The sequence below is a fragment of the Dermochelys coriacea genome, chromosome 1, assembly GCF_009764565.3.
Source record: "Dermochelys coriacea isolate rDerCor1 chromosome 1, rDerCor1.pri.v4, whole genome shotgun sequence".
NCBI lineage: Eukaryota > Metazoa > Chordata > Testudines > Dermochelyidae > Dermochelys > Dermochelys coriacea.
Genome location: NC_050068.2, coordinates 1,956,174 through 2,017,121, shown reverse-complemented (window position 1 = coordinate 2,017,121; position 60,948 = coordinate 1,956,174). Strand labels below are relative to the sequence as shown.

At 45.9% G+C, this 60,948-nt stretch overlaps 2 protein-coding genes across 3 annotated transcripts; both read right to left on the bottom strand.

Annotated features, from left to right (window-relative positions):
* Positions 1–4,536: 4,536 nt before the first annotated feature.
* LOC119851388 (olfactory receptor 52M1-like) lies at positions 4,537–10,052 on the bottom strand. The gene is made up of 2 exons (XM_038391159.2): positions 10,011–10,052; positions 4,537–5,454 (listed from the first exon to the last, which is right to left on the bottom strand). Exon 2 carries the CDS (start codon positions 5,374–5,376, stop codon positions 4,537–4,539), a length of 840 nt encoding a protein of 279 aa, XP_038247087.2. The 5' UTR covers positions 5,377–5,454; positions 10,011–10,052.
* Positions 10,053–41,935: 31,883 nt separating this feature from the next.
* Positions 41,936–47,450, bottom strand: LOC119851398 (olfactory receptor 52M1-like). 2 transcript variants are annotated; one of them, XM_043503967.1, is made up of 2 exons: positions 47,409–47,450; positions 41,936–42,853 (listed from the first exon to the last, which is right to left on the bottom strand). In XM_043503967.1, the coding sequence occupies exon 2, from the start codon at positions 42,773–42,775 to the stop codon at positions 41,936–41,938; it is 840 nt and encodes a 279-aa protein (XP_043359902.1). In that variant the 5' UTR covers positions 42,776–42,853; positions 47,409–47,450. The 2 variants fall into 2 exon arrangements, with proteins under 2 accessions (XP_043359902.1, XP_038247097.2); XM_038391169.2 differs by lacking the exon at positions 47,409–47,450 and adding an exon at positions 44,671–44,730.
* Between the last annotated feature and the right edge of the window lie 13,498 nt (positions 47,451–60,948).

The window sequence follows — 60,948 nt, the reverse complement described above, 5'->3', positions numbered from 1 at the left end:
TATGCTACTCTTATCTGTATGTTTATGACAGGGGGCGAGCGAGAACCAGCCATTGAGTGTCAGCTGCACCAGACACACAGCTGGGAGCACGTGGCTCTCTGTTAGCTTTTGTTACTATGCTTTAGTTCTAATCACGCCTCCCTTCTTCGACTGCAGACTGAGCCTCCGTTGTATAAATTCTCAAGAGAACCCCAGATACCAGGGAGGAGACCAGAGGAGAGGGCAGAGGTAACAGGGCTGTGGTGAACAGCAGGTTGTGTGACCAGTTCCCATAATGGCTGCATGGAGATCTGGAAAGGCTCCAGAGAGGGAACTGATCCTTCTGGGACTCTACCAGGGAGGAGTCTAGTGCTGGAAGTGCAGTTTCCCATCACCACTAATTGGTTGTGTCCCTCCAAGGATTCGGACCATTTTAGTGCATCCCTCTAGACTCCTGCTGCCTCTTAGGTAAGACAGCAGTATCTCATTGTCAACAGTGTCAAATAATATAAAGAAGTCCAGGAGAATGAACATGGATGTCTGACCTCCATCCATTGACAGGAAGAAATTGTCCATCGGTGCCTCTAAAACAGGCACAGTGAATAGCATTTGCTAGGAAGGAGAAATTATAAAATATTGAAAATGGATAAGGGAAGCAAAAGACACCAGAGTCAAATCCATGGCTGGCAGAGTTTAGGAAATAAGGAGAATATTTTTTAAATATACTAGAAACAAAGGAAATCCTAAGAGTGGTATAGGCCTTTACTAGATGGGGATGGTAACACTGTTCATAATGATGCAGAAAGGGCAAAAATGTTCAATAAACCTTTCTGTGCTGTATTTGGAAAGAAGCAGGATGATGCACTCAGATCACATGAACTTCTTTTCAGTCCACTGGTAAGTATGGAAGATGGTAAATAGCACCTACTAGTGCTATAAGGCCTTATAGCTTATAAGGCAGCAGTGAGCATAAGCAAAGGTAAATACACATAGGGGTGAAAAATTTAGCAGGGTAATTAGAGGATAATTATTGGGCCAAGACCAAGACTAGGACTGCCTACCTGGGTAGGGGGAGGGCTAATGCTTACAATAAAGGGGAAACTCAAAGATGCCTTGGGGTCACTCCTTGGGATGTGGGGGAGGTGAACGAGTGATACAGCTTTGCATTTGCTTTTGGATAATTCCCTGCTACAATAACTGGTAATCTCATAACCGAAGACTGCAGTCTCCATGAGTTAGTTTCTGTGTGTCAGCTTGACAAGCCCAACAATGGTGGGATCCCGGGTGAACCACCAACAGATCTCAGCAAGGAGACGTCCATGGGAAATCAGCCAACTAGGGGTTTTCTAGTGCTTCAGCAAGGTTCTTAAGCACCTAACTCCCACTTTGTGTCTCTAGGGGCCCGGCTGCGGGGCTGGATCGAGGTGGCTATTTCCATGTGGGATTGCCAGCTGTGAGCCCTCTCCTGGAGCGAGGTGCCTAGGAGAGGTCAGCACTTTCTCATGAGAGACTCGAGAGAGACGTGGAAGACCCAGATCCAAAATCTCTGCTCTAGCTGATTTGCCGCAGAGACATAAATAGAGGACTCCCACATCCCACGTGAGTGCCCTGAGGACCAGGCAAATGGCTACTCTGGTGGGGGGCTCAATCTCTCCAGCTGGAGCTCTTGTACAAAAAAACATTCAAAGGAGCATGGATTTGAATCTGATTCTCCCACTTTCCAGGTGAAGGTGTGCCATGAGGTTGATACAACTTTCTCCCTTTGGGGGGTGCAGGCAGGTGGCATTTCAGCCCCTAGGTTGCATCTGTAGGGCTGTCCCCAGGCTCAGAGCAGCATGGCCCTGTGGCCCTAGTCAGTGACCCAACCGTTGCCATCAGAGCAGTGTGGCCTAGTGGCCAGGGTCAATAACGGTCCCTGATATCAGGGCAGTGCAGCTTAGCAGCCAGAATTAATAGTGCTAGTGAGCTGGGCCATCACCCCAGAGGGGGTTGTGGGCAAGATAGGGGGAACTGGTCCCTCCCTCTCCATCAGGACCCAACCTAGGGCCCACCACGTGCTTGACCGGGAGCCCATTGAAACACACCAAGCCTATCTCCGGTTCTGCAGCCACTTCCCCACCAAGTTTCCCTGGGTCACTTCCTAACCAATTATCTCCAGTTTGCCATCTCTGGGTCTCTGTGGTCTCTCCCCTCCCTGTGGCATCTCGAGCCTGTGTGTAGGGCTCTGTCTCCTGCTGTCTGGCCTCTGTGTCATCGAATCAGCACCACACCTCCTTCCTCACTGGTGGTCACCAAGACTGAGCTGCTCGGTGGCCTTTTATAGCCTGTCTCCAGTTGGAGCATGTTCAGCAAAGCCGAGGGGGTGTGACCTCCGTGGCCAAGAGAGAAGTTTTATCAATCCCCTCTGCACTGGTGTGGGGTCGCTACACCCCATCACAAAGCACTAAACCACTGGGCTAGGGGACATTATGGGGGTGCACAAATGCGGATGCACATGCACACACACATATACATACACACAGACCCATGTGTACACACACACAACCACGTGACATGGATCCACATGCACAAAGATTCAAGAACACGTGTGCACACATGTATGCGGATGCATGTGCACAGACACAGATGGACCCACATAAGCACACACACACACACAAGCCCACATGCACACTCACAGACACACACATGCAGGTTCACACTCAAATGCGGCTGCATGTGCACACTCACAGATGCACATGCACACACCCATGCACAGGGTCCATGTGCACAAACACATATGGACCCATGTGCACAAACACACACATGGATGCACATGCACACACAAATTCCCAACCTGCAAAGGCCCATCCAGGAGGCGGGGTTGGAGAACCGCTAACGGATCGGGCCTGCTGGAGAGAGGCGGGGGAGACACCTCGCTGGAGAATCCCACCAGAATTGAGGCCTGAGCGAAGACTCTAAGCAGCTCGTTAGCTGGGGAGCTATGTCAGCCCCCAGGTTGCTTTGTGCAGGCCACTGGCGGAACCGTAGGCACCTGCAGGGTCAGGCAGCAGATAAGCCAGGGCTGAGAAACAAAGTGGCACCTAAGTTCAGTATTTACCTGAGTGCCTTTGTGGATCTAGTCCTGGCCACCTTTCTGGAAGATGCTTTAGTCAAACACAAGTTAAGGTTGTTCAAAGCCAGGGAGGGCTGGCTGGTGATGCTTGGAGGAAACGCCAAGTTCACGGATGTCCACCTCTCAAGAGTGGAGTTTCAAAAAACTCTTTTGTCCTGTCTTTGTACAAGCAGCAAAAGAGGTTTTTATCTGATCTTCCCATCTTCCAGTGGCTCTCATGTCCCAGCTACTTGCCCTGCTCGAACCCGGGCAATGCCCCTTCCTTAGGTGGCTAACGGCACCATCGTGGGAGGAGAACAGGGTGTGATGTTGTATGATTGAATATGACCATTTTTGTTATTGTTGCTGCCACTGTTATAGAACTGCAACAAACCTTGTACAAAGTATGTCCTGTCCGGTGTCAATGGGGAAGTTATGATTTGCTAGGTATGAATATCCTGTTTATGTGCATGTATCACCTCTGGGTCTGAAGTTATGGTTATTGTTGATGTGCTGGTACCAGAGGAGCAATGCCAGTTCATAGCCAGAACAATGATGCTGGGGGGGGTCACGACTCCCAGGTCTTATTCTCAGCTCTGCCACCGACTTATTGTGTGGCCTTGGGTAAATCACTTTACCTCTTTGGGGCTCAGTCCATCCATGACATGGGAATAATGCTGCCTAGCAGCCTAGATAAAGAGCTTCTAGATGTAGTGATCAAAAGCATCATGCAGAGCATACATTAGACTCAGCTTCCCTGTCCAGCCTCAGCCCCTGGGCAATGGGTGCCCTGTCATTCCAGATAAGGTGCCGTGTCCATGTGTGAATAGCCGGCTAATGGCAGGTGTGCTGTTCACCTCCCTCCCTGTCAGCTACCGACCTCACCCCAGCCTCCGCCCAGCATCCCGCCTTCCCAGCTGACGCAGGGGCTTATCCTTCGGCCTCTCTCAGCTGTTGTCCTCGTAGCTTCAAAGCAGATCTTTCCTTGCCCGGCCCCCGAGGCCTGGCTAAGGGCAAAGATCTCCCAGCACATCCCCATTGCTGGGACCCTGCCAGCTACAGGCCCTCAGGAGGGAAAAAAGGGAACTGAAATCAAACCAAATTATCCACAGAATGGTCTCTTCCCTCGGGAATTTGTAGTTGAGTAATAGGGGCAGGGTCGTGGTGGAGTAGGGAGAGAATAGGGGGAAAAGGAGGTTGTGCTATGTGGGAAGAGGACGGGCAAGGGGCAGGGTGTCAGGGGTCTTGTTACCAGCAATAAGAGAGGTGGAAGCCCTATGAGTTAATGTGTTCTACACAAACAAATTCCCTAGTTTGTCACCCTGACACCTCACGGTAAGGCCAGGAAAGGGTTTAATGTCTCTTTGAGTGTCCAGTCAGTGATTCAGGGAAGAGGGCCCAGGACCATGTCACCAGTCAGCTCTGCACGGAGCTCGGTCTGAGAGTCAGAGCACTAGGAGAAAACTTTAGGTCCCTTTATGAGTAAAGAGCCGGAGCAGCCTGTTCCGGATCTGTTTGGTCCTCACCCCATAGATAATAGGGTTTAGCATGGGGGGCACCAGAAGGTAAACGCTGGCAATGAGAACGTGGAAATGCAGGGCCATATTCTTTCCAAAGCGGTACATGAGGGCAGAGAAGAGACATGGGATGTAGAAGGCTAAGATGGCACAGAGATGGGAGCTGCAGGTCCCAGAAGTCTTGAGACGGGCATCCTTTGTGGGGAGGCTAAAGATGGCCTTGAGGATCTGGGTATAGGACACAGCAATAAATATCATATCCAGTCCGAATACACAGAATACCACAGAGAGGCTGTAGAAATTACTGACATAGATTTCTGCACAGGCCAGCTTAACCACAGCCATGTGCTCGCAGTATGAGTGGGGTATGATGTTGGTTCTGCAATATGGCCACCGCCTTGCCGCTAGAATAAAGGGGAGCACGAGCATGCCACCACGCAGCGCCACGGCCAGCCCGATCTTGGCCACCAGGGGGTTTGTCAGGATGGTGGAATGTCTCAGCGGATCACAGATGGCCACATAACGATCAAAAGCCATGGCCACGAAGATCCCAGACTCCATTACTACGAAGCAGTGAAGGAAGTACATCTGGGTGAGGCAGGCACTGAAATTGATCTCTCTGGAATTGAACCAGAAGATGCTCAGCGTTTTGGGCAGGGTGGATGTGGACAGGACCAGATCAGTGACGGCCAGCATGCTGAGGAAATAGTACATGGGCTCATGGAGGCTCTGCTCCATCTTCACAATGAAGAGAATGCTGAAGTTCCCCAAGATGGCTATGGTGTACATGGTGCAGAAGGGGATGGAGATCCAGACATGGGCTGCCTCCAGGCCAGGAATGCCCAGCAGGATGAAGGTGGAGGGGTTGTTGAATTCAGTTGTGTTGGAAATTGACATGGAGTGGGGGAGAAATTGTCCAACTCTGAGGCAGAACGGTGTCTCCTGGATGTACCGTATGTTTCCCTCACTTCATTTATGCACCCAGAGCCTAAGATGATAGTCACAGTAGAAATTCCTGGATGGAGAGACAACGTTAGTACTGGAAGCTGTTCTCATGGTGAAGCAGATTTTTCGCTCTTCCCACATAGTAAAATGACATTGTCATTTATTCAGAGAAATTAATTATGAACAACTGACCCTCCTAATGCTGGTTCCCTGTTTTATGGTGCTCCATGTGTCAATAAATCTTACATGTCATGGTGTGGGAAACTTTAATAGGCACCAGCAGGAAACATAAGTGTGGATACTTGTTATCCCTCATTCTTGCTTAATTCAGTGAATGGCAGACTAGAGAACCCATGCTGTACTGAGTTTGCCATTCACCCACTTGCTCAAAATCTGAGAGAGAAAAGAAACAAAGCTTTGCTAAGAGTTGTGTCAGGGGAAACGTTTGACCTAGGACACATCTCAGGGAAAAAAGACCTGGGCTCCATGGAAACATCTCCGTTCACATGCTTAAGGAATAGGGTGGAGAAAACCCTGCTGTAGACATGCACTGAGTTTTGTTCACTCAGTCTCCAGAAAGGATACAGTAGGTAGAATGGGGGTTTCCAAGGCAGTCTATGAGAACGGGGGAAGCTGCCATAGATGGACAGAATGAAAAGTCTGGGACTATTTAGTTTAGAGAAGAGGCAAAGAAGGGGGCATGTGATAGAGGAGAGAAAAATAAAGAATGGACTGATTCCATTCCAATGGACAAACAGAGAACAGTTCGCTACCATTAACATCTATAGAAACAGTGCTTCAAAGGGGCTTCTTCTCCAAAGCTGAGGCAAAGTATCAGCAAAACTGATTGGGAGGAAAATATTTCCCACAGAAAACTGGGAATGAAAACTGGGAGTTCTTTAAGAAGAGTTTATTCAATTGTTTAAATGTCACAATTCCACAATCAAGAAAGTGGGCAACTTTGGCTAAAAACCCACTTCAGTTTCAAATGTATTTATTTATTAAAGGCGAAAAAATAATTTATTAGAAATGAGGGGAAAGAAAACTATATAGAAAGCAATACATATTGGAAGTTATGAAAATTGATAAGGAACCTTAAGGAAATCAGGGAAAAATCCGTTCTTGGCTTGGCTAAGGTTTACACAAAGGAGATTTTTAAGCATACTAAGAACAAATGAAATCCCAGAAAAGGAATAGGGCAATTATGTGTTCAATAAATAGTTTTGTTCTGCATTTGGAAAGAAGCAGTATGAGGTACTCATATCACATGAGATGATGAAATACTTTCCAGTCCATTAGCTGTTAAGGAGGATGTAAAACAGCATCTACTGTAGAACCTTAGAATTATGAACCACAGAATTATGAACGATCGATCAACCACACAAAGATTTGGAATGAGAAGAAAGCGATCAGGCTGTAGGAAGCCAAAACAAAAAGAAGGGAAATTCAGGACAATTCTGTGTTAAATGGAAACTATTACAAAATAAAGGGAAAAAAGATATGACAAGGTTATGATACAAGGGAAAAGATGGTATAGGGTTAGTTAAAATATAATTTAGGAACAGAATTAATGCCAGTCAAGAGCATGGTTTATGGAAAACAGGTCTTGTCAAATGAACCCAATTTTATAGAGTACATGTTAAATAGACTAAAAACTGGCAAACTGACAGATCTAAGAAAGGAGTTGTCAATGGGCCATTGTCAGTAAGTAGGGCTGTTTCTAGTGAGGTTCAGCAGATATCCGTTCTACACCCAATGCTATTCAATATTTTCATCAATGATCTGGAAATAAATGGAAAATAACTGCAGATAAAATTTGTAGAAAATCCAAAGATTGGCACAGTGGTCAAAAAGAAGCAGCCAGGGCAGGAATAACGATTGATCTATAATGTTTGGTTAGCTGGTAAATGCAAACAAAATGTTTTAATGCATTCAAACATCTTAGGACACTCTATTATTGAATGCAGGGTTCACTGTGGACAACCAACTCATCATGAACTCCCAGTGAAATGCTGTGGCCAACAGGGCTGATGTGATCTTGGATGCATAAACAGGGGAGAGGTGAGTTGCAGCAGGGGAAGGGTTTTACCTCTGCACATGGCCTTGATAAAACCAACTGCATCCAGTCCTGGGTTCCACATTTAAAAAATAGCAGATGGTGCAGAAAAAATCCACCAAAATGACTGGAGGCTGGAGAAAATGACTGACACAGAGAGAAACTGAAAGAGCTTTATCTATTTATCTTATCAAAATGACGATCAAGTGGAAACTTTCATGGAGAGAAAATCGTGGGTACTAAAGTGCTCTTTATCTAGCAGAGAAAGGCAGAGCAAGACCCAATGGCTGGAAACTGAAGCCAGACAAATTCCAGATAGAAATAAAGGCCAGATGTTTAGCACTGAGGATGAATTACTGTTGGTACAAACTATGAAGGGAAATGGAGGATTCTCCAACTCCTCATTTCTGGAGATCCAGACTGGATGATTCTCTGAAAGATCTACTTTAGGGCTTGTCTACACTTAAAATATCACAGCTGCACTGCCTTACCACTACAGTATAGATACTACTTACACGGATGATGGGGGTCTCCCCTCAACGTAGGTAATCCACCTCTCTGATAGGTGGTAGCTAGGTTGATGGAAGAATTCTTCCTTCAACCTCATGCTGTCTACACTGGGGTTAGGTTGATATAGGAGAACTGTGTCCAGTTTTGGTGGACCAATGCATAGGAAGCTTGTATTAGCAGAAGCATAGCATGAAAGTATCTGCAGCTGATACTACCAGTCTACTCAGCACTGGCTAGGCCTTAGTTGCAGTACTGTGTCCAATTTTGGTCATTGCTGTATAGAAAGGATGTAGAGAAACTGGAAAGGATCCAGAGGTGAGAGAAAAAGATGGTCCAAAAATGGAATGCAAGCCTTGTATGGAAGCTGAGGGAAATGGAAATGTTGGAAAAGAGGAGATTAAGGAGGGGTATGAGAGAAGTCTTCAGATATTTGAAAGACTGCCCTAAAAATATGGAGAATATAGAACATAAGAATATAAGAACAGCCACAATGGGTCAGACAAAAGGCCCATCTAGCCCAGTATTGTTACAGTGGCCAGTGCCAGGTGCCCCAGAGGAAGTAAACAGAACAGAACGTAATCATCAAGTGATCCATCCCCTGTCACTCAGTCCGAGCTTCTGGCAAACAGAGGCTAGGGACACCATCTCTGCCCATCCTGTCTAATAGCCACTGATGGACCTATCCTCCATGAACTTATGGAGGTTGTTTTTTTAAACCCTGTTATGGTCTTGGCCTTCACAACATTCTCTGGCAAGAAGTTCCACAGGTTGACTGTGCATTGTGTGAAGAAATACTTCCTTTTATTTCTTTTAAATCTGCTCCTTATTAATTTCATTTGGTGACCCCTAGTTCTTCTGTTATGACACATAGTAAACAACACTTCCTTATCTACTTTCTCTACATCCGTTATGATTTTATAGACCTAAATCATACCTCCCCTCTCTTTTCCAAGCTGAAAAGTCCCAGTCTTATTAATGGGTTTCAGAGTAGCAGCCGTGTTAGTCTGTATTCGCAAAAAGAAAAGGAGTACTTGTGACACCTTAGAGACTAACAAATTTATTAGAGCATAAGCTTTCCTGAGCTACAGCTCACTTCATCGGATGCATTCAGTGGAAAATACAGTGGGGAGATTTATATACACAGAGAACATGAAACAATGGGTGTTACCCTACACACTGTAATGTGGTTGTATAGTAGAGCTTGGCTGTAGACAATGGATCGTGTGACGAAAGCTGGAGGCATGTAGGTAGGAATAGTGGTCAGTAGGTTTCTGGTATAGGGTGGTGTTTATATGACCAACGCTTATTAGCACCGTAGTGTCAAGGAAGTGAATCTCTTGTGTGGACTGGTCCAGGCTGAGGCTGACGGTGGGATAGAAATTGTTGAAATCATGGTGGAATTCCTCGAGCGCTTCTTTCACACCACACGATCCATTGTCTACAGTTGTAGCTCATGAAAGCTTATGCTCAAATAAATTTTTTAGTCTCTAAGGTGCCACAAGTACTCCTAGTCTTATTAATCTCTCCTCATAAGGAAGCCATTCCATACCCCTAATCATTTTTGTTGCTCTTTTCTGAACGTTTTCCAAATCCAATATAAACTTCTCCCCAGCCACAGCCTCAGAATTTGGCCATGTTTCATACATCTTCTCAAACCTTTCACCCTAAAGGATCCACTGTGACACAGAAATGCAGCCACCCTGGGGCTGGAGGCTAAGAGCCTGAGTAGGGGAGGGAGGAGTACAGCAAAGAGGGACATTTTGGTCCATGACACCAGAGCAAACTCATCACCTGAGGTGAGGGCACTGTGTTATTGAATGGCCGTGCAGAACAGAAAGGTACACAAACCTATTCTCTATCCCATCATGGCTACATTACACTGGGTTTGTTGAGCAAGTGAGCGCCTCAGCATGAGATGGGTACCTGTGAATCCTGAGATGAAGGTGTCTTCCCTGGGAATCCCCCTTCGGTAGCCATGTCCCAAATTTCTCTCACCCCAGCATCTGCAGCAGCATCCCACGCTGAGAGCCAACACAGGGGTGTGCACCATTTATAATATAGCTCTGTGCAATCCCAGGGGGGTTTGCCTGGCCTAAAGGGAAGAAATTGCATCTGAATGTAAACAGGCTGGAGACCAGCCTGCCTGCGCTTCTGTGCTATGTATCCAGCTTTTGGAGTAAACAGTAATTAAGGGACCTTCCCAAAGGGAGAAGAGAACTCTTGGGCTCTCCACTGAGTCAGAGAGGAATTGGCTGCTCTGTGCATTTGTGTATGTTTAACAATTATTGATAATTAGTAAGAAAACTAGGGATAGTACCTAGATCTCCCTAGGATCTGATTCCCTCTAAATACCTAGGATGTATTGGTAGATAGTAGCTAGGTAGATCTCCAGACAGATGACTGAGGGGAGACATGAGCAGTTTTAGGAGGCACACGGGGCTGTTGCTAAGGGATCACAGATCAGTAATTCTCATCAGTAACTATCATCATTCTGGGCAGCAACTTTTGCTGAAGGATCATCAAAACACCTAGCAAAGGACAGTTACAATGAACGTATTCACATTATACAGATACTGAGGTCCAGGGAGATGTGACTTGGCCAGTGTCACAGAGAGAATGACAGACACAACCCAGGAGTCCTGACTTCCCTGCTCTAACCACAGCCTTTCACTAAGTAACTGAGCACGTGACAAGCATGGAGATTCAAGGTCTAGCTGTCCCTGTTTATTGGGTCAGTGTGATGGACTTTTCGGGGGGTAACCTGGAACTAGGATCCAGCTGAGACCTCTGGCATAACAGTCTGGGTTCTGTCTCACACTGTGAGCCTGTGACAGGCTGCAATCCTCTCCAGGTCATGCACTTACACAACAGGGACATTGCCAGCTGAGTTATATGAATACTTTCACTAGCCACTCATGAACCAACAACAGAGAGGTTTCAGCCAGTTCCCTGCAGCTCCCCAGCCTAGGATCCCAGAACTGTATTGTCTTGCCCTGGTCAGAAGCATGGCCAGTGTAAATGTATTACCCAGTTTGCCCCACCCTCAATGTGGAGAAGACACGACGCCATCACCTGTTCCTGAGCATAAATCTCTTTTGTATTTCAAACATTCAAGTGTTGCAAAACATTGTAGTGTTACGCCCATGCGTGCTTGCAAAGTTCTGTGTACCTTTGAACACTTGGTAGATCAGCCTAGGTGTTGGAGGGTTTTTCCCTTCATCCTCTCCCCAGATTCTTGTCACACAGACAGAGAGCAACAGACAAGAAGACCAAAGTGCAGACAATACAATGTTTATTCGGGTTAGTTTCTGTCATAAATATAAAGGGAAGGGTAACCACCTTTCTGCTGGGAACAGCTGTCAGAGGCAAAGGTATCAGGTTACAGCGGAGTAAATTTGGAATTCAGAAGCAGCTTGTTTTTTTCTTTCTAACTCTCGGGTATAGCTAGGTTAAAAACAGAGAGGCTAGGACAACAGAAAGCAATGTCCGACAGAAACTGGAATTACCCAAAATTGGAAGCTGAGGAAAGACAGAAGGAACATGAAAGAGAGTTAGAACTCAGACAGATGGAGATTGATCGAGATCGAATGGCTACGCAGGTGGTGTCGGAGAGAAGGCTTTGGATTCTTTGACCATGGGATGGTGTTCCATGAAGGAGGAGTGCTGGGCAGAGACGGGCTCCATCTTACGAAGAGAGGGAAGAACATCTTTGCCAGCAGGCTGGCTAACCTAGTGAGGAGGGCTTTAAACTAGGTTCACCGGGGGAAGGAGACCAAAGCCCTGAGGTAAGTGGGAAAGCGGGATACCGGGAGGAAGCACAGGCAGGAATGTCTGAGAGGGGAGGGCTCCTGCCTCATACTGGGAATGAGGGGCGATCAACAGGTTATCTCAAGTGCTTATATACAAATGCACAAAGCCTTGGAAACAAGCAGGGAGAACTGGAGGTCCTGGTGATGTCAAGGAATTATGACGTGATTGGAATAACAGAGACTTGGTGGGATAACTCACATGACTGGAGTACAGTCATGGATGGTTATAAACTGTTCAGGAAGGACAGGCAGGGCAGAAAAGGTGGGGGAGTAGCACTGTATGTAAGGGAGCAGTATGACTGCTCAGAGCTCCGGTACGAAACTGTGGAAAAACCTGAGTGTCTCTGGATTAAGTTTAGAAGTGTGTGCAACAAGAGTGATGTCATGGTGGGAGTCTGCTATAGACCACCGGACCAGGGGGATGAGGTGGATGAGGCTTTCTTCCGGCAACTCACAGAAGCTACTAGATCGCATGCCCTGATTCTCATGGGTGACTTTAATTTTCCTGATATCTGCTGGGAGAGCAATACAGCGGTGCATAGACAATCCAGGAAGTTTTTGGAAAGCGTAGGGGACAATTTCCTGGTGCAAGTGCTAGGGGAGCCAACTAGGGGGAGCGCTTTTCTTGACCTGCTGTTCACAAACCGGGTAGAATTAGTGGGGGAAGCAAAAGTGGATGGGAATCTGGGAGGCAGTGACCATGAGTTGGTTGAGTTCAGGATCCTGACGCAGGGAAGAAAGGTAAGCAGCAGGATACGGACCCTGGACTTCAGGAAAGCAGACTTTGACTCCCTCAGGGAACAGATGGCCAGGATCCCCTGGGGGACTAACATGAAAGGGAAGGGAGTCCAGGAGAGCTGGCTGTATTTCAAGGAATCCCTGTTGAGGTTACAGGGACAAACCATCCCGATGAGTCGAAAGAATAGTAAATATGGCAGGCGACCAGCTTGGCTTAATGGTGAAATCCTAGCGGATCTTAAACATAAAAAAGAAGCTTACAAGAAGTGGAAGGTTGGACATATGACCAGGGAAGAGTATAAAAATATTGCTCGGGCATGTAGGAAAGATATCAGGAGGGCCAAATCGCACCTGGAGCTGCAGCTAGCAAGAGATGTCAAGAGTAACAAGAAGGGTTTCTTCAGGTATGTTGGCAACAAGAAGAAAGCCAAGGAAAGTGTGGGCCCCTTACTGAATGAGGGAGGCAAGCTAGTGACAGAGGAGGTGGAAAAAGCTAATGTACTCAATGCTTTTTTTGCCTCTGTTTTCACTAACAAGGTCAGCTCCCAGACTGCTGTGCTGGGCAACACAAAATGGGGAAGAGATGGCCAGCCCTCTGTAGAGATAGAGGTGGTTAGGGACTATTTAGAAAAGCTGGACGTGCACAAGTCCATGGGGCCGGACGAATTGCATCCGAGAGTGCTGAGGGAATTGGCGGCTGTGATTGCAGAGCCCTTGGCCATTATCTTTGAAAACTCGTGGCGAACGGGGGAAGTCCCGGATGACTGGAAAAAGGCTAATGTAGTGCCCATCTTTAAAAAAGGGAAGAAGGAGGATCCTGGGAACTACAGGCCGGTCAGCCTCACCTCAGTCCCTGGAAAAATCATGGAGCAGGTCCTCAAAGAATCAATCCTGAAGCACTTAGAGGAGAGGAAAGTGATCAGGAACAGTCAGCATGGATTCACCAAGGGAAGGTCATGCCTGACTAATCTAATCGCCTTTTATGATGAGATTACTGGTTCTGTGGATGAAGGGAAAGCAGTGGATGTATTGTTTCTTGACTTTAGCAAAGCTTTTGACACGGTCTCCCACAGCATTCTTGTCAGCAAGTTAAGGAAGTATGGGCTGGATGAATGCACTATAAGGTGGGTAGAAAGCTGGCTAGATTGTCGGGCTCAACGGGTAGTGATCAATGGCTCCATGTCTAGTTGGCAGCCGGTGTCAAGTGGAGTGCCCCAGGGGTCGGTCCTGGGGCCCGTTTTGTTCAATATCTTCATAAATGATCTGGAGGATGGTGTGGATTGCACTCTCAGCAAATTTGCGGATGATACTAAACTGGGAGGAGTGGTAGATACGCTGGAGGGGAGGGATAGGATACAGAAGGACCTAGACAAATTGGAGGATTGGGCCAAAAGAAATCTAATGAGGTTCAATAAGGATAAATGCAGGGTCCTGCACTTAGGATGGAAGAATCCAATGCACCGCTACAGACTAGGGACCGAATGGCTCGGCAGCAGTTCTGCGGAAAAGGACCTAGGGGTGACAGTGGACGAGAAGCTGGATATGAGTCAGCAGTGTGCCCTTGTTGCCAAGAAGGCCAATGGCATTTTGGGATGTATAAGTAGGGGCATAGCGAGCAGATCGAGGGACGTGATCGTTCCCCTCTATTCGACACTGGTGAGGCCTCATCTGGAGTACTGTGTCCAGTTTTGGGCCCCACACTACAGGAAGGATGTGGATAAATTGGAAAGAGTACAACGAAGGGCAACGAAAATGATTAGGGGTCTAGAGCACATGACTTATGAGGAGAGGCTGAGGGAGCTGGGATTGTTTAGTCTGCAGAAGAGAAGAATGAGGGGGGATTTGATAGCTGCTTTCAACTACCTGAAAGGGGGTTTCAAAGAGGATGGCTCTAGACTGTTCTCAATGGTAGCAGATGACAGAACGAGGAGTAATGGTCTCAAGTTGCAATGGGGGAGGTTTAGATTGGATATTAGGAAAAACTTTTTCACTAAGAGGGTGGTGAAACACTGGAATGCGTTACCTAGGGAGGTGGTAGAATCTCCTTCCTTAGAGGTTTTTAAGGTCAGGCTTGACAAAGCCCTGGCTGGGATGATTTAACTGGGACTTGGTCCTGCTTTGAGCAGGGGGTTGGACTAGATGACCTTCTGGGGTCCCTTCCAACCCTGATATTCTATGATTCTATGATTCTATGAGACAGACCAGTCCTTGCTTACAGACAGCCCCCCAATCTGAAGCAAATACTCACCAGCAACCACACACCACACAACAGAACCACTAACCCAGGAACCTATCCTTGCAACAAAGCCCGTTGCCAACTCTGTCCACATATCTATTCAGGGGATACCATCATAGGGCCTAATCACATCAGCCACACCATCAGAGGCTCGTTCACCTGTGCATCTACCAATGTGATATATGCCATCATGTGCCAGCAATGCCCCTCTGCCATGTACATTGGCCAAACTGGACAGTCTCTACGTAAAAGAATGAATGGACACAAATCAGACATCAAGAATTATAACATTCAAAAACCAGTTGGAGAACACTTCAATCTCTCTGGTCACTCGATCACAGACCTAAGAGTGGCTATACTTCAACAAAAAAGCTTCAAAAACAGACTCCAAGGAGAGACTGCTGAATTGGAATTAATTTGCAAACTGGATACAATTAACTTAGGCTTGAATAGAGACTGGGAATGGATGAGTCATTACACAAAGTAAAACTATTTCCCCATGGTATTTCTCCCCCCCACCCCACCCCCCACTGTTCCTCTGATATTCTTGTTAACTGCTGGAATTAGCCTACCTGCTTGTCACCATGGAAGGTTTTCCTCCTTTCCCCCCCCCGCTGCTGGTGATGGCTTATCTTAAGTGATCACTCTCCTTACAGTGTGTATGATAAACCCATTGTTTCATGTTCTCTGTGTGTGTGTATATAAATCTCTCCTCTGTTTTTTCCACCAAATGCATCCGATGAAGTGAGCTGTAGCTCACGAAAGCTTATGCTCTAATAAATTTGTTAGTCTCTAAGGTGCCACAAGTACTCCTTTTATTTTTATGGTGAAACTGGGAAGTGAGAGAGAAGAAGAGACCAGGCATGTAAAAGACTAAGATGGCACAGAGGTGGGAGATGAAGGTCCCAAAAGTCTTGAGATGAGCATCCTTTGTGGGGAGGCAGAAGATGGCCCTGAGGTTCTGGCTATAGGACACGACAATAAAAATCACATCCAGACCCATCACACAGAATAGCACAAAGAGTCCATAGTAACTACTAACACAGAGGTCACCGCAGACCACTTTCACCACAGCCATGTGGGCGCAGTATGGTTCGGGGATGATGTTGGTTCTGCAATATGGCCACTGCCTCAACAGGAAGGGATAGGGCAATACGACTATGCTGCCATACAGCACTAGGGCCAGGACAATTTTAACCACCACGGGGTTTGTCAGTGTGGTTGCATGTCTCAGGGGATCACAGATAGCCACATAGTGATCCAAAGCCACGGCCACAAAGATCCCTGACTCCATCACTGAGAAGCAGTGAAAGACATACAGCTGGGTGAGGCAGGCACTGAAATTGATCTCCCTAGAATTGAACCAGAAGATGGCCATCATTTTGGGCAGGATGGATGTAGAGATGACCAGGTCACTGATGGCCAGCATGCAGAGAAAATAGTACGTGGGCCTATGGATGCTGTCAAGATTCCTTTCCCACTCTGAACTCGAGGGTACAGATGTGGGGACCTTCATGAAAATCTCCTAAGCTTATTTTTACCAGCTTAGGGTAAAATTTCCCCAAGGTACAAACTATTTTCCTTTTTTCCTTGGACTTTATTGCTGCCACCACCAAGCGTCTAACAGATATATAACCGGGAAAGAGCCCACTTGGAAACATCTTTCCCCCCAAAATCCTCACCAAACCCTACACCCACTTTCCTGGGGAAGGTTTGATAAAAATCCTCACCAATTTGCATATGTGAATACAGACCCAAACCCCTGGATCTTAAGAACAATGAAAAAAGCAATCAGGTTCTTAAAAGAAGAATTTTAATAGAAGAAAAAGTAAAAGAATCACCTCTGTAAAACCAGGATGGTAAATACCTTACAGGGTAATTAGATTCAAAACATAGAGAACCCCTCTAGGCAAAACCTTAAGTTACAAAAAGATACAAAAACAGGAATATCCATTCATTCAGCACAGCCTATTTTCTCAGCCATTTAAACAAACAGAATCTAACGCATTTCTAGCTAGATTACTGTCTAAGTTCTAAGACTCCATTCCTTTCTGTTCCCGGCAAAAGCATCACACACACAGACAGAGAGAGACTTTGTTTCTCCCTCCCTCCAGCTTTTGAAAGTATCTTGTCTCCTCATTGGTCATTGTGGTCAGGTGCCAGCGAGGTTATCCTAGCTTCTTAACGCTTTACAGGTGAAAGGGTTTTTCCTCTGGTCAGGAGGTATTTTAAAGGTGTTTACCCTTCCCTTTAAATTTATGACAGAGGCTTAGCTCCATTTTCATGATGAACAGGATGGTGAAGTTCCCCAAGATGGCTATTGTGTACATGGTGCAGAAGGGATTGAGATCCAGACATGGGCTGCCTCTAGGCCAGGAATGCCCAGCAGGATGAAGGTGGAGGGGTTGGTGAAGTCCGTTGTGTTGGAATCTGACATGGAGTAGAGTAGGAAGTGTTGAACTCTGAGGCAGAACGGTGTCTCCTGCGTGTACCGTATGTTTCACTGAATTCCTGTATGTGCCCACAGTCAAGGGTGATGGTCGCAGTACAGATGGCTAGATGGAGAGACAATGTTAAAATGAGACACTACGTGCACTACTGGAGGCTGTTCTCATGGGTGAAACAGATTGGTTTCTGTGCCCATGCAAACAAAATGTTCTAATACATTCACATGCAAAGTTAGCTTCTCGGAACAAGGAATGAGGACCCGACCCTCAGACTAGGGCACTGTATTATGGAACAGAGACCTGGAAAAGGATTTAAGAGTCACTGTGGAGCTCCCAGGGTGAGACTGTGGCCAAAAGGGCTGATGCGATCCTTGGTTGTATAAACAGAGGGTTGGCGAGTTGGAAGAGTGGAAGGATTTTACCTCTGCACATGGCATTAGTGAAAACTGATTCTGTCCAGTATGGGGATTCACATTTATAAAAGGATGTTGAAAAATTGGAGACGGTGCAGGAAAGAGCCACATAAATGATTGGAAGCTGCAGAAAATGCTGGAGAGTGAGAGACTTAAGGAGCTTCATCTATTTATCTTAAATAGTAATAACCGGCTCTGTAATCTAGTGGAGGAAGGCAGAGCAAGGCCCAGAAAGCTGAAGCCAGACAAATTCCAGATGGAAATAAGGGCCAAATGTTTAGCACTGAGCGTGATGAACCATTGCAAAAAAATGCAAAGGGAAGTGGTGGATTCTCCAACTCCCTCTGTCTACAGATCCAGACTTGATGTTTTTTCTTGGAGATCTGCTTGAGGGCTTGTCTACACTTGAATTGCTACAGTGGCGCTGCCATAACGCTTCAGTTGTAGACACTACTTACACTGACGACAGGTGAAGTAACCGGGTGTGCTTAATTTGGAAAAGAGGAGACTGGGGGGGGGGTATGACAGTGGTCTTTAAATACTTCAAAAGCTGCCATAAGAAAGATCGAGGAAAGCTGTTGTCTCTTGCTGCAGAGTGCAGGAAAGACATGTAAGAACAGGAGGACAATGAAACAGATGACTCGGGAGAGTGTGGAATCTTCTTCACTAGAAATTTTGCAGAGGAGGGTGGATAGCCATCTGTCTGGGATTATTTAGACTCAATACATCCTTCATCTTAGCATGGGGTCAGACTTGCTAACCTTTGCATTCCCTTTTCACCCTGTGACTCTATGTTTATACAATGTAAAAACTTACTGTGGACCAGGTCTTAGTCAGACACAAATTATGGAACTCAATACAGGAGGAACTGGGTGAGATATAATGACCTGTATTATATAGGAGGATGATCTAATAAACAAAATAGATCAAACATATATTTACTGTGTCTCACAACACACGAACAAGGGAAAATCCAATTACATTGAATATATAACACTGATAAAATATTTTTTTTACATTATACCTATTTGGATTGTGGAACTCCTTGTCATAGACATAATTGGAGCCAAGAGCTGAATGGGATTCAAGAATGGATTGGCCAGCGTAGGTTCTGCTGGTGGCATCACCTTCAGTAGAGGCTGTCTGACAGCTTCCATTAGAAGACCTCATTTTCAGTTGCTTATACATTTGACATGAAATGAAATGTCCCACACTGGGTGTCTGTTATGGCTGAATTGTTTCTTGAAAGATTGAGGCTTAACATTTCAGCTGACTACTTGAATGCAGCTAAGCGAGAAGATGTGTTGCCCATGTTGAAACATTCTTATAACTGTTACAGTTAGGAGCCCTCACACCTCCATGCTTTCCAGGAGATTAAAGTCAGGTAGCAGCCTCCCCTCCCCGCATCAGAGCATGCCAGTATGCCTGGGTTCTGTTGGGAGATGAGTAGGGTCTGGAGGCTTGGAGCAGGGAGGGGCTGGGATCCAGGATGCCTGGTTTCTGCTGGGAGGGGAGTGGGGTCTGCGGGACGGATTGGGAGCCAGGACACCCAGGATCTGCTGGAAGAGAAGTGAGGTCCGGGGGCTTGGAGCAGGGAGGGGCTGGGATCCAGGATGCCTGGGTTCTGCTGGGAGGGGAGCGGGGTCCGTGGAAGGGGCTGGGAGCCAGTCTCTCAAAACTGGGTGACTGGGTAACCAAATGGCAGATGAAATTTAATGTTGATAAATGCAACATAATGCACATTGGAAAGCAGAATCCCAACTATACATATAAAATGATGGGGTCTAAATTAGCTATTACCACAGAAGAAAGAGATTTTCGAGTCATTGTGGATAGTTTTCTGAAAACATCCACTTAATGTGCAGTAGCAGTCAAAAAAGTGAACAGAATGCAGGGAATAATTAAGAAAGGGATAGATAATAGGACAGAAAATATCATATTGCCCCTATCTAAATCCATGGTATGCCCACATCCTGAATACTATGTGCAGATGTGGTCGCCCAACCTCAAGATATAAGGGAATTGGAAAAGGTTCAAAAAGGGCAACACAAATGATTTGGGGTATGGAACAGCTTCCGTATGAAGGGAGATTAATAAAACAGGGACTTTTCAGATTGGAAAAGAGATGACTAAGGGGAGATATGATTGAGGTCTATAAATCATGTAGAGAAAGTAGATAAGGAAATTTGTTTACTACATCTCATAACAAAAGAACTAGGGGTCACCAAATGAAATTAATAGGCAGCAGATTTAAAACAAATAAAAAGAAATATTTCTTCACACAACGCACAGTCAACCTGTGGAACTCCTTGCCAGAGGATGTTGTGAAATCCAAGACTATAACAGTGTTCAAAAAGAACTAGATAAGTTCATGGAGGCTAAATTCATCAATGGCTATGAGCCAGGATGACAGGGATGGTGTCCCTAATCTCTGTTTGCCAGAAGCTGGGAACGGGTGACGGAGAATGGATCACTTGATGATTCCCTGTTCTGTTCATTCCCTCTGGGGCTCCTGGCACTGGCCACTGTTGGAAGACAGGACACTGGGCTAGATGGACCCGTAGTCTGACCCAGTCTGGCCATTCTTATGTTCTTATGATAACAGCCAGAGCCCTGAAATGCCAGAGGAGGAAGTGACAGTCTCTGGGCATTCACACACGCCTGGCTCCTGAGGTCTTTACTCAGTACTTACTCCAAGAGGAGTTTTGCCTTAGGAGGGCCTGAGCAAAGTATGGGCCACAGCCTAAGAATTTGGCCTTGTATTGTATATCTTCTAACCCCTTTCATCCTGAAAGATCCCCTGTGCCATTGAAATGCAGCCACCTCGGGGCTGGGGGCAATCAGCTGGGGCAAGTGGGGGCTCAAAAAAAGAATGACATTTTGACCCATCATACTGGATGAAACACATCCCTGTGGCAAGGGCCCTGGGATATTTAATGGCTGTGCAGTGTGTTAGGATATAGATATTCAGGCCCATCTGTAAAGGCCTAGACTCTAAGAATGTAGGTGCATCCTTATCACTTGGCTAGTTCTAGAGGGATAAAAGAAAGAATCAAAATCACTGTCTGCCGGTGCAAGGGCCTCGTCTCCCTGCGACAGTCGGAGGCCCGGTGCTCAGGCTAAGGCCTTTGGCTAAGCAGCAGGAGCAGCCATAAGCTGGGAAGCGACCGGTCACCTCCTCACATCCCAACCTAGTCACCCTGAAATCAGGTGCGATGGGGCTGTTAGGATACAATCCTGTCTCAATAATGCCCATCGCCTCCAGAGAAAGGGAAGTGCCTAGAAAATGTAAAAGAAAACTTAGTTTGACAGCATCCTGTCTGGCAAGAACTCACTTATCAATAGACACAGCTGGAAAACCCATATGTCTTTATAGATGTAGTTGTGAAATCCTCACTTCTGTATTGTTTTGTCATTAGAGTTCCCACTTTGCTGTTGTTTATTTGCATGGTCTTTGTCTGGTTTTGTGATTGTTTCTGGCTGCCGTATAATTAATTTTTGCTGGGTGTAAACTAATTTAGGTGGCGGGATATAATTGGTTAAATAATCATGTTACAATGTTAGCATTGGTTAGTTAAATTTCCAGAAAATGATTGGTTAAGAGCTAAGGAGAACTCAAGTTTTACTATATAGTCTGCAGTAAATCAGGAAGTGAGTGTGTGTGTGTGGGGGGGGGAATGGGAACAGGGAACGGGGGTGGGGAAATTGGAATCATGTTTAAAAGCTAAGGGGGGGAATGGGAACAGGGACACAGGTAAGCCTCTGTGGTGTCAGAGCTGGGAAGGGGGGACACTAAGGAAGGAAACTGGAATCATGCTTGCTGGAAGTTCACCCCAATAAACATTGAATTGTTTACACCTTTGGGCTTCGGGTATTGTTGCTCTCTGTTCATGTGAGAAGGACCAGGGAAGCAAGTGGGTGAAGGAATAAGCCCCCTAACACAGTTTGAAAAGGATAATAGACTTACCCTCTATCCCATCACACCCATGTTGCACTCAGTTTGTTTAGTAGGTGAGCTCCTCAGCAAGGGATGGGTACCTGTGAATCCTGAGACGGAAGTGTCTTCCCTGGGAATCCCCCTCGGGTAGCCGTGTCCCACACCTCTCTCACGCCAGCATCTGCAGCATCATCCCACGCCAAGAGCCAACACTGTTGTAAGAACTGTTTATAATATGGCTCTTTGCAATCCCTGTGGACTTCAGTCTGCCTCTACGGGAGAAGTGGCATCTGGATGTAAACAGGCTGGAGACTGGAGACACTTGAGCCAATGTCTCTGTTTCCATTTCTGTGCTTCTGTGCTCTTTATCCAGGTTTAGGAGTAAACAGTAATTAATGGAGCTTCCCAAAGAGAGATGAGAACATTTGGGCTCTGTGCTGAGTGGGAGAGAAATTGGCTGCTCCATGTATTTGTTTATATTTTAAAGTTATAGTTGATTAGGAAGAAAACTTGGGATAATGTGTAGATCTCTATACACTGTAAACAGCCAGGACGGCTGGTTGGATAGTAGATAGACAGATCTGGAGAAAGATGACTGAAGGGAGACATGAGTATTTTCTGCAGGCACACAAGGCTGTCACTAAGGGACCAGAAATCAATAATTCTCATCAGTAACCACCATCATACTTTGCAGAACCTTTCATCGAAGGGTCTTCAAAACACCTAGCAAAGGAAAGTGACTATGATCATATCCTCATTATACAGGTAGGTAAACTGAGGCAAGGGCTGACGTGACTTGGTGAAGGTCAGACAGAAAATGAAAAACTGACCCCACGAGTCCTGATTTTCCTGCCTTAATCACAGGCTCTCTGTCAGTAACTGAAGGCTTGAGAAGAGGGAAATGGATTCATGGTCTATCAGGGCCTGGTCATTGGGTGTGACAGAGTTCTCTGTGGTGCAAACTGGAATATGGTTACTCCTGAGCCCTCTGGAATATTTTGCCTACCATCCCAGGGAATGACCTCCTCCTCTCTACTACATGGGTCATTCACATTTTCAAAGACAAACATTTCTTCAGTAGGAGCCACATCCTGTCTTAAAGAGACAGAGTTCGTTTTCAAAAACTCATCAGGAACAAATTCCTGAAATATCAGGACCTGGATTAGGGTACTCTCTGTCACCCTCTCTCCATCCCTGAGAGGTCAGTTGTGTGACTGCTCCCCTCCGGAAGGTCCATTACACAGTTTCCTCTCGAAGTATGAGCCACAGGTTGAGTACCTGGGTGCACAGATGCTGAGCCACCCATTCTGTCCTGGATATCGTCTCTCAAGTGACCAGTGAGGAGACATTCCTCTTCTCCCACTATTACTTTCCCTCAGTTTCCTTCTCTTCCCCCCAGGACACAAACCCCTGTGCTCTCTAGGGTGGGATCTATCCCCTGCTCGGCTGTGAAGGGCTCGCAGCTATCATGCTGCAGTGTCAGAGTAACCCTCCTCCACCTCCTCACTGGTTTCTATGATTTCATCACCCTTCTCTGGGCTACCCTCTGGGACACATCTTCCTATGTGCCCTAACATTGTGTGTGTCCCTGGCTTAGCTGCAACATGGACATTTTTTCTCCCAAACAGGCAATAGACCCTCCTCCCATACTGAGGAGCCACTGCCTTCAGGTCCGTGGCAGAACCTTGACTCAACCACCCCATCCCTGAAAGCATGCAGCTTCTCCTGCTGCAGAGGAATCAAGGAGACTCTCTCAGAAGTTCCTGGGTCTTTCCTCTTTCCCTCTGAACTTCCAGCAGAGCACTCCTTCTTGCTGCAGATGGACACTTCAATAGTCTGAGCTTCAAATGGAAAATTCATTGCTAATTATCATATCAATAAGGTTATCATCGGTTACCTCCACTGACAATACAGCTTCCAAACCCTCAGTTTCTGTGTGCACTTTAGCCAAAGGCACAAGGCTTCTGTAAGCTCTTACTAATAAAAGCTCTGCCATCTGTCCTGGCAGCATGTCACATTCTTGTACTATGCTCCTTTTAGGGAAAAGCAGGAGCACCCTGTCCCTGGGCTCAAATTGGGGGCCCAGGCCCCCAGATTGTAGTTTCTTTCCTGGGATCCTGGGGCCACCTGCAGATTTTCTTTCATAAGGGTACATGAAAATGCAGGATATACTGCAAGAGTCCCTGGGTGGTCGATGGGGCGTGTTACCAGGCCTCTCTCATTTGATCCAGCAGGCCATGGGGCTGTTGGTTATACAGGAGCTCAAAGGGGGAGATTGGGGCACTTCTGTATTAGGGAGCAATACTGATGGGATCAATTGGTCCCACTGGTGTGATTCTTGTCAGGGAAACTTTTCAGGTCCTGTTAAGACACTCAAGAAAGCCATCTGTCTGGGGGGGGGGGGTACACTGAGGTCTGTAGTTTCTTAATGCCCAGTACTGTGAACTCCTGGGAACAACCAGGAAGTAAAGTTGGTTCCCTGATCAGTGTGAATCTTCTGGGGCAGTCCTACTCAGATATATATCTCTGCCAGCTCCACTGCATAGTGGGTCAGCCTTGGGTAAGCGGGTAGCATAATCCACCAGGACAAGGCTATAACAAAACCCAGCGTTACTCTTCGGAAGGGGTCCCGCCAGGTCCAGTACGACCCTCTCAAAGGGGACCCACACTACAAATAAGAGGACTATGGGAGCTTTTGACACCCCCGGCAATCTGGAACTTGGGGCAGGAACTACAATAATCTCTCATCTCATGATGGACCCCCGACCAGAAGAAGGGATATAAGATTCAGGCCAAAAAGAAAAGGAGTACTTGTGGCACCTTAGAGAGTAACAAATTTATTAGAGCATAAGCTTTTGTGAGCTACAGCTCACTTCATCCGATCCGCCCTCATCCCCTAATGGATCTTGTGGACATTTGGTGGTTTGCTCGAGGTCTGCTAGGCACGCTGGTGACCCTGACAGGATTTGGTAAGTAAGCAAGCTGTCCTCTGTAGGAATCTCAATTGAACATGGCAGAAAATGAAAAGCAAAGGAACTCTCTCATCCCCTCCCTGAAAATCTCCACAAAGCTTAATGAAGTAAGGACCTGCTGGGTTGCTAGCAAAAGCGACTGATATGAATTAAAAAATATAGTGGGGAAAGAACATGTAATGAAATGTGTAAGACTAGGGCAAAGAGTGTTGTCTTGAAATGTGGAATACTGCAAACTATAACCAGAGCTGTTAAATGGTTAAAACAACACACCACAAAATTGGTGGGACAAGTAACAAAAACAAATAAAGAGTTAAAAGAAGAAGGAGAAGCCACAGAGCTCTGAAATGCTCCCACTCCCCTTGCAGGATGGCAAGCAGTCCAGAGACAGTAATCACAGGAACAGAACAAAATATTAGAAACACTTTTAAAAAGCCTACCATAAAGAGATGTGTCATCCCCGGTTATAAATATGTGTAGTTAACAGCAGGGTTCAGGTAGCTACCCTGTGTCTGAAGAATGAGGAGAGAAATGAAAAAAGGTGGCCCTAGCAAAATTAAAAAGATGAAACGGGGTCCACTGCAGTGCAACCACCACCTTATGATAAAACGCAGGTTCTGGTAAAACTTGAACCCAAACCTAGACTTGTGCCTGTCAGAAGTAAGTGCACAGAAGGAAAAAGTAGCAAACAATACTGTCACTGAATTAATAAATCAGATGAAGAAAAAATGGAATAGTCCACAAAGCACATTAGAAGACAGGAGCTGAGATTTGACTGGAGGGCAGTAAATAAAAAGAATTTCAAAGGAAAAAAAATTAAGCAGATTAACACCTATAATTAATACATTAACACATGGAGTTGCCCCAAACACTGATGGGAATACAAGCCATAGAAATAATTGCACTGACGGGAATGTGTTGCTACATGCAACCTCAACCAAAACAGCCAAATTACAACACCGGGTTCAGAAAGGAATGGAACTAGTTATCAACACTGCCATAGTAATGAATAATATTTATAAGTGATAATCAAATGCTTATTAATGTTTTAAAGCAATTTTTTTTACTTATAGTTGTAAGGACTGTTGGACATTAGTATCCTGGGATACTCCAAGTATGTGTCTGTGCGTCCATGTGTGTGTGCATGTGTGTGCATGTGTGTCCGTGTGTGTGTGTGTGTGCGCATGCGTCCACATGCATGTGCATGTGTGTTTGTGTGTGCATGTGGGTCCATGTGTATGTGTGCATGTCGGAGGGTGTTTGTGCAGACCCACAATAATCTCATAGCCCAGCAGTTTAGCACCCTCCCCTGTGGGAGATGGAGACTATCAAATGTTCTAAGGAAGAATTTGTCAATGGAAGATATCAGAATTTGGCAGAGCATAAAGCTACCCCACGGGTCATGAGTAACGAAGTAAACAAGATTATATACAGGTCGGGAATTTGGCTACACTACAAAGCTAATAGCATGAGAAGCGACTTCTAGTTTCCAGCACAGCAGAATAATGAAACACTAAGATAAGGACATTGGATAATGAATTGTAAAAAGGATAAACAACTATCGTATATATATGACTGTATAATCAGAAATAAAATGCTTTTACCAGCAACTGTCTCAGTTGTGCTGCAAGCCAGCCTGCTAACAGCGACACTCCCCTGGAATGTGGGAGACCCAGATTCAAATCCCTGCTCCACTGCAGGTTTATTTGTACAAAGTGGAAGAGCACCAGACAGACAGACAGACAGACAGAGAGCCCCTTCCGAGTACTCAGGGCACTCATGTAGGACATCGGAGACCTGTGTTTAAGGCCCTGCTCCAAATCAGGTAGAGCAGAGATTTTGTATCTGGGTCTCCCACGTCTCTTTCAGGCACCTCATGAGAAATTGCTGACCTGTCCTCCTGGCTCCAGGAGATGGCTCACAGCTGGCAGTCCTGCATGGAAATAGGCTCCTCTCTCTGTCCCACCAAATGGGCCCCTAGAGATATGAATCAGTGGGAGTTAGGTGCTTAAGGACCTTTGTGAACCATGAGAAACAAAAAACCCACTGGATGATCATTCCCCGTGGTTGTCTCCTTTCTGAGTTCTATCAGTTAGCCAGTTCTCACTCCATCTAATGAATGATCTAGTGATACCCTCTAGTGCTAACAAATTTATTAGAGCATAAGCTTTCATGAGTGAGCTGTAGCTCACAAAAGCTTATGCTCTAATAAATTTGTTAGTCTCTAAGGTGCCACAAGTACTCCTTTTCTTTTTGCGAATACAGACTAACATGGTTGCTACTCTGAAACCCCTAGTGCTAGTTAGTTGATCTAAATGTCACGTGGTATTAGGTCAATCAACTTGCAGTGGTCTAAGTCTATTCTATCTCTGCAATTGTCTTTATCAACCAAATTTGATATCACCTAAAAAAAGAAATCATGTCTGTTTGACATGTCATATTTTCCATCATATCTTGTTCATTGGTATGAATTGTAGTCTTATCCTTTAGGTCTTTATTGACTAAATATCCTATCTTCTTTTCAATTACTTTGCCCACAACTGATGTCAAACTAACAGGCATTTAATACCCAAGTCATCCCTTTTTTGAATACTGGCATAACATTAGAACACTGTCAGTCTTCTAGGATATCCGTGGCGTTCCTTTATTTATTAAAAATTAACAACAGCAGGGCAGAGACCTCCTCAGACAATTCTTTTAGGATTCTTTGGGTGTGAGATATCTGGGACAGTTGATTTAAAAATATTGATCCCTAGTAGGTGCTGTTTACCATCCTCCATAGTTACCAGTGGACTAGAAAGAAGTTCATGTGATCTGAGTGCATCGTCCTGCTTCTTTCCAAATGTAGCACAGAAAGATTATTTGAATAGTTTTCCCCTCCCTTTCTGCATGGTTATTAAGTTTTACCACCTCCATCTAGTAAAGACCTTTACCACTCTTCAGATTTCCTTTCTTCTAATATACTTGAGATATTATTGGATTAAAATATGACCATGTAGATCACTAGTGATAGCACATTAAATAATTGCAACAAATCTTGTACAAAGTATATCAAGTAAGGTGTCTATGGGAAAGTTATAGTTTGCTGAATATGTATCTGAATATTGTATGTATTTTTGTATCTGAATATTGAGTATGTAAATGTGTTTGCTCCTGTGGTAACACCAACAAGGTATTCAGCCAGCACATCTTAACACTTAAATCACCATGTTAAAGTGTTAAGACAACACTTAACTCACAATGGACCATAGAAGAGGCTTAACCTGTGTTTTCCCACAAACTAGGCAGAGGGCTTTGTTTGAAGGAATGGGGTTCCCTCCACATGCAGAAGTTACAAAAGGCCCTGGAAACATTTTCATTTAGCCACTTTCCTGCTCAAACCTCTGGAATATGGACTTATACTAGCGGGAGCGTTCTAACTAATTGGCAGCAGTATGAAGCAGAGTGCCCCAGGGGTCGTTCCTGGGCCTGGTTTTGTTCAACATCTTCATTAATGATCTGGATGATGAGATAGATTGCACCCTCAGCAATTTCACAGATGATACTCTGGAGGGTATGGATAGGATCCAGGGTGACCTAGACAAATTGGAGGATAGGGCCCTAAGAAATCTGATGAGGTTCACAAGGACAAGGGAAAAATCCCATGCCCTGCTACAGGCTGGGGAATGACTGGCTAAGCACCAGTTTTGCAGAAAAGGATCTGGGGATTACATTGGACAGTGGACAAGAAGATGGATATGAGTCCACAGTGTTGCCAAGTAGACTAACGGCATATTGGGCTCCATTAGTAGGAGCACTGCCAGCAGAAGAAGGGAAGCAATCATTCCCCTCTTTTTGGCACTGGTGAGGGCACATCTGAACTATTGTGCCCAATTTGAGGCCCCCACAACAGAAAAGATGTGGACACATTGGAGAGTCCAGTGGAGGGCAACAAAAATGATTAGGGGGCTGTCCAGTCTACACATGGGGTGTTGGAGAATTGCAGGATTGCATCCAATGAAGTGGATATTCACCCACGAAAGATTATGCTCCCATATGTCTGTTAGTCTATAAGGTGCCACAGGACTCTGCTGCTTTTACAGATCCAGACTAACACAGCTACCCCTCTGATACTATGAAAAGGTGAATCAGGCATGATTTTAGGGGAAAGCTTTTGTATATGCTAGGAGTAATCATTAAGAAGCTGTATGTGGCTACTGCTTCTCAGCTAACACCTGTTCACAGCTCAAAGCTTGTCACAGGAGGGAAATGATAATAAACTTGGTCTGCTGTCTGGAGTGGGAAACAGAGGCACAACACCTCATGGCACTGATGAATATACATATTGAGTTATCACGAGTTGGAAAAGCACAATGGTTAACAATGCTGCACAGGAAGCTCACTTGCTGACTTTTGAGATCACTAGGCTGATATACAAAGTGTTGAAAGGTACACAGAAGCTTGCAAGAACACCTCTGGGCAACACTACAATGTTTACAACACTTGGGAGTTGTACGGTCCAAAAGCAGAGAGCCTTGAGCACACTGCTCCTGCATCAGTCAGTGACAAACACTCCTGCAGTGGACTAACCTGGGAGGTGTGACATCCTGTGCCCCAAAGCAACACCCTGGCTCCCCCATATTTACGATTTTGATACAATTATTGTGTGATTTATACACTGTATGACATGTAAGGTATTGATGGAAAAGTTATGATTTTCTGAATGAGATTACCCCATTTGTATGTTTCAGAGTAGCAGCCGTGTTAGTCTGTATTCGCAAAAAGAAAAGGAGTACCCGTGGCACCTTAGAGACTAACAAATTTATTAGAGCATAAGCTTTCGTGAGCTACAGCTCACTTCATCGGATGCATTTGGTGGAAAAAGCAGAGGAGAGATTTATATACACACACACACAGAGAGAACATGAAACAATGGGTTTATCATACACACTGTAAGGAGAGTGATCACTTAAGATAAGCCATCACCAGCAGCAGGGGGGAGAAAGGAGGAAAACCTTCCATGGTGACAAGCAGGTAGGCTAATTCCAGCAGTTAACAAGAATATCAGAGGAACAGTGGGGGGTGGGGTGGGAGGGAGAAATATCATGGGGAAATAGTTTTACTTTGTGTAATGACTCATCCATTCCCAGTCTCTATTCAAGCCTAAATTAATTGTATCCAGTTTGCAAATTAATTCCAATTCAGCAGTCTCTCCTTGGAGTCTGTTTTTGAAGCTTTTTTGTTGAAGTATAGCCACTCTTAGGTCTGTGATCGAGTGACCAGAGAGATTGAAGTGTTCTCCAACTGGTTTTTGAATGTTATAATTGTTGACGTCTGATTTGTGTCCATTCATTCTTTTACGTAGAGACTGTCCAGTTTGGCCAATGTACATGGCAGAGGGGCATTGCTGGCACATGATGGCATATATCACATTGGTAGATGCGCAGGTGAAGGAGCCTCTGATAGTGTGGCTGATGTGATTAGGCCCTATGATGGTATCCCCTGAATAGATATGTGGACAGAGTTGGCAACGGGCTTTGTTGCAAGGATAGGTTCCTGGGTTAGTGGTTCTGTTGTGTGGTGTGTGGTTGCTGGTGAGTATTTGCTTCAGATTGGGGGGCTGTCTGTCAGCAAGGACTGGTCTGTCTCCCAAGATCTGTGAGAGTGATGGCTCGTCCTTCAGGATAGGTTGTAGATCCTTGATGATGCGTTGGAGAGGTTTTAGTTGGGGGCTGAAGGTGATGGCTAGTGGCGTTCTGTTATTTTCTTTGTTGGGCCTGTCCTGTAGTAGGTGACTTCTGGATACTCTTCTGGCTCTGTCAATCTGTTTCTTCACTTCAGCAGGTGGGTATTGAAGTTGTAAGAATACATGATAGAGATCTTGTAGGTGTTTGTCTCTGTCTGAGGGGTTGGAGCAAATGCGGTTATATCGTAGCGCTTGGCTGTAGACAATGGATCGAGTGTTATGATCTGGATGAAAGCTAGAGGCATGTAGGTAGGAATAGCGGTCAGTAGGTTTCCGATATAGGGTGGTGTTTATGTGACCTTCGCTTATTAGCACCGTAGTGTCTAGGAAGTGGATCTCTTGTGTGGACTGGTCCAAGCTGAGGTTGATGGTGGGATGGAAATTGTTGAAATCATGGTGGAATTCCTCAAGAGCTTCTTTTCCATGGGTCCAGATGATGAAGATGTCATCAATGTAGCGCAAATAGAGTAGGGGCATTAGGGGACGAGAGCTGAGGAAGCGTTGTTCTAAGTCAGCCATAAAAATGTTGGCATACTGTGGGGCCATGCGGGTACCCATCGCAGTGCCGCTGATTTGAAGGTATACATTGTCACCAAATGTGAAATAGTTATGGGTCAGGACAAAGTCACAAAGTTCAGCCACAAGGTTAGCCGTGACAGTAACGGGGATGCCCGGCTCAAGACTTTGGGTACCTGTGTCTCCCACCTCTCTGCCGTGTTAACCTTTTACATCCCAGTTATCTTCTCCTCCCTCACATACCGTTTTGGCCACAAGGCGGCCCTATGGTTTCATGTTGTCATTACCAGTGTGTACCTCCTGGTGCCTCCCATGCTAAACCCCATCATCTGTGCGATAAGGACCGAACAGATCCGGAAGTGGCTGCTCCGGCTCCTGATTCATAAAGGGACCTAAAGTTTTCCCCTATTGCTCTGGCTCTCAGACTGAGCTCCGTGCAGAGCTGACTGGTGACATGGTGCTGGGCCCTCTTCCCTGCATCACTGTCTGGGCAGTTAAAGAGACATTAAATCCATTCCTGGCTTACTATGCTGTGCCAGTGTGATAAACTGGGGAGTCGGTCTGTGATCTACTCATTAACTCAGGAATGCCAACTTTTTAATTGCTGGTAACTGGAACTTGGAGACCCCACCCCCTGCCCTGCCTCTTCCTCCAAGGCTGCGTCCCTGTTCTCTCCTTTACTCCCATCCCCATCACTCCCTCGATCCTCTTCACTATCCCCGCCAGCTGCAGGGGCACCATTTCAGATTTTGGTCAGCAGGCAACTTTACCTGTGAATAGAGAGAGTAGCTAGGCTCTTGAAAACTTTCATTTTTTTGGCAGGTAACTTAGCAATTAGCTGACAGGAGCACTGTATCTAATTCCTGTCTAAAAGAAAGAAAAATACATTAATATTAGACCCACTCATCTCTATTACTAACATGTTCTGTTATCTTGTGGCAAGGCACTTGAGAGCCACTGGTTAGGTTTACAATTTTAATGTATATTATTTTTTTGTTACTAAGTCCGTGGAGAGAGAGACCCACCCTAGGTTCTATCTCAGCTCTGAGAGTGGAGATGTGTCTAGTGGATTACAGCAGGGCAAGGGGGCAGATAAATCTGGGTTTTGTATAGAACATCAGAATGGCCCATGGTCCAATGAGCTCAGTATCCTGTCTTCCAACAGTGACCAATGCCATGTGCTTGAGAGGGAATAAAGAAAACAAGGAATCACCAAGTGATCCATCCCCGTTTCCTTTTCCCAGCTTCTGGCAAACAGTCTACACAGAACATGGTGTTGCATCCCTGCCAATCCTGGCTAATAGCCATTGATGGACCTATCCTCCATGAACTTATAAGAATATAATAACGGCCATAGAGGATCAGACCAAAGGTCCATCTAGTTCAGTCTCCAGAGGGAATGAACAGACAGGTAATCTACAAGTCATCCATACCCTGTCGCCCATTCTCCGCTTCTGGCAAACAGAGGCGAGGGACACCATCCCTGCCCATCCTGGCTAATAGTCATTGATGGACCTATCCCCCATGAACTTATCTAGTTCTTTTTTGGTTCTTCTTGGAACCCTCTTACAGTTTTATAGCAGGGGCCCAGTATGGAGGGAGTGCTCACCTGGGCCCCCGAACCCAGACCAGCACCACCCCTCTTTTTGTGCATGGCAGTCACTTTCCCTGACAGAGAACACTTGGCCATGAGGCCTTACTACCCCATTGACAGGGGCAAACATTGACATTGGCCACTAGGTCTTACTGCCCTGCTAATAGGGGTGAATACACTGACTTTGCCCATTAGCCCTCATTGCCCTGCTAACAGGGGTGAGAATATAGACTCTGGCTATGGAGGCACTGACACAGGTTACGTATGTCCTTCCCCTACACACTCACCCTGTGCTGGACAGGGTGGTGCTAGAATGGAAGCTGTCCTCGAGGATGGCCCTAGAAACCCAGAGGCAGGGCCTGGACGCTGCTGCGACTCAAAAGCACGAGTCCAGCATGTGAGACCCAAACCTGTGCTCCCTCTAAGCTATGCAGCTGTGCGCATGTCAATCAAGTGTCGGGCACTTCATTAGTACAGCTCTGCACATCTGGCAACTTGTGTTTAGATGCCCCTCCCCGTGCTGGTCTGCTGCCACCCTGCTCCTGCCCTCTGCCTTGAAGCCCCTGGCCAGCTGCTCCCTGGACTCTCCTGCTTGCTGTTCAGAGGGACGGAGGGGGTGCTGATGTCAAGGTGTCCCCCTCCCTCACGTCCCCCCATCCATGTACCCCATCTCCACAGAGTGGGGGAGGGGGAGGGCTCAGGAGGAGGATGGAGGTGCTGGCAGCTGCTGTGGTTTGAATGAGCCTTCAGACTGGTGAGTGCCGCTGTGCTTAAAGAGACAGAGCATGGTCTCTCAGTGCAAGCCAGCACACACCCACTCTGTTTCAGTCTCACACACACATAGCCTGTGTTTGTATGTGTGTGTGTCTTTCTCTCACTCTCTCTCTCTCTCACACACACACACACACACACAGAGTCTCAGTCTCATATGCACACATATTCTGTCTTTCATAGTCACATCACAACACATACATGTGGTGTTGTTCTTACTTCTTCATATTTCCTGCAATGCACATCTATGCGCTGTAATTTTATTCTTTCCAAGTGCTGTTTTAGGTTTTTGACTGGTCTGTGCATTTCAAAATTTTATTTCTCTCTTACTTTTAAATTTAATTCTTTGAATAGTGAGTGAGTTCTAAAATACCTAACCTGTCCTGGCTGGAGTAATTAGCCCAAGGGTAACTTTTAAAAAATATATTATATCTAGGCTTTTTTTTTCTACTGGTGGCCCACATCTGCAAATTACCTCGATATTGGTGTAAATAACAAAATTCATTGTGCAGACGGATGGAAAAATTGATTTTTTATCCTTTTATTTTATTTAAAGCAAATTCTGTAATGTGGTGTTATGCCACCGTGGCTTTGGCTCTGGTGACTATAGTTTCAAGTTTAACAGAGTGAAAGTCACCTCTGCTGCTTGCTTCAAATGTAGAGTCTCTAGGAACACACAAAGACCAAAGGGGGTGACCACACATACATTCATCAGTACGAGGCCTAGTCTACTCTATACGTTTTATTAAAGTTACAATTAAAGTTACAATTAACCAAGCATATATAGAAAGTCTATACAGACCTATGCACCAGTTACAATATAGAATACAATCTATTCCCATCCTTCACAATAGTATTAGGGTCTGATGGGTCTCCCATAGTTTGATCATCAGTAGAGGGATGGTTCCTGCTGGAGTCTTCCTCGGGAGCCCAGTTTTCCCACTCTGGGCATCCCCTTTTTATAATGGGATTCTGCCTATACCTACATTCTGCGCACGTCCATAAAATTGTCCACCCTCTTTTCTCTTATTGGTCTGCGTCCCCTGGAAACTTAAGGGACCACAATTTTCTATAGGGTGGGTAAGTTCCCTTTATTCTCATTACCATTGACGCACAACCTGTATCCTGTGATTAAGACACATTATCTTAGGGCATCGGGTTATTTCCCAGTCACTTATGCCATCATTTCTTGTCTCCAATGCCTACAATAGCTAAGCTAAAGTCTTGCAGGCCTCAACCTACAGGTTCTTGCATTCCAGCTTGTCTTACTCATGTCTAGTACTTGGTTCCTCTAAATACTGATCAGTCTTGCACTTCTATAATCCCACAATTTAACCTTAATTAATATACAGCGAAAATATATGATATAATTTATTGATTAATAATAACATCACACAAAAAATGAATAATGAACTAAAATCATTGGCTACAATTTAGACCCCATCATTTCATATGTATCGTCGGGATGATGTTTTCCAGTATGTATACTTTATCCACATCACCTTGGAGCATACTTTGGGATTGGTCAGAGCCTTCTAGGGTGTCTAGGGGCCACCTCCTGCAACTCCTGACTTCTCCTCCAGTTGGAGTCTGTCTCTCTGCTGCAGCCATAACCCTGCAACCATAGATTCCCTCTCTCCTGCCTCAGCTCCTTCTGGCTCATCCAGTCTCTGTGTTTTAAAGGGCTGGATGAACCCCGCCTCTCTGTGTTCCCCCTTCTGGGGAGGTTTTGTTCCTTCCACGCCTGCCCCTCTGCAGAGAAACTGAAGAAAACAAAATTTAGAATGCGGTTACTCCCTTCTTCTGTCCCTATAAGATCTCGCTAGGGCTGATAGTCTTTAATGACAAACCTAGTTATAAACAGATGCCTCCACCCCAGCCTGTTGTCTCTTAATACAAGGTCTGCGAGTGAAGAGTACAGGAAATCCCAAAGATGTAAGAATACACATGGTTCCTATAACAAATGGTGAGTTAATAGGGTTTCCACCAATCTAGGTTTTATCCAGACACTCTGTTTTTTGGTTTCGTGTCTGGGTTCCATGCAGGTTTGTCAGGTACCTGGCTATGAACTAGAAAGTCTGGCCAAGAAGGGGATCAGACTGTGCCTGGTTCCTGCAAGGCAGGGGGAAGATCAAATGTTCCAGGCTGAGTCTGAGTTTCCAGGACTGCCCTGGTGGAGGGTGGTTGGATTTCCATAGCTGAGTTCTCAGTCTGATCATCTGGCTAATTGGGGGTGTTTCTCTGGTGTGGAGCACCTGGGATTTTAAGCACTGTTATGAGACAGAACAAATTTTCCTGTCTGAGCTGAACAGGGGGCATTTCCTCCTGTATTCAAGTTACTAACACTCTGTAGCTGGCAAGCATGGTTTGATCTTCCTCTGTAGCTAAAGGCAATGAAGGGTGGTGGGAGCTAGGCACTTACTTGTGTGGATTATTTTGTTTATTATTTATGATCATTATTTGTATTTTGGAAGCCTTGTGTGTAACATTTTGAAGTTATGAATATTGGCTATGTATTTGTATCTTAAGGTGTTTGATTCTGAGTAACATCAGTGAAGCATTTGGTCAGCTTCTTGAGAAAGGACTATTCTGAGTAAATGCCCAATCAAGAAACACTTAATTGACAATGGGCCTTGGAAGACTCCAATCCGCATCTGAGCAATGTTCCTGGGAACATTCAAGGTAGCATGTGAGCAATGGCTGCTCTACCTGCAAACTGAGTCAGGCATGGATTTGTGACTTGCACATGTGACTCCAAACTCCATCTTGCTGCTGTGATTTTCCCCAGTAAGCACAACGGGATGTTCTTGCACATGGCAGAGGATATAAAAGGCCCTGGAAACCACTCCATCAGGTCTTCAAGCCTGCTTCTAACCTCTGGAGGGACTTTGCTACAAACTGAAGCTCTGAACAAAGGACTGAACAACCCATCCAAGCTGGGATGTTTGTACTCCAGAGACTTGATTGGTTTTAATCAGCAGTAATCCCATCAAGCCTGAAACAAGCCTGAAGTGAGATGCAATTGTTTGTATTTGTTTCCATTTAACCTATTTTAACTCTCATCTATATTTCTTTCTTTTTATGAATAAACCTTTAGATATTAGATTCTAAAGGATTGGCAACAGCATGATTTGTGGATGAAATCTGAGTTATATATTGACCTGGAGCAGAGGCTTGGTCCTTTTCTGATTGGGACAACTTTTTTTTCTTTTACTGGGGTATTGGTTTTCATAACAATTCATCCCCATAAGGAGTGGTGCTGGTGGTGATACTGGGAAAGTGGAGTGTCTGAGGGAATTGCGTGTTTGACTTCTGGTTACCCTGTGGGGTGAAACCGAAGTCCTCTCTATCTGGCTGGTTTGGTGCCTTAGTTTAGAAGGACCCCCAGCCTGGGGCTGTGACTGCCCTGCTCTAAGCAATTTCTCCTGAATCATTACTCTCAGTAGTGTCCCAACAGAGGCCACATTGTCACACCCTGTCCCAAGGAGCTTACTGAAGACATAGATCCTGGAAAGGGGGCAAGTGGGAAGATGGGGGAGTAACAGTGCTAAGAATGGATGGTTACGTAGGCTGCTGCGTGGGTGTGAGACAGCAGAAATGCACAGCCCTGCCCTGGCTGTGAGAAGTGTGTCCTGGGCCTTTAAAAGCAGAGCACATGTTTGGGGTATCAGGGTTCCCGCCACACTCTGAACTCTGGGGTACAGATGTGGGGACCTGCATGAAAGACCCCCTAAGCTTATATTCTACCAGGTTAGGTTAAAATCTTCCCCAAGGCACAAATTCCTTCCCTTGTCCTTGGACAGTATTGCTGCCACCACCAAGTGATTTAGACAAACATTCAGGAAAAGGACCACTTGGAGTTCCTATTCCCCCAAATCTCCCCGCAAGTCCCTTCACCCCCTTTCCTGGGGAGGCTTGAGAATAATGTACCAACCAATTGCCTTTAATAAAAGTACAGACCAGACCCTTTTTCAATAGGCACTGGGAAACCTGCTTGGTCTCTCTCTTTGTCCCAAGAGGGAACAAAACAAAGAGCACAAAACAAAACCTCTTCCCTCCCCCCAGATTTCAAAGTATCTTCTCTCCCCATTGGTCCTTCTGGTTAATTGAACTGATTAACTGCTTACAGATAAAGGAGGGATTTTATGCTACTCTTATCTGTATGTTTATGACAGGGGGCGAGCGAGAACCAGCCATTGAGTGTCAGCTGCACCAGACACACAGCTGGGAGCACGTGGCTCTCTGTTAGCTTTTGTTACTATGCTTTAGTTCTAATCACGCCTCCCTTCTTCGACTGCAGACTGAGCCTCCGTTGTATAAATTCTCAAGAGAACCCCAGATACCAGGGAGGAGACCAGAGGAGAGGGCAGAGGTAACAGGGCTGTGGTGAACAGCAGGTTGTGTGACCAGTTCCCATAATGGCTGCATGGAGATCTGGAAAGGCTCCAGAGAGGGAACTGATCCTTCTGGGACTCTACCAGGGAGGAGTCTAGTGCTGGAAGTGCAGTTTCCCATCACCACTAATTGTTTGTGTCCCTCCAAGGATTCGGACCATTTTAGTGCATCCCTCTAGACTCCTGCTGCCTCTTAGGTAAGACAGCAGTATCTCATTGTCAACAGTGTCAAATAGTATAAAGAAGTCCAGGAGAATGAACATGGATGTCTGACCTCCATCCATTGACAGGAAGAAATTGTCCATCGGTGCCTCTAAAACAGGCACAGTGAATAGCATTTGCTAGGAAGGAGAAATTATAAAATATTGAAAATGGATAAGGGAAGCAAAAGACACCAGAGTCAAATCCATGGCTGGCAGAGTTTAGGAAATAAGGAGAATATTTTTTAAATATACTAGAAACAAAGGAAATCCTAAGAGTGGTATAGGCCTTTACTAGATGGGGATGGTAACACTGTTCATAATGATGCAGAAAGGGCAAAAACGTTCAATAAACCTTTCTGTGCTGTATTTGGAAAGAAGCAGGATGATGCACTCAGATCACATGAACTTCTTTTCAGTCCACTGGTAAGTATGGAAGATGGTAAATAGCACCTACTAGTGCTATAAGGCCTTATAGCTTATAAGGCAGCAGTGAGCATAAGCAAAGGTAAATACACATAGGGGTGAAAAATTTAGCAGGGTAATTAGAGGATAATTATTGGGCCAAGACCAAGACTAGGACTGCCTACCTGGGTAGGGGGAGGGCTAATGCTTACAATAAAGGGGAAACTCAAAGATGCCTTGGGGTCACTCCTTGGGATGTGGGGGAGGTGAACGAGTGATACAGCTTTGCATTTGCTTTTGGATAATTCCCTGCTACAATAACTGGTAATCTCATAACCGAAGACTGCAGTCTCCATGAGTTAGTTTCTGTGTGTCAGCTTGACAAGCCCAACAATGGTGGGATCCCGGGTGAACCACCAACAGATCTCAGCAAGGAGACGTCCATGGGAAATCAGCCAACTAGGGGTTTTCTAGTGCTTCAGCAAGGTTCTTAAGCACCTAACTCCCACTTTGTGTCTCTAGGGGCCCGGCTGCGGGGCTGGATCGAGGTGGCTATTTCCATGTGGGATTGCCAGCTGTGAGCCCTCTCCTGGAGCGAGGTGCCTAGGAGAGGTCAGCACTTTCTCATGAGAGACTCGAGAGAGACGTGGAAGACCCAGATCCAAAATCTCTGCTCTAGCTGATTTGCCGCAGAGACATAAATAGAGGACTCCCACATCCCACGTGAGTGCCCTGAGGACCAGGCAAATGGCTACTCTGGTGGGGGGCTCAATCTCTCCAGCTGGAGCTCTTGTACAAAAAAACATTCAAAGGAGCATGGATTTGAATCTGATTCTCCCACTTTCCAGGTGAAGGTGTGCCATGAGGTTGATACAACTTTCTCCCTTTGGGGGGTGCAGGCAGGTGGCATTTCAGCCCCTAGGTTGCATCTGTAGGGCTGTCCCCAGGCTCAGAGCAGCATGGCCCTGTGGCCCTAGTCAGTGACCCAACCGTTGCCATCAGAGCAGTGTGGCCTAGTGGCCAGGGTCAATAACGGTCCCTGATATCAGGGCAGTGCAGCTTAGCAGCCAGAATTAATAGTGCTAGTGAGCTGGGCCATCACCCCAGAGGGGGTTGTGGGCAAGATAGGGGGAACTGGTCCCTCCCTCTCCATCAGGACCCAACCTAGGGCCCACCACGTGCTTGACCGGGAGCCCATTGAAACACACCAAGCCTATCTCCGGTTCTGCAGCCACTTCCCCACCAAGTTTCCCTGGGTCACTTCCTAACCAATTATCTCCAGTTTGCCATCTCTGGGTCTCTGTGGTCTCTCCCCTCCCTGTGGCATCTCGAGCCTGTGTGTAGGGCTCTGTCTCCTGCTGTCTGGCCTCTGTGTCATCGAATCAGCACCACACCTCCTTCCTCACTGGTGGTCACCAAGACTGAGCTGCTCGGTGGCCTTTTATAGCCTGTCTCCAGTTGGAGCATGTTCAGCAAAGCCGAGGGGGTGTGACCTCCGTGGCCAAGAGAGAAGTTTTATCAATCCCCTCTGCACTGGTGTGGGGTCGCTACACCCCATCACAAAGCACTAAACCACTGGGCTAGGGGACATTATGGGGGTGCACAAACGCGGATGCACATGCACACACACATATACATACACACAGACCCATGTGTACACACACACAACCACGTGACATGGATCCACATGCACAAAGATTCAAGAACACGTGTGCACACATGTATGCGGATGCATGTGCACAGACACAGATGGACCCACATAAGCACACACACACACACAAGCCCACATGCACACTCACAGACACACACATGCAGGTTCACACTCAAATGCGGCTGCATGTGCACACTCACAGATGCACATGCACACACCCATGCACAGGGTCCATGTGCACAAACACATATGGACCCATGTGCACAAACACACACATGGATGCACATGCACACACAAATTCCCAACCTGCAAAGGCCCATCCAGGAGGCGGGGTTGGAGAACCGCTAACGGATCGGGCCTGCTGGAGAGAGGCGGGGGAGACACCTCGCTGGAGAATCCCACCAGAATTGAGGCCTGAGCGAAGACTCTAAGCAGCTCGTTAGCTGGGGAGCTATGTCAGCCCCCAGGTTGCTTTGTGCAGGCCACTGGCGGAACCGTAGGCACCTGCAGGGTCAGGCAGCAGATAAGCCAGGGCTGAGAAACAAAGTGGCACCTAAGTTCAGTATTTACCTGAGTGCCTTTGTGGATCTAGTCCTGGCCACCTTTCTGGAAGATGCTTTAGTCAAACACAAGTTAAGGTTGTTCAAAGCCAGGGAGGGCTGGCTGGTGATGCTTGGAGGAAACGCCAAGTTCACGGATGTCCACCTCTCAAGAGTGGAGTTTCAAAAAACTCTTTTGTCCTGTCTTTGTACAAGCAGCAAAAGAGGTTTTTATCTGATCTTCCCATCTTCCAGTGGCTCTCATGTCCCAGCTACTTGCCCTGCTCGAACCCGGGCAATGCCCCTTCCTTAGGTGGCTAACGGCACCATCGTGGGAGGAGAACAGGGTGTGATGTTGTATGATTGAATATGACCATTTTTGTTATTGTTGCTGCCACTGTTATAGAACTGCAACAAACCTTGTACAAAGTATGTCCTGTCCGGTGTCAATGGGGAAGTTATGATTTGCTAGGTATGAATATCCTGTTTATGTGCATGTATCACCTCTGGGTCTGAAGTTATGGTTATTGTTGATGTGCTGGTACCAGAGGAGCAATGCCAGTTCATAGCCAGAACAATGATGCTGGGGGGGGTCACGACTCCCAGGTCTTATTCTCAGCTCTGCCACCGACTTATTGTGTGGCCTTGGGTAAATCACTTTACCTCTTTGGGGCTCAGTCCATCCATGACATGGGAATAATGCTGCCTAGCAGCCTAGATAAAGAGCTTCTAGATGTAGTGATCAAAAGCATCATGCAGAGCATACATTAGACTCAGCTTCCCTGTCCAGCCTCAGCCCCTGGGCAATGGGTGCCCTGTCATTCCAGATAAGGTGCCGTGTCCATGTGTGAATAGCCGGCTAATGGCAGGTGTGCTGTTCATCTCCCTCCCTGTCAGCTACCGACCTCACCCCAGCCTCCGCCCAGCATCCCGCTTTCCCACTGACGCAGGGGCTTATCCTTCGGCCTCTCTCAGCTGTTGTCCTCGTAGCTTCAAAGCAGATCTTTCCTTGCCCGGCCCCCGAGGCCTGGCTAAGGGCAAAGATCTCCCAGCACATCCCCATTGCTGGGACCCTGCCAGCTACAGGCCCTCAGGAGGGAAAAAAGGGAACTGAAATCAAACCAAATTATCCACAGAATGGTCTCTTCCCTCGGGAATTTGTAGTTGAGTAATAGGGGCAGGGTCGTGGTGGAGTAGGGAGAGAATAGGGGGAAAAGGAGGTTGTGCTATGTGGGAAGAGGACGGGCAAGGGGCAGGGTGTCAGGGGTCTTGTTACCAGCAATAAGAGAGGTGGAAGCCCTATGAGTTAATGTGTTCTACACAAACAAATTCCCTAGTTTGTCACCCTGACACCACACGATAAGGCCAGGAAAGGGTTTAATGTCTCTTTGAGTGTCCAGTCAGTGATTCAGGGAAGAGGGCCCAGGACCATGTCACCAGTCAGCTCTGCACGGAGCTCGGTCTGAGAGTCAGAGCACTAGGAGAAAACTTTAGGTCCCTTTATGAGTAAAGAGCCGGAGCAGCCTGTTCCGGATCTGTTTGGTCCTCACCCCATAGATAATAGGGTTTAGCATGGGGGGCACCAGAAGGTAAACGCTGGCAATGAGAACGTGGAAATGCAGGGCCATATTCTTTCCAAAGCGGTACATGAGGGCAGAGAAGAGACATGGGATGTAGAAGGCTAAGATGGCACAGAGATGGGAGCTGCAGGTCCCAGAAGTCTTGAGACGGGCATCCTTTGTGGGGAGGCTAAAGATGGCCTTGAGGATCTGGGTATAGGACACAGCAATAAATATCATATCCAGTCCGAATACACAGAATACCACAGAGAGGCTGTAGAAATTACTGACATAGATTTCTGCACAGGCCAGCTTAACCACAGCCATGTGCTCGCAGTATGAGTGGGGTATGATGTTGGTTCTGCAATATGGCCACCGCCTTGCCGCTAGAATAAAGGGGAGCACGAGCATGCCACCACGCAGCGCCACGGCCAGCCCGATCTTGGCCACCAGGGGGTTTGTCAGGATGGTGGAATGTCTCAGGGGATCACAGATGGCCACATAACGATCAAAAGCCATGGCCACGAAGATCCCAGACTCCATTACTACGAAGCAGTGAAGGAAGTACATCTGGGTGAGGCAGGCACTGAAATTGATCTCTCTGGAATTGAACCAGAAGATGCTCAGCATTTTAGGCAGGGTGGATGTGGACAGGACCAGATCAGTGATGGCCAGCATGCTGAGGAAATAGTACATGGGCTCATGGAGGCTCTGCTCCATCTTCACAATGAAGAGAATGCTGAAGTTCCCCAAGATGGCTATGGTGTACATGGTGCAGAAGGGGATGGAGATCCAGACATGGGCTGCCTCCAGGCCAGGAATGCCCAGCAGGATGAAGGTGGAGGGGTTGTTGAATTCAGTTGTGTTGGAAATTGACATGGAGTGGGGGAGAAATTGTCCAACTCTGAGGCAGAACGGTGTCTCCTGGATGTACCGTATGTTTCCCTCACTTCATTTATGCACCCAGAGCCTAAGATGATAGTCACAGTAGAAATTCCTGGATGGAGAGACAACGTTAGTACTGGAAGCTGTTCTCATGGTGAAGCAGATTTTTCGCTCTTCCCACATAGTAAAATGACATTGTCATTTATTCAGAGAAATTAATTATGAACAACTGACCCTCCTAATGCTGGTTCCCTGTTTTATGGTGCTCCATGTGTCAATAAATCTTACATGTCATGGTGTGGGAAACTTTAATAGGCACCAGCAGGAAACATAAGTGTGGATACTTGTTATCCCTCATTCTTGCTTAATTCAGTGAATGGCAGACTAGAGAACCCATGCTGTACTGAGTTTGCCATTCACCCACTTGCTCAAAATCTGAGAGAGAAAAGAAACAAAGCTTTGCTAAGAGTTGTGTCAGGGGAAACGTTTGACCTAGGACACATCTCAGGGAAAAAAGACCTGGGCTCCATGGAAACATCTCCGTTCACATGCTTAAGGAATAGGGTGGAGAAAACCCTGCTGTAGACATGCACTGAGTTTTGTTCACTCAGTCTCCAGAAAGGATACAGTAGGTAGAATGGGGGTTTCCAAGGCAGTCTATGAGAACGGGGGAAGCTGCCATAGATGGACAGAATGAAAAGTCTGGGACTATTTAGTTTAGAGAAGAGGCAAAGAAGGGGGCATGTGATAGAGGAGAGAAAAATAAAGAATGGACTGATTCCATTCCAATGGACAAACAGAGAACAGTTCGCTACCATTAACATCTATAGAAACAGTGCTTCAAAGGGGCTTCTTCTCCAAAGCTGAGGCAAAGTATCAGCAAAACTGATTGGGAGGAAAATATTTCCCACAGAAAACTGGGAATGAAAACTGGGAGTTCTTTAAGAAGAGTTTATTCAATTGTTTAAATGTCACAATTCCACAATCAAGAAAGTGGGCAACTTTGGCTAAAAACCCACTTCAGTTTCAAATGTATTTATTTATTAAAGGCGAAAAAATAATTTATTAGAAATGAGGGGAAAGAAAACTATATAGAAAGCAATACATATTGGAAGTTATGAAAATTGATAAGGAACCTTAAGGAAATCAGGGAAAAATCCGTTCTTGGCTTGGCTAAGGTTTACACAAAGGAGATTTTTAAGCATACTAAGAACAAATGAAATCCCAGAAAAGGAATAGGGCAATTATGTGTTCAATAAATAGTTTTGTTCTGCATTTGGAAAGAAGCAGTATGAGGTACTCATATCACATGAGATGATGAAATACTTTCCAGTCCATTAGCTGTTAAGGAGGATGTAAAACAGCATCTACTGTAGAACCTTAGAATTATGAACCACAGAATTATGAACGATCGATCAACCACACAAAGATTTGGAATGAGAAGAAAGCGATCAGGCTGTAGGAAGCCAAAACAAAAAGAAGGGAAATTCAGGACAATTCTGTGTTAAATGGAAACTATTACAAAATAAAGGGAAAAAAGATATGACAAGGTTATGATACAAGGGAAAAGATGGTAGAGGGTTAGTTAAAATATAATTTAGGAACAGAATTAATGCCAGTCAAGAGCATGGTTTATGGAAAACAGGTCTTGTCAAATGAACCCAATTTTATAGAGTACATGTTAAATAGACTAAAAACTGGCAAACTGACAGATCTAAGAAAGGAGTTGTCAATGGGCCATTGTCAGTAAGTAGGGCTGTTTCTAGTGAGGTTCAGCAGATATCCATTCTACACCCAATGCTATTCAATATTTTCATCAATGATCTGGAAATAAATGGAAAATAACTGCAGATAAAATTTGTAGAAAATCCAAAGATTGGCACAGTGGTCAAAAAGAAGCAGCCAGGGCAGGAATAACGATTGATCTATAATGTTTGGTTAGCTGGTAAATGCAAACAAAATGTTTTAATGCATTCAAACATCTTAGGACACTCTATTATTGAATGCAGGGTTCACTGTGGACAACCAACTCATCATGAACTCCCAGTGAAATGCTGTGGCCAACAGGGCTGATGTGATCTTGGATGCATAAACAGGGGAGAGGTGAGTTGCAGCAGGGGAAGGGTTTTACCTCTGCACATGGCCTTGATAAAACCAACTGCATTCAGTCCTGGGTTCCACATTTAAAAAATAGCAGATGGTGCAGAAAAAATCCACCAAAATGACTGAGGCTGGAGAAAATGACTGACACAGAGAGAAACTGAAAGAGCTTTATCTATTTATCTTATCAAAATGACGATCAAGTGGAAACTTTCATGGAGAGAAAATCGTGGGTACTAAAGTGCTCTTTATCTAGCAGAGAAAGGCAGAGCAAGACCCAATGGCTGGAAACTGAAGCCAGACAAATTCCAGATAGAAATAAAGGCCAGATGTTTAGCACTGAGGATGAATTACTGTTGGTACAAACTATGAAGGGAAATGGAGGATTCTCCAACTCCTCATTTCTGGAGATCCAGACTGGATGATTCTCTGAAAGATCTACTTTAGGGCTTGTCTACACTTAAAATATCACAGCTGCACTGCCTTACCACTACAGTATAGATACTACTTACACGGATGATGGGGGTCTCCCCTCAACGTAGGTAATCCACCTCTCTGATAGGTGGTAGCTAGGTTGATGGAAGAATTCTTCCTTCAACCTCATGCTGTCTACACTGGGGTTAGGTTGATATAGGAGAACTGTGTCCAGTTTTGGTGGACCAATGCATAGGAAGCTTGTATTAGCAGAAGCATAGCATGAAAGTATCTGCAGCTGATACTACCAGTCTACTCAGCACTGGCTAGGCCTTAGTTGCAGTACTGTGTCCAATTTTGGTCATTGCTGTATAGAAAGGATGTAGAGAAACTGGAAAGGATCCAGAGGTGAGAGAAAAAGATGGTCCAAAAATGGAATGCAAGCCTTGTATGGAAGCTGAGGGAAATGGAAATGTTGGAAAAGAGGAGATTAAGGAGGGGTATGAGAGAAGTCTTCAGATATTTGAAAGACTGCCCTAAAAATATGGAGAATATAGAACATAAGAATATAAGAACAGCCACAATGGGTCAGACAAAAGGCCCATCTAGCCCAGTATTGTTACAGTGGCCAGTGCCAGGTGCCCCAGAGGAAGTAAACAGAACAGAACGTAATCATCAAGTGATCCATCCCCTGTCACTCAGTCCGAGCTTCTGGCAAACAGAGGCTAGGGACACCATCTCTGCCCATCCTGTCTAATAGCCACTGATGGACCTATCCTCCATGAACTTATGGAGGTTGTTTTTTTAAACCCTGTTATGGTCTTGGCCTTCACAACATTCTCTGGCAAGAAGTTCCACAGGTTGACTGTGCATTGTGTGAAGAAATACTTCCTTTTATTTCTTTTAAATCTGCTCCTTATTAATTTCATTTGGTGACCCCTAGTTCTTCTGTTATGACACATAGTAAACAACACTTCCTTATCTACTTTCTCTACATCCGTTATGATTTTATAGACCTAAATCATACCTCCCCTCTCTTTTCCAAGCTGAAAAGTCCCAGTCTTATTAATGGGTTTCAGAGTAGCAGCCGTGTTAGTCTGTATTCGCAAAAAGAAAAGGAGTACTTGTGACACCTTAGAGACTAACAAATTTATTAGAGCATAAGCTTTCCTGAGCTACAGCTCACTTCATCGGATGCATTCAGTGGAAAATACAGTGGGGAGATTTATATACACAGAGAACATGAAACAATGGGTGTTACCCTACACACTGTAATGTGGTTGTATAGTAGAGCTTGGCTGTAGACAATGGATCGTGTGACGAAAGCTGGAGGCATGTAGGTAGGAATAGTGGTCAGTAGGTTTCTGGTATAGGGTGGTGTTTATATGACCAACGCTTATTAGCACCGTAGTGTCAAGGAAGTGAATCTCTTGTGTGGACTGGTCCAGGCTGAGGCTGACGGTGGGATAGAAATTGTTGAAATCATGGTGGAATTCCTCGAGCGCTTCTTTCACACCACACGATCCATTGTCTACAGTTGTAGCTCATGAAAGCTTATGCTCAAATAAATTTTTTAGTCTCTAAGGTGCCACAAGTACTCCTAGTCTTATTAATCTCTCCTCATAAGGAAGCCATTCCATACCCCTAATCATTTTTGTTGCTCTTTTCTGAACGTTTTCCAAATCCAATATAAACTTCTCCCCAGCCACAGCCTCAGAATTTGGCCATGTTTCATACATCTTCTCAAACCTTTCACCCTAAAGGATCCACTGTGACACAGAAATGCAGCCACCCTGGGGCTGGAGGCTAAGAGCCTGAGTAGGGGAGGGAGGAGTACAGCAAAGAGGGACATTTTGGTCCATGACACCAGAGCAAACTCATCACCTGAGGTGAGGGCACTGTGTTATTGAATGGCCGTGCAGAACAGAAAGGTACACAAACCTATTCTCTATCCCATCATGGCTACATTACACTGGGTTTGTTGAGCAAGTGAGCGCCTCAGCATGAGATGGGTACCTGTGAATCCTGAGATGAAGGTGTCTTCCCTGGGAATCCCCCTTCGGTAGCCATGTCCCAAATTTCTCTCACCCCAGCATCTGCAGCAGCATCCCACGCTGAGAGCCAACACAGGGGTGTGCACCATTTATAATATAGCTCTGTGCAATCCCAGGGGGGTTTGCCTGGCCTAAAGGGAAGAAATTGCATCTGAATGTAAACAGGCTGGAGACCAGCCTGCCTGCGCTTCTGTGCTATGTATCCAGCTTTTGGAGTAAACAGTAATTAAGGGACCTTCCCAAAGGGAGAAGAGAACTCTTGGGCTCTCCACTGAGTCAGAGAGGAATTGGCTGCTCTGTGCATTTGTGTATGTTTAACAATTATTGATAATTAGTAAGAAAACTAGGGATAGTACCTAGATCTCCCTAGGATCTGATTCCCTCTAAATACCTAGGATGTATTGGTAGATAGTAGCTAGGTAGATCTCCAGACAGATGACTGAGGGGAGACATGAGCAGTTTTAGGAGGCACACGGGGCTGTTGCTAAGGGATCACAGATCAGTAATTCTCATCAGTAACTATCATCATTCTGGGCAGCAACTTTTGCTGAAGGATCATCAAAACACCTAGCAAAGGACAGTTACAATGAACGTATTCACATTATACAGATACTGAGGTCCAGGGAGATGTGACTTGGCCAGTGTCACAGAGAGAATGACAGACACAACCCAGGAGTCCTGACTTCCCTGCTCTAACCACAGCCTTTCACTAAGTAACTGAGCACGTGACAAGCATGGAGATTCAAGGTCTAGCTGTCCCTGTTTATTGGGTCAGTGTGATGGACTTTTCGGGGGGTAACCTGGAACTAGGATCCAGCTGAGACCTCTGGCATAACAGTCTGGGTTCTGTCTCACACTGTGAGCCTGTGACAGGCTGCAATCCTCTCCAGGTCATGCACTTACACAACAGGGACATTGCCAGCTGAGTTATATGAATACTTTCACTAGCCACTCATGAACCAACAACAGAGAGGTTTCAGCCAGTTCCCTGCAGCTCCCCAGCCTAGGATCCCAGAACTGTATTGTCTTGCCCTGGTCAGAAGCATGGCCAGTGTAAATGTATTACCCAGTTTGCCCCACCCTCAATGTGGAGAAGACACGACGCCATCACCTGTTCCTGAGCATAAATCTCTTTTGTATTTCAAACATTCAAGTGTTGCAAAACATTGTAGTGTTACGCCCATGCGTGCTTGCAAAGTTCTGTGTACCTTTGAACACTTGGTAGATCAGCCTAGGTGTTGGAGGGTTTTTCCCTTCATCCTCTCCCCAGATTCTTGTCACACAGACAGAGAGCAACAGACAAGAAGACCAAAGTGCAGACAATACAATGTTTATTCGGGTTAGTTTCTGTCATAAATATAAAGGGAAGGGTAACCACCTTTCTGCTGGGAACAGCTGTCAGAGGCAAAGGTATCAGGTTACAGCGGAGTAAATTTGGAATTCAGAAGCAGCTTGTTTTTTTCTTTCTAACTCTCGGGTATAGCTAGGTTAAAAACAGAGAGGCTAGGACAACAGAAAGCAATGTCCGACAGAAACTGGAATTACCCAGATTTGAAGCTGAGGAAAGACAGAAGGAACATGAAAGAGAGTTAGAACTCAGACAGATGGAGATTGATACACAAGCGGCCAGAGAAAAAATCTGCTAGGGAGTCAGAAACGGCAATAGAAAAAGCTGCTAGGGAGGCAGAAATGACCAGAGAAGAGGCTGCCCATGAGAGAGCTATGGAAGCCCAGAAGCATGCTCCGGAGGAGAGGGAAAGAGAGAGGAAGCATGATCTGGCTTCTATGGAGTTGAAGAGACAAAACCCTTCAGCTGTTGAGTCCACTTCCCCAACAATCCCCAAATGGGAGCAACTATGTCCACAGTATGATGAATCCAGTGATATTGCTGAATATTTTATCACCTTTGAGAGACTGCACAATCCATCAAATTCCTGATGCACAAAAGATGACCACACTGGTAGCAAAATTGACTAGAAGATCTCTGGACATATTCAACAAGATGCCTATTGATGAGGCTTCTGACTATGATAAATTCAAAGATTTGGTTTTAAAACAATTTCAAGTTACACCTGAAACTTACAGAGTAAAATTTTGAACCCTTAAGAGAGGGCCTGGACTAAGTAATATGGCTTATGTAAACCCAATAAAGGATCTGTTAGCTAAATGGGTAAAGGAAGGGGTGTCACTGGCTTTGAAGGAGTGTGTGATTTGATGGTTCAGGAACAATTCCTGAACATGTCTGATGATGATATGAAACAGTGTTCATGGGATAAGAAAATGGACTCAGCAGAAACTCTTGCTTCTTATGCTGATCAATACAAGCAGTCCCAGACCACCAGAGAGGTGGGCCAAACTGGAACAAAACATGTGAATGGAGGAGAGAGGAACAACCCTGGTCGCAGTTTGAGTGAATACCAGAAGAGACACCCTCAGACCACACCCTACTATGGGGGGCAGCCCAAGGCCCCAACTACACCCCAAGAAAAACCCCAGACTCCTTATGGTCCCACCACACCATTCTCCAGCAACCCACCTCGCCCCAGACAGCTGGGCGATGTTTTAAATGTAACGAGCCGGGGCATGTAAAGGCAAACTGCCCCAAGAACCCCAACAGATTACAGTTATTTCCTCCAGGGTCACTCCATAGGTCCTCAGGCCCAGATGCCTCCCAGATACCCTCAGAGTAGAGGGAAACTGTGAGTGTGGGCGGGAAGAAGTTTACAGCCTGGAGGGACACCAGAACACAAGTGTCGGCTATACACCAATCCTTAGTGGACCCCAAATTCATCGACCCAGAGGTCCAAATGATGACTCAACCGTTCAAGTCCAACTCTTTTGACTTGCCTACAGCCAAGTTGCCTGTCCAGTACAAAGGATGGTCAGGAATGTGGACTTTTGCAATCTATGATTATTATCCCATCCCCATGCTGCTGAGGGAAGACTTGGACAATCATGTGAAACTAGCCAAGAGGGTGGGAATTGTCACCCACAGCCAGGCTAAGCAAGCTCTCACACCTAGCTCTGTTCCAGAGACTTCTACCAGGGCCCAGTCAGAGGTGATGGAACTGGACCCCATACCAATGTCTGCAACAGCAGTAGTGGATCCAGTCCCAGAGACGCAGACAGAGCCAGCCACAGAACCGGAACCAGCTGAACAACCAGAACCAGAACCATTGCCAACACTGAATCCAGTGTTTGCAACCCCAACACCAGAGGGCCCCACCGAACCTGCACTGGACGCAGCAGATAACCCTACACAAGAAGCTCAGCTGGAACCTGAATCCCAGCATAGTGCACCAGTGGAGAGCAGTTCACAGCCCATGAAAACAGCCCCATTGCCTGCATTGCTTCCAGAGGGACCAAGCCTAGGTCCACAATCCAATGAGGAACTGATATCTCCAGCATCAAGAGAACAGTTCAGACCAAACAGGAAGCAGATGAAAGACTCCAGAGAACTTGGAGTGCATCACGGAGCAACCACCTCTCAGCTCTTCTAATCAATTCAGGTTTGCTGTAGAAAGAGGACTTTTATACAAGGAAACTCTTTCTGGTGGACACCAGGAAGACTGGCATCTTCAGAGACAGTTGGTAGTTCCAACTAAATACCGTGTAAAGCTCTTAAATTTAGCCCACGATTATCCTAGTGGCTTTGCTGGGGTGAACAGAACCAAAGACCATTTGGGAAAGTCATTCCACTGGGAGGGAACGGGCCAGAATATTTCTACCTATGTCTGGTCTTGTGAGGTATGCCAAACAGTGGGGAAACCCCAAGACCAGGTCAAAGCCCCTCTCCAGACACTCCCCATCATTGAGGTTCCCTTTCAGTGAGTAGCTGTGGATATTCTGGGTCCTTTTCCAAAAAAAGACACCCAGAGGAAAGCAGCACGTACTGACTTTTATGGATTTTGCCACCTGGTGGCCAGAAGCAGGAGCTCTAAGCAACACCAGGGCTACAAGTGTGTGCCAGGCATTAACAGACATTTTTGCCAGGGTAGGTTGGCCCTCCGACATCCTCACAGATTCGGGAACTAATTTCCTGTCAGGGACCATAAAAAGCCTCTGGGAAGGTCATGGGGTGAGCCACTTGGTTGCCACCCCTTACCACCATCAAACAAATGGCCTGGTGGAGAAGTTTAATACAACTTTGGGGGCCATGATACATAAATTCGTAAATGAGCACTCCAATGATTGAGACCTAGTGTTGCAGCAGTTACTCTTTGCCTAAAGCGCTGAACCACATCCCAGTTTAGGGTTTTCACCATTTGAACTTGTGTATGGCAGTGAGTGAGGTTAAGGGGCCATTACAGTTGGTGAAGCAGCAATGGGAGGGGTTTACACCTTCTCCAGGAACTAACATTCTGGACTTTGTAGTCAACCTTCAAAATGCCCTCCGAACCTCTTTAGCCCTTGCTGAAGAAAACCTAAAAGATGCTCAAAAAGAGCAAAAAGCCTGGTAAGGGACAAGGTCATGGTCTTAAAGGTGCTCCAGGCCCATAAAATGGAAGCATCGTGGGAAGGGCCATTCACGGTCCAGGAGCGCCTGGGAGCTGTTAATTATCTCATAGCATTCCCCATCTCAAACTGAAAGCCTAAGGTGTACCACATTAGTTCTCTAAAGCCCTTTTATTCCAGAGAATTAAAGACTTGTCAGTTTACAGCCCAGAGAGGAGATTATGCTGAATGGCCTGAAGGTATCTACTATGAAGGGAAAAGTGATGGTGGCGTGGAAGAGGTGAACCTCTCCATGACCCTTGGGCATATGCAGCAACAGCAGATCTGGGAGCTGTGCATTAGCTACACGCCGACATTCTCAGCCACCCCAGGAAGGACCAAACGGGCATACCACTCCATTGACACAGGTAATGCTCACCCAATTAGAGACCAACCTTACTGGGTGTCTCCTCAAACTGAAATTGCAAAAGAAAGGGAGATCTAGTATCTGCTACAGATGGGTGTAATCTGCCCCTCTGGCAGTGTATGAGCATCTCCAGTGGATCTAGTTCCCAAGCCAGATGGTGAGATATGTTTTTGCATAGACTACTGTAAGCTAAATGCTGTAATTCGCCCAGACAACTATCCAATGCCACACACAGATGAACTATTGGAGAAACTGGGATAGGCCTTTAATGCAGGAAGGACCGAATCAAGAGTTCCATCCTGTCATGTTTCTCAGCAAAAAACTGTCTGAGAGGGAAAGGCACTGGTCAGTCAGCCAAAAGGAATGATACGCCATTGTGTTCGCGCTGGAAAAGCTACACCCATACGTTTAGGGTTGGTGTTTCCAACTACAAACCAACCATGCTGCACTGAAGTGGCTTCACACCATCAAGTACAATAACAAAAAACTTATTTGATGAAGTTTAGCTCTCCAAGATTTTTATTTTGATATACAACACATTTCAGGAGCTTCTAACAAAGTAGCTGATGCACTCTCCCGTGAAAGTTTCCCAGAATCAACTGGTTAAAATCATCCTTGAAATGTGAGAAATATTGTTAGTTTTTAATATAGTCAGTAGTATATCTAAAGGTGTAGGTGTCTTATTAACTCTGTTTTCTGCTAGAGCTCCAGGAAGAAATCACAGCCAGTGTGGAACCGGTTGTTCAACACTATCTGTGATTTGGGGGGCGTGTCATAAATATAAAGGGAAGGGTAACCACCTTTCTGTATACAGTGCTATAAAATCCCTCCTGGCCAGAGGCAAAGTCCTTTTACCTGTAAAGGGTTAAGAAGCTAAGGTAACCCCTCTGGCACCTGACCCAAAATAGCCAATGAGGGGACAAGATTCTTTCAAATCTGGATGGGGGGAAGAAAAGGTTTTGTCTGTCTGTGTGATACCTTTGCCGGGAACAGATCAAGGATGCAAACTCTCCAATCCTGTAGAGTTAGTAAGTAATCTAGCTAGAAAATGCATTAGGTTTTCTTTGTTTTTTGGCTTGTAAATTCGCTGTGCTGGAAGAAATGTGTATTCCTGTATTTGTGTCTCTTTGTAACTTAAGGTTTTGCCTAGAGGGATTCTCTATGTTTTGAATCTGACTGCCTGTAAGATTATCTTCCATTCTGATCTTACAGAGTTGTTCTGTTATCTTCTATTGTTCTTCTAATAAAATTCTGATTTTAATTTTGTGCTCATCTTGTTTATTCTTAAGCCTCCCCAGGAAAGGGGGTGTAAGGGCTTGGGGGATATTTTGGGGGAAGACATCTCCAAGTGGTCTCTTTCCCTGTTCCTTATCTAAATCACTTGGTGGTGGCAGCATACTGTTCAAGGACAAGGTACAATTTGTGCCTTGCAAAAGCTTTTAACTAAGCTGGTAAAAATAAACTTAGGGTGTCTTTGATGCGTCTCCCCACATCTGTACCCTAGAGTTCAGAGTGGGAAGGGAACCCTGACAGTTTCCAAGCAAGCATATTCTGAAGCACTTCACACCAATTTGGCTTATCTTTATGCATTGATAGAATCTGTTCCTCAGTATTTCGTTCGCAGGTCTGACTCCACAGAGCCTTTCTTATGTGTCCCCATTTCCCATTCGCACTTCCCATTTCTAATTCCCTATTTCCTCCTCCTTATCCAGTTCAAATATACCTGCAGTGCATCCCCTAGCCTCACCCCCTACAAATTATGGTCATGTTCTGTTCTGGAGGGTCCTCAGTTGGGGTTTTTGTCCTACCTCTTTTGTACTCCATGGGAGGATAAGGAGTGAGGTTGTACTCCGGTCAGGGGCAGGCATTTCTCTGGTCTTTTAGTATTTTACCTCCACCCTGTAAACCCTCTTTGCCCCTCCCTTTGCTTGACCTTGCTTTAAGATAAGGAGTTGAGACAGTCACCAAGTGTGTGCTCATATATTACACTCCCACCATAACACGTTTAGCTCCATCCCTTATCTGTCTCATTGTACTATAAGCCCCATCTTGTTATGGGAAATGTAACACACAGCATCTTTGTCCTTGTTCTTCACATATATGCTTGGACAGTTTGATTTGTTCAATATCTTTCAACTCCTCCCTGACTCTTAACATGCGTTTAGTTACTGGTTTTCCTTTCCCCTCAGTGTGCCCTTCAGTAGGGATCTCAGTCTAAGGTCATGTTTGGGATCATAGAATCATAGAATCATAGAATATCAGGGTTGGAAGGGACCCCAGAAGGTCATCTAGTCCAACCCCCTGCTCAAAGCAGGACCAAGTCCCAGTTAAATCATCCCAGCCAGGGCTTTGTCAAGCCTGACCTTAATAACCTCTAAGGAAGGAGATTCTACCACCTCCCTAGGTAACGCATTCCAGTGTTTCACCACCCTCTTAGTGAAAAAGTTTTTCCTAATATCCAATCTAAACCTCCCCCATTGCAACTTGAGACCATTACTCCTCGTTCTGTCATCTGCTACCATTGAGAACAGTCTAGAGCCATCCTCTTTGAAACCCCCTTTCAGGTAGTTGAAAGCAGCTATCAAATCCCCCCTCATTCTTCTCTTCTGCAGACTAAACAATCCCAGCTCCCTCAGCCTCTCCTCATAAGTCATGTGCTCTAGACCCCTAATCATTTTTGTTGCCCTTCGCTGTACTCTTTCCAATTTATCCACATCCTTCTTGTAGTGTGGGGCCCAAAACTGGACACAGTACTCCAGATGAGGCCTCACCAGTGTCGAATAGAGGGGAACGATCACGTCCCTCGATCTGCTCGCTATGCCCCTACTTATACATCCCAAAATGCCATTGGCCTTCTTGGCAACAAGGGCACACTGCTGACTCATATCCAGCTTCTCGTCCACTGTCACCCCTAGGTCCTTTTCCGCAGAACTGCTGCCGAGCCATTCGGTCCCTAGTCTGTAGCGGTGCATTGGATTCTTCCATCCTAAGTGCAGGACCCTGCACTTATCCTTATTGAACCTCATTAGATTTCTTTTGGCCCAATCCTCCAATTTGTCTAGGTCCTTCTGTATCCTATCCCTCCCCTCCAGCGTATCTACCACTCCTCCCAGTTTAGTATCATCCGCAAATTTGCTGAGAGTGCAATCCACACCATCCTCCAGATCATTTATGAAGATATTGAACAAAACGGGCCCCAGGACCAACCCCTGGGGCACTCCACTTGACACCGGCTGCCAACTAGACATGGAGCCATTGATCACTACCCGTTGAGCCCGACAATCTAGCCAGCTTTCTACCCACCTTATAGTGCATTCATCCGGCCCATACTTCCTTAACTTGCTGACAAGAATGCTGTGGGAGACCGTGTCAAAAGCTTTGCTAAAGTCAAGAAACAATACATCCACTGCTTTCCCTTCATCCACAGAACCAGTAATCTCATCATAAAAGGCGATTAGATTAGTCAGGCATGACCTTCCCTTGGTGAATCCATGCTGACTGTTCCTGATCACTTTCCTCTCCTCTAAGTGCTTCAGGATTGATTCTTTGAGGACCTGCTCCATGATTTTTCCAGGGACTGAGGTGAGGCTGACCGGCCTGTAGTTCCCAGGATCCTCCTTCTTCCCTTTTTTAAAGATGGGCACTACATTAGCCTTTTTCCAGTCATCCGGGACTTCCCCCGTTCGCCACGAGTTTTCAAAGATAATGGCCAAGGGCTCTGCAATCACAGCCGCCAATTCCCTCAGCACTCTCGGATGCAATTCGTCCGGCCCCATGGACTTGTGCACGTCCAGCTTTTCTAAATAGTCCCTAACCACCTCTATCTCTACAGAGGGCTGGCCATCTCTTCCCCATTTGTGATGCCCAGCACAGCAGTCTGGGAGCTGACCTTGTTAGTGAAAACAGAGGCAAAAAAAGCATTGAGTACATTAGCTTTTTCCACATCCTCTGCCACTAGCTTGCCTCCCTCATTCAGTAAGGGGCCCACACTTTCCTTGGCTTTCTTCTTGTTGCCAACATACCTGAAGAAACCCTTCTTGTTACTCTTGACATCTCTTGCTAGCTGCAGCTCCAGGTGCGATTTGGCCCTCCTGATATCTTTCCTACATGCCCGAGCAATATTTTTATACTCTTCCCTGGTCATATGTCCAACCTTCCACTTCTTGTAAGCTTCTTTTTTATGTTTAAGATCCGCTAGGATTTCACCATTAAGCCAAGCTGGTCGCCTGCCATATTTACTATTCTTTCGACTCATCGGGATGGTTTGTCCCTGTAACCTCAACAGGGATTCCTTGAAATCTTGGTTTGCCAGGGTCTGGTGAGGTGAGGATGTCAGGGGACTGTGCATGTTGGCGAGCCCTCTGTGGAGCTGCTTTCCAACCCCAGGGTTACAGCCATGCAAAATACCCCCCGCCCTTGGGCTTTCCCTGTGATCCCCACTGGGATCTTCCCCTCCCCTTTCCTCGAGGGTTGTGATCTGTGCTCCGAGCGAAGAGGTGTGTCTTCTCCAAGCAGCTCTTTCATAGCTGCTTTCTGTGTCTGACTAGCCTGGGGAATGTCTTCCTCCTCTCTGTCTGATGTTTCATGAGCATTTTCACATCCTGTCTTAAAGAGAGGGAGTTAGTTTTGACAAGTGATACACCTCCTTCCTCCCTCCCTGAGGTGCTGTTGCCTCCAGCTCCAGATTTAATGGAACCCTCACCCATCTCCCGCGTGGTTTCTACAATTCTGAGTTCAGATGCAGGTCAGGAGCTGGTCTCAGCTTCCCCCTGCCGCAGGGGAATCCAGACTAACCACCAACATTTCTGCCCCTATATCTCCCTGCCAAGGCGTCTGGCAGCCTTGATGTGCTTCATACCTAGTAGTGGAGAGGCTAATTTTACAAACTTTAGTATAATAAGTGAGAGATGCCTGAGGGGCTTCTGTGCTCAGGGTCACAGAATTTGCATGGGCTACCTGCTGCCTGCTTGCTCCCAGCGCAGGGCATTCATTGCTCAGGTGAACAGTGGGGTTACAATGATAGCACCATCTGGAGTCCTCTGTTTTTTACAGGAGATTTGGGTTGGAGATTAGTGGAATGGGTAAAACATTACCCTGCTGCCCACTAAGTTTAAACCTCTCAGACTGGTTATTCATAATAAATGCTTGTGTCTCCTCAAAACCATCACCTAGAGAAGCCACCTCATCCACAGTTCTCACCTTTTCATCCCAGAGCCAATGTTTTACATCCTGTTTATACACATTTATGAAATGCTCCTGAGCAGCAAGGTCAAACATTCCTTCAAAGTTTGTAAACCCTTTGGCCCTTATCCACTTTCCCATCAAAACTATCATTTTGTTTCCTTATTCCACATTTTTTATACCAGCAACCCTTTTATGGTTCTGAAATTTCACTCTATATCTTTCAAGGGTAATCTGAAATTGCTTCAAAATGATTTCTTTGAATTTACAATAATCTAAAGCATCGTCAATTGCTATTTTATTGAATATATACAGCACTTTACCAGTTAGCTTTGTAACTAAAGTGGGCACCTTCTGGTCCTCAGGAATCTTATGAATCATGCACAGCCTCTCAAAGGTAGTGAGGTATTCAGCAATCTCACAAGCTTTGTAGCATGAAGGATTCAACAGTTCCCATTTGTGTTTCACTCTTCCTCTTCCTGAGCAGTTTCTTGTTGTTTTAGTTCCATAGCCCTTCTGTGTTCAGCCTCCTCTCAATGGCAGCCTTTGCCTGATTTAGCCCCCAAATTATCCTATGTTCTTTTTCAACTGCTGCAATCTGAATAGCTCCAATTTCACAGTTGTTTTGCTGTTTTCCCTCCTCATACTTCGTTTCTGTCCCTACTTCCCTTTCCCAAAATAAGGAAACAGTAAAGAAGAAACTGGTGACTTCATGGACTGAGCTCTAGTCACCAACTTAATATTTCACTTAAAATCTCTACACCAGCGTCTAGTAGGAAGAGAGCCTGAAACATAAACCCTTGTATCAGAGGCCTGAGGCCTGAACTAAAGTAGCCACAACTTTGCTAATGAAAAGCAAAGTTAAACTTAGGCACAGCTGCCTTTCTCAAACCCCGGCTCCTCCACTACCTGACCCTGTAGGAAACTAAGGTTCGGCCGGTAGCCTGCACAAAGCAACCTGAGTGCTGACTCTGTTCCCCAGCTAACGGGCTGCTCAGAGTCTTCACTCAGGCCTCAATTCTGGTGGGATTCTCCAATGACGTGTTCCCCTGCCCATCTCCCCTGTAGGCATGTGTAACGATGCTGGTTCTGGCGGGACCCAACTGAGAGTGCCAACTGAGGACAAAGTGCTTAAAGCAGGGCAGTTACAGCCTGAGGCTTCAGAGTAGCAGCTGTGTTAGTCTGTATTTGCAAAAAGAAAAGGAGTACTTGCGGCACCTTATGCACACCAAGGCAAACCAAACCAGCTAAACAGAGAAGGCTTTGGTTTTACCCCACTGGCTAACCACAAGTAAAAGAAAAAAGATTCTCTCGATCCCAAAGGATGAAGCCCCAGACCCAGGTCAATATACAAATCAGATCTAACCCACAAATCACGCTGCTGCCAATCCTTTAGAATCTAAAATCTAAAGGGTTATTCATAAAAGGAAAAAGATGTAGATGAGAGCCAGAATTGGTTAAATGGAATCAATGACATACAGTAATGGCAAAGTTCTTGGTTCAGGCTTGTAGCAGGGATGGAATAAACTGCAGGTTCAAATCAAGTCTCCAAAGTACATCCACAGCTGGGATGGGTCATTCAGTCCTTGGTTCAAAGCTTCAGTGTAGCAAAGTCCCTCCAGAGGTAAGAAGCAGGATTGAAGACAAGATGGAGGAGCTGCAGCAGCTTTTTATAGTCTCTTGCCCTGTGGTCTTTCTTTCTTTGTTCCAAAGACAAGCTGTCCATCAAATGGCCTGGAAAAACCTCAGAGTTCTGTCCATAGGCAGGTCCCTGCACACCTTGCTGAGTCACAAGGTGTATCTGCCATCTCTTAATGGGTCAGTTGTATAGCTGATGGTCCTTAATGGGCTTTCCAGCAGACTAGGCAGAGCTGACACCAACTTGTCTGGGGTGTCACCCAGAAGCATAGCACAAGTTTGAACTACACACAGTATAGAGCCAATACTTATAATTTTAGATACAAAAATGATACATGCATATAGATAACATAATCATAACCAGCAAACCATAATCTTTTCTTAGACACCTTATTTGACCCCCTTTATACAAGATTTGGTGCCACTACAGGACCTTGGTTGCAACAACGTTCTATATGGTCCCAGTTCAAGTCAATAACATCACAGCATGAGACCCAGATTCAAATCCCTGTTCCACTGAAGGTTTATTACTACAAGTGGAAGAACGCCAGCTGGAGAGACTGAATGACCCACCCAGAATCACCATTTGACTGGTGCTCAGGGCACTCATTTGGGGCATGGGAGATGTGTGTTTAAGTCCCTGCTCCAAATCAGGTAGAACAAAGATTTTGGATCTGGGTCTCCCACATCTCTCTTGGGTCTCTCGTGAGAAAGCGCTGACCTGTCCTAGGCACCTCGCTCCAGGAGCAGGCTCACAGCTGACAGTCCCATGTGGAAATAGCCACCCCTCTCCAACACATAAGCAAGGCTCGTAGAGGCTCAAATGAGTGGGTGTTTGGTGCTAAGGACCATGTAGGGGCTTTGGAGACCAGAGTGCCTCAACTGGAGGAGATAAGGAAGACATAAAGGACAGAGTAGAATGGCCCCACCCCAGTCTGACAGCCTCTGTGCTGTTGAGGAGGGTGAAAGTGTCAACGAAGGAGAACATCCAACTGGAGCAGTTGGGACCCTCCTTCCAGATGATGTCATGGGAGCCTCTTGTACTGAGGATCTCTCTCCAGGGGAGGAACTCCAGTGATTAGGAAGAGACAGGCAATAGGGGGGATTCAATCATCAGAAACATTGATTACTGGGTTTGCGATGACCTGGAGACCGGCATGGTGACTTGACTGCTTGGTGGGAAGGTTGGGTATCTCTTGAGCCCTCTAGATCAGGGTTTCTCAAACTGGTGGATCTCTCAAGACATCTAGATACACTTATGTGTAGTGCTAGGGAGGAGACGGTGGTCGTGGTACATGTAGGTACTCATGCCATAGGGAAGGATAGGAGAGAGGTCCCGGAGGCCAGATTTAGGCTTCTAGGTAAGAGGTTGAAGTCCAGGCCCTCCATGGGTTTTTTCTCTGAAATGCTTCCAGTTCCACATGCAGGGCCAGTTTGACAGGCAGAGCTGCAGAGTCTCAATGCATGCATGAGAAGATGGTGTGGAGAGGAGGGGTTAGATTTATTAGGAACTGGGGAAACTTTTTGGAAAGACTATGCAAGAATGATGGGATCCACGTAAGCCAAAATGGAACCAGACTGCTGGCACTTAAAATTAACAAGGTTAGAATCATAGGCCTGCAAGAGACCACAAGAGGCATTCAAGTCTAGTCCCCTGCTCTCAGTCTTCTCTTTTCCAGACCATACAAACCCATGTTTTTCAATCTTCTCTCATAGGTCACGTTTTCTAGGCCTTCACTAATTTTTGTTGCTCTTCTCTGGACTCTCTCCAATTTGTCCACATCTTTCCTGAAATGTGGCACTATATGTGC

Excerpts from the sequence above, each read along its gene's own strand:
- LOC119851388 (XM_038391159.2), bottom strand. The coding sequence starts at position 5,376 with ATGTACACCATAGCCATCTTGGGGAACTTCAGCATTCTCTTCATTGTG.
- LOC119851398 (XM_038391169.2), bottom strand. The coding sequence starts at position 44,706 with ATGAAAATATTGAATAGCATTGGGTGTAGAATGGAT. Across the intron at positions 42,854-44,670 it reads GCATTGGGTGTAGAATGGAT|AACCCCTCCACCTTCATCCT; the intron begins ATCTGCTGAACC and ends ACTGAATTCAAC.